Here is a 72,089-nt window from a genome sequence, read left to right as displayed (position 1 = left end):
ATATATAAGTATTAATCTTTTAATATTATAATAGTATAAGGGTTGAATTCTAACCTTTTAAAATTCTAGGGTTTAGAATTTAATGTTTCATATCAAGTTTTGTAACTCAAAAGGTCTTGAAGAGTTACAAAACTTTCCATCAAGTTTTGGAACTCTTCAAAGCCATTTAGATCAAATTTAAAACAAGTAAAATAATCACTTATTTTTATCATTTACCAATTTGATCTACTTCAACTCACATAGCAAGACAATTCAAATCAAATAATACAAATAATCAACTTATTATCTTAAAATTTGATAATTGTCTTTTAACTGGATGAGGATAATCATCACCATATCAGGAAAAACGAATTTTATGATACAAAACAGTTTGTGGTAATGACCCTAATCCAATTCTGGCCAAAAAAACTCGAAAAACTGCAAACAAGGGATCCTACCTGTCGAGTTCATGGCATGGACTCGACGGGTTCATCACATATGATCCAACACGTCGAGTTCCCTTATGGGACTCGACGAATCCAGCAGTCAGTGGCCAAAAATGACATTTTTCAACTTTGAAACTCAAACAATGCATCAATATAATAGAAAATACCCTAGGCTCTGATACTACTGATGGGTTTTGAGCACTATAACATCCCTATGGTGCACATACAACCCTGATGCTGTGGATCTAAGTTTTCTCTAGTTATACATGCAATTTTCATTTTCCAAAGCATGAAGCCTAACTAGCATACAACATTGATATTTGAAACATAAAAACGAGTTAAATGACTACCTCTTTGTTGTAGCTTGTAGAACTTGGCCTTACAAGAGCTTAGCACCTCAAATGTGATGCCTCAAATAAGTCACAAAACACCAAGAACAAATGGAGGATTATGAGAGAGGTTTAGGAGGCACCAAAAACGTCTATACTCTTCTTAGAATACTCGTGTACCGATTTAGGGGCTTAGGGGTTACATATATAGTGTAAAATTCCAAGGGTCAATTGTAAACCCTAATCCATTCACTTAGGCTTTTGATCCAATAATTCATTTGAACTAACACTTCATGGACTCTCACATAAGCTTAGTCCATCACTAATCAATCATGGATCATTAGCCCAAACTATATGTATCACTAATTTACATAATCAGCCCCTATTAATTTAATCAGTCTCTTTTGATCACTAAATTAATTCTTGATCAATACCAATTAAATAATATGATTTCTCAATTAATATATTATTCTTATAATATATTAATAAATCACAAATAACCTCTTTTTCAAATATCCTTCCTATCAAATTGCTCCGGTGAATGCAACTCAAATGGACCATGCTACTATCGGTTCAAGTACATACCAATTAGAGTTATGGGCTTAGACACCTAATCCAACAGAAGGTAGTATCGGGCTCGTACTACTGGAAGCAGAGGACCTGTAACAGTGACAAGAGCAGACCTGACAACTCTGAGGAGGCCTTTGTGATGGGAAATTTCCATCGAGTCATACACTGATTGTTATATGTTGTGTTTCAGTTTCAGGATGGTGATGACTACTCGCAGAGGTTCAAGTTCGGGTTCTGGTTCAGGCTTGAGTTCAGGTGTCGAGCCAATTGATGAGTGTCTGTGCGAGTTCATTGCGGTTGAGGTTACTCATCGTATCTTGGATACTACCCCGGTGTTGTTCGGTACCATCAAGGAGGGGGTTATGGAATTAATGGATGAGAGGCTTAGGACTTTTCGAGACGAGATTGTTGCGGGTCAGATAGGAGCTCGAGCTCCCTCATTCCGGTTGGTCAAGGCCTGTGGATCTCCTGAGTTCTTTGGGGCTAAGGACCCCATCATTAGCTATCGTTGGATCACTAACATGGAGAATGCTCAACGAACGATCTTTTTCCGGGGGCAAAGTTGGGATTTACATCTTGCATGCTGAGAGGCAGGACGCAAAAATGGTAGGAGGGGGTTACCTGAGCTGTAGGGATAACGGCTGTGGATGTGATGACATGGGAGGATTTTGTTCAGAGATTTCAGAGGGAGTTTGCACCAGCTATCGAGGTGCAACAATTGGCGAGGGAGTTCCAGGACCTACGCCAGACTACAACGACTGTCGTAGAGATTACTGTCAAATTCTAGGAGAGGGCTTTGTTGGTCCCACAGTACGTTGTGGACGAGGAGATGAGGAAGACGAAATACCATCACATGCTGAGGGAGGATATGAGAGAGTTTGTGAGGTTTTTAGGGTGCATGACCATGATTGATAAAATCGAGAAGGGCCGTGAGCGAGAGATTGAGTTGGAGCTTCTGTCAGAGCAGAATCCGGACTAGGTCCAGACAGTTGTGGGCCATGCAAAAAGGCCTAAGACTTCTGATGCTCACTCCAGATGCCAGCAGGGTTGGGGCCGTTGCGGCAAGTGTGGCAAGTCACACAGTGGGGCATCTCGATCAGTGGGTTCAGGTTTTTATAGGTGTGGCCAGTCGGGCAACATGAGTAGGGATTGCCCCAGGAGTTCTTTGATTTGCTTTCATTGCATTCAGACTGGCCATAAAAAGGTCGATTCACTGAGATTGTCAGGGGGAGCTGTGGTGGCGCCTGCGCCAGACACATTGAGGATAACTGATGGTCGTCAGGGCAAGACGAAAGCGTCTGTGGTGAAGACCAGGTCATTTCAGCTGACCACCGATGAGGACCGTGCAGCACCAGATGTGGTTACGCGTATGTGTCTTACCCTTATCAATTATTTATTTATTTATTGCACTCTCATGTTTATGCTTGATTTTGTATAGGGACCTTTTTGGTCAATGGTATGACTGCTCATGTTTTATTTAATTCGGGGGCTACCCAATCCTTCCTATCTTTTGCACTTAGTAAGAAGTTTCGAGATGCTCCGGGGACTTTGGATTCCCCTCTAGAGGTTGAGATTGTAGATGACCGCACTGTGAGCGCTCCGAGGATTCACCATGGGTGTGTCCTAAACCTGTTTAGTGAGAGATTATCTATTGATTTGTAGCTGATTCCCTTGGGAGGATCGAAGGTTATCATTGGGATGGATTGGTTGGGCCCAACTGGGGCCATGATTGATTGCGAGCGGAAGCTAGTGAGAGTTTGAACCCTAAGTAGGGGAGAACCGGTTATTCTTAACTAGAGAGTTTCGCATGGGTCAACTCTCTGTTCAGCTGTATGGGCCAGGAGATATCTGCAGCACGGTTGTTCTGGGTTCCTAACTTATATTGTAGACACGCGGGTTGAGTGTGTGTCAGAGTTGAGCAGGGTGCCCATTATGTGTGACTTCCCCGATGAGTTACCAAGAGTGCCTCTCGAGAGGCAGGTTGAGTTTCGGATTAATTTAGTACCCGGTGCGGCTCTAATAGCCAAGGCGTCGTATCGCCTGGCGCCACCAGAGATGCAGGAGTTGTCTACGCCGCTTCAGGAGCTGTTACACAAGGGTTTTATTCGTCTGAGCAGTTCTCTGTGGGGAGCACCGATTCTGTTTGTGAAGAATAAAGATGGTTCACACAGAATGTGAATTGATTAACAGGAGATGAATAAGCTAACGGTGAAGAACAGTTACCCACTTTCGAGGATTGACGATTTGTTTGATGAGCTTTAGGGTGCATCTTGGTTTTCCAAGAATGATTTGCGATCAAGGTACCATCAGATTAGGGTCAAGAATGATGATGTACATAACGCAACCTTCAGAACTCGTTATGGTCATTACAAGTTCGTGGTGATGTCATTCGAGCTCACCAATGCACCAACATCGTTCATGGATCTCATGAACCGAGTCTACAAACCGATGATGGATATGTCTGTGATTGTATTCATTGATGATATTACGGTCGACCCCAAGACCAATGAGTAGCACGAACAACATTTACGAGAGGTGTTGGAGACCTTGAGGCGGGAGACGCTTTATGCCAAATTCTCCAAATGCAAGTTTTGGTTGCACGAGGTGCAATTTCTGGGGCACATCGTCAACCAGAAGGGTATCTTGGTTGACTCAGCCAAGATCGAGGCCGTATTGCGATAAGAGGTTTCGAGGACTGCATCTGAGATCCATATTTTCTTAGGTCTCGTAGGCTATTATCGAAGATTTATTCAAGATTTCTCCAAGATTGCAGTGCCTTTGACACATTTGACAAAGAAGATTGCTACTTTTCGTTGGGGGCCTGATCAACATTTGGCTTTTAAAACTCTGAGGCGAAGATTGTGTGAGGCCCCGATTCTCACGCTCCCTGAGAGTTTGGATGATTTTGTGGTTTATTATGACGCATGTATTTTGGGTTTGCGAGCGGTTCTTATGCAGAGGGGTTACGTGATTGCTTATGCTTCGAGCCAGCTGAAGCCTCATGAGACGAACTACTATATGCATGATTTGGAGCTGGGGGCCAGGGTGTTTGCCCTCAAGATCTGGAGACATTACCTATATGGGTTTCGGTGTACTATTTACACTGACCACAAAAGTTTAAGGTGTTTGATGGAGCAACCGAATCTGAATATGCGGCAGCGGAGATGGTTGGATGTCGTAAAGGATGTAAGTCCCAAATCTGCTTGTGTATCAATCAGATCCGTTTGATGGTGTGGAATCCCAATCAAACGGATGATGTTAGATCTAATGAAGAAGAAGTAGAAGAAGAATATGATGAATCTTTGATGTATTCAATATTGGAATGATGAACAATACACAAGATTCACATACACTTGCACCTTCTCTCTCTAAAACACCTTAGAATACACACACTTAAGCTCCTCTCTTCTCTCTTCTCTCCTAGCCTTATGCTCATCAACCACTCCTCACCCCTAACACCTATATATATATATATATATATATATATATATATATATATATATATATATATATATATATATATATATATATATATATATATATATATATGGGGAACATGGGCCGTAAATGGGTTCACGGTCGTGAACCAGTTCACGTCCGTAAACACCCACCCGGGCCATGAACACAACTGCAAACACATATTACATTACAGAAAAATACATTTTCCTAGAAAAGTAAAGTATAAACCAATATTTTAGACCCAACAATCTCCCTCTTGGTTTATAGATTTCTTTTCTAATTGACCCAACAAGCTCCCCCCTAAAAATGTAGCTGGCTTTTCTTGTCAATCTTCATTTGGAGCTTGGCTTCAACTTTAATCTTCAAATTCTTCACAACTTCAAGATGAACTTGATGAATCTTCAATGAATGACTTCATCTTGAGCATTTGGGCTTTTCTTCAGAATTTGGCATTGAACGCACGTTGGATGAGGAGGCTTCTTGAAAAGATTCTTGAAAGATAGCGCTTTCAGCTTGTGAATCTTTAGAGAGAATATCAGAGAGAAATAATCTTCTGGATCACTTCAGCAAGTACAAGAATAGCAGCAAATTGATTGAGGAGGCTTCAATGCAATCTGTCACATGATCTTCAAGTGCTGCTTCACCTTGCTTCACCTTGATTATAGGGTTGAAAGATTGAATGTTGAAAGAATAGTCTTCATTTCTTGCTCCTTCGAATAAGAATTCTTTGATGATCACGGATGAAGATTTGGCTCAGAAATCTCGATACAGTCTCCATGAGTCTCGTCTACATCTGAATTCACTTTTCAAGACAAAGCAAAACTAAAAGAAAACTTAGCACACAATATTTTTGGATTTTTTTTTTATATTTTCTGAAAAAATAAAACAGAAACAAAAATATTTTTGGATTTTATATTTTCAGAACAAAAAATAAAACAGAAATAACACTATTTTTGGATTTTTTTTAATTTTTCTGATTTTTGTTTGATTTTTGAATTTTTTTTAATTCTCCCCCTAAATTTGTGCATAGAGGAAAACTATGAACAAATTTAACAAAAACAAAAAATATTTGGGATCAAAGTTGTGAGACAGTCTTAACTTGTTTATCAGTACCTTCACCTTCATTAATAGATCTGGTCAATTGCCGGTATTGTGGTCCACTTAAACACGAAGGATATCGACAAATTTTTCTAAATATACCATTTAGCTGACGACGACCACGGGTATTGTTGTCCACTTAAATTAAGCCGCGAGATCTACAGACAACCTCTAAATGGTTCAATTTTAGTTGCACTAGAACGTGTTCCCCACTTCCCGGTATACCCTGGTTATCAAGAACTTCCAAAGAACTCCTTACTTTAGGTGAGTAAACAATTATTAAGGAGGAAGTTAGATTTAGAAATAGGTGCATATGTTGTGTCCCAGGTCGGATCTCTTTCAATCATGCAGAGGGGACAACATATGACTAACATAGATAGAGGGATTGAGAGGTAGAATGTTGCATATGTTGTGTCCCAGGTCGGATCTTCCGATCACGTAGAGGGGACAGCACATGGCTAACAGATAAAAAGAATTTCATAGATAAGGAGGTGCGTAGAATTAGAGTTGCATATGTTGCAATCCAGGTCGGATCTCTTCCAATCACGCAGAGGAAGCAACATATGACTGACAGATAGAAAGCAAGAAAATAATTTCCTACAGACCTACTTTATCATAACCCCCCAGTCGCCCTATCAGAACCAGAATTAAGGACATAAGTCCGTACATCAAGGAAAAGTTGAACCACTGTTCTAGATGCGTATTAATTTAGTGTATCATGTAGGTTCCCATGTTTATCTCACTGCTCAATCTACCCGAGCGTCGTATGGTCAGTCCAAACAATCCTATCTAAATCCACACTGTCAAATCCTTTGTGCCTACCAGCACATTGAACACAGAGTCTAGACAATTCAGATTCAGTCCCCTACACATGTTTTAGACTGCCCGTTATCACTTTATCTTGATATCACTTCCCAATAAACATATAAGAAAATAAAAAAATATGTCTAAAAAAATTGTCTTCAAAACGAATCAGTTTAAGATAAACTCAGGAGTATAGAGAAGAAAACTCAAACCGTAAGACACAGATTGAATTTGCATCCAGAAGGTCTGAGAACAGCACGCATAGTCTCAGAACAGATCCGAAAATTCTTCACATCGTTAAGCACAAACCCCATGTGTGATCCTTTCCTTTATTCCTTTCTTTCCTTTCCCACAAAGGACACATACTCTCACTTAAAGTTCTAAGTGTTGCATAATTGAGAGATGTCCTTTATCATGTGCCTGGAACAGCCACTACCAACAAAGCGAAGTCTGATGACCTGCCTCCATAGCTGCTCCGACACAGAGCGAGATTAGTTGGTCTTTGGAACCCAGTCCATTTTGAAACTGGGTTGACCTTTGCCATCAATGCAATGTACTCTCTCCCATGACATGTCCTGTTTATCACAAACAGAAGATGAATAAATATTAGAAGCATTAGGAGATTTAGTAGATTGAGCCTTTGGTACCCATCTGTAGTTGGGTTTCACCCATTTCTTGTTCGATCCGATGGGTGCCTCAGTACTTTCTTTTGAACTGGAAGCCGATCGTTGAGATGACTTTGATCTGACTGATCTTGATTTCGCTGGAGCATCTCTTTGATTGGACTTCTTGGCCGGCATACCCTTCTTGTTGTTGGGAGTTGATTTCTTGGCCTTGGGAGTTGAACTATTGCCCTTCGTAGCATTCCAGTCGCCATTGTTTGAACGTGGCCTCGAAGGGTTTCTTTTGGAAAATCTCCCTCTTGGCATGTTCTGGCAATGTGTCCAGGTGTTCCACAGTGAAAGCAAGTCTTTTTCTTCACTGGGAAGTTGTTTCTTCCTGCCCCTGGTGGCGTACCCTTGCCTCGCTTCTGGTTGTTCCCACATGCACACTTGCAACAGACACTCTGTTTAGCTTGAATTGGTGGCCTGTATTTACCAACAGCAGGTTGATTAGTAGCAACTGAGTTCGAAGCAACATATTCAGAGTTCAAGGAGACATCGGTTTGTTCAATAGTGTTCTCCTTGTTCTCATCTTCCGCGACTTTACCTGCACAGGAAGTAGAAACATCAGTATTCTTCACCCTAACACCCTCAGTTAGCCCTAATTCTTTAATCTTAACTGAAGATGGAGCTGGTTCAGGGAGTGGGCCAAACTGAGCTGGTGTCTCTTCCTCGTTGGTCTCAAGGGGTGGGTTATAGTTGTCATTGAAGGGAGGTGGTACAATGTGATACCCTAACCCCTTAGTTTGATTATCTTTGAATGTTAATTGTTTTTCAATCATCGATGTAACTACCTCACTTGACACATCAAATTTCTTAAAGTTGAATTCAACATCTTTATATTTTGCTTTTAATGCATCAAGTTCGGCAGTCACGACATCAAAATTTTTCTTAAGATATCTATAATGAACTCATTTGTCACTGTACTATGACTGTAATTTCTTAAAGTCATTAGTCTTGACCTCTAATTGTTCTCTTAATGGTTTCAGGCCCTTCCTAAGTTGGTACCCCTCATATTTAAGTTCCTCATTTTCCCTTTTTAATAAATCGATGTGTTCATGTAAATTTTTAACAGTTTTAATGCAAGTTTGAGAGCATCAAACTTCATTGACCGGAATGTTTAAGGAACTCATTGTTTTTAAAAATATGCCCTTTGACTTAAAACTCAAAAGTCAACCTTAAAAGTCAAATTTAAAAAGTCAAACTTGAAAAGTCAAACCGAAAAGCTAAATTTGAAATTTTGAAAGTTAAACGAGAAAGTCAAAATTTAAAGTCAAAGGTCAAACTTGAAAGTCAAAGTCAAAATTTGAGGTCAAAAGTCAAAAATAAAAGTCAAAAATTAAAAGCTAAAATTTTTGGTTGAAAATGAAATTTAAAAATAAAAAGAAATTGATTTTTGGGCTGAAAGTGTAAAAAATGCAAAAATAAGATCAAAGATATGATATTTGAGATATATCACGCAGGCTTGTAACTTGTCTTAAGCTAGATCAATTGGAATGTGTGTTGGTTGAGTAGGCAGGAGAACTGGGTTCGATCCTTGCAATCCCCAAAGATTTTTTTTTCAACGCTGAATGATGCTGTTGAACGCTGAACGAGGTTGCTGAACAATAAGGAGCAGCGAAGCCTTAAGATTTAAAAATGGAAGCTGATTAACGAGTTCCTTGGTAGATCAATTGGAAGAAGCCTTGGTTGATAACACAAGGGCCCGGGTTCGATCCCCGACAACCACAAAACGTTTTTTGAATATTGCTGGCCGAGAACGCGAAGCGACGGGAAACGTGGACCGCAAACCCCAAGCCGTAAACGTCCGTGGGCCGTAAATGAACTTCGGGCCGTAAACTCCGAGAAACACAAGCCGCAAACGTCGCCGGGAAACCCTAGCCGCAAACTGATTACGGCCGAGAACCTTCAATGGTCGTAAACCCTTCAATGGTTAAAAAAACAACGTTTTTCACCCTTTTTGCTCCAAAACTCGATCAAAAACTCGTTTTTAGGAAAAATGCAAAGAACAAACCCCCCTTATTTTGCCAAGATCTATCCAAAAACGCAAAAATCCTTCAAAAATAAGATCAAATACGCTCCAGATCTGAAAAATTGACTGATACAATCGAAGCTCTGATACCACTTGTAAGTCTCAAATCTGCTTGTGTATCAATCCGATCCGTTTGATGGTGCGGAATCCCAATCAAACGGATGATGTCAGATCTAATGAAGAAGAAGTAGAAGAAGAATATGATGAATCTTTGATGTATTCAAGATTGGAATGATGAACAATACACAAGATTCACACACACTTGCACATTCTCTCTCTAAAACACCTTAGAATACACACACTTAAGCTCCTCTCTTCTCTCTTCTCTCCTAGCCTTATGCTCATCAACCACTCCTCACCCCTAACACCTATATATATATATATATATATATATATATATATATATATATATATATATATATATATATATATATATATATATATATATATGGAGAACATGAACCGTAAATGGGTTCACGACCATACGCAAAAATCCTTCAAAAATAAGATCAAATACACTTCAGATCTAAAAAATTGACTGATACAATCCAAGCTCTGATACCACTTGTCAGTCCTAAATCTGCATGTGTATCAATCAGATCCGTTTGATGGTGCGGAATCTCAATCAAACGGATGATGTCAGATCTAATGAAGAAGAAGTAGAAGAAGAATATGATGAATCTTTGATGTATTCAAGATTGGAATGATGAACAATACACAAGATTCGCACACACTTGCACCTTCTCTCTCTAAAACACCTTAGAATACACACACTTAAGCTCCTCTCTTCTCTCTTCTCTCCTAGCCTTATGCTCATCAACCACTCCTCACCCCTAACACACACACAAACACACACACACATATATATATATATACATATATATATATATATATATATATATATATATATATATATATATATATATATATATATATATATATATATATATATATATATATATGGACCGTAAATGGGTTCACGGCCATAAACATCCACCCGGGCCATGAACACAACTGCAAACAAAATACATTTTCCTAGAAAAGTAAAGTATAAACCAATATTTTAGACCCAACAAAGGAATATGATTGTGAGATCATGTATCACCCTAGGAAGGTCAATGTAGTGGTCGCTGCTTTGAGCCATAAGACCGTGATTTCATCTATCTGGGATACCTGCTTGAGGATGACTGTCACTTCGCCTTTGATGGATTTGATCAAGAAGGCTTAGGTAGAGGGATTGAAAAAGGAAAATTGGAAGACCCAGCGGATCAGAGGACAGATTCCTTTATTGGTCAGAGACAGTCGGGGGTTGTTGACTTAGTGTGGTAGAGTTTGGGTTCCGGCATCGGGTGGGGTGAGACATACGGTTCTAGAGAAGGTGCATAATTCAAAGTTTTATACTCATCCAAGGGCCACGAAGATGTATAGGGATATGAGGTTGAGTTATTGGTGGCCTTGTATGAAGAGGGAGATAGCTTGGTTTGTTGAGTGGTGCTTGACCTATAGGAAAGTTAAAGTCTAGCATTAGAGACCCTTCGGAAAGATGCAACCCTTACCCATTCCCGTGTGGAAGTGGGAAGAGATTACCATGGATTTCACTATAAAATTGAAAAGGACGAAAAGCGGTGTTGATTCCATCTAGGTTAATTCTTGATATACTAACCAAGAGTGCGCATTTCATACCGATTGCTGAGAGCAAATCTGCAGAGAAATTAACTGACATCTATTTTTGGGAAGTGGTGGTTCGGCACAGGGTGCCAGTTTTGGTGGTTTTGGACCGGGATGTTCGTTTCACATCCAGATTTTGGAGGAAGTTTCATGAGGAGTTGGGTACTCAGCTGCATTTTAGTACCACATATAAACCCCAGACTGACGGCTAGAGCGAGCGTATGCTTCAGACACTCGAAGATATGCTCCGGGCTTATGTGTTAGATTTTGGAGGGAGTTGGGATACTTACCTTCCACTGGTCGTATTCTCCTACAACAACAGTTATCATGCCAGTATCGACCGACCATCTTTTGATATGTTGTATGGAAGAAGGTGTAGGACCGCAGTTTGCTGGGGGAGGTCAATCATCGAGTCATTGTGAGTACAGAGGTTGTACTCAAGACTAAGGAGTTGATTCAACAGGTGTGTGATAGGTTGCGAGTCGCGCACATCCGACATAAGAGTTATTTTGATTAGCGACGTTCGGACCACGAGTTCCAGGTATGAGACTTGGTGCTTCTGGAGGTGTCACCTTGGAAAGGTGTCATTCGATTTCAAAAGCGGGGCAAGTTGGGCCCCGGATTCATTGGACCTTTCATGATTTCGGCCTGGGTGGGCAAGGTTTCATAACGTGTTGGATTTTCCTGATGAGCTCAGCAAGATCGCATGTGTCTCAACTTCAGAAGAGTGTGGCCGATAAGTCTGTAGTTTTTCCTCTTAATGATATTTGTGACAACCTGAAATTTCTATCTTGTACAACCACTCAACTCAATCAAATTCAGACTTGTTTCTGCTATCTTTTTAGCATTGTTTAGAGTCTGTTTGAGCGTTCTAAGCCTAGTACATCCAAGGAATGAGTGTTAGGAAGTGTCCGCTGAAGCTCAAAACCACCAAGCAAGCAATAAACTCCTTCATGAGGAGTTTACGGCCACATCATATGACTTTACGGCCGTAAACTCAAGGTGGCCGTAAACTCTTGGCCTTAAGGATGATATTCGTTTACTTTTTCTCATTATTCACCATTTCAAGTCAATAAACCCGAATTCTCTCTCAAGTATCATAAGGATCTTCATTTTGATATTCAAAAATGTATGTGTTTCATCCTTTGATTTGTGGATACATCTCTTTAACTAGTATCACCCTTTGATTTCATCCATTAACTTCATCTTTTGGGTTAGATCTTCAAGATCATCAAGAACACCAAGAACACACACTAGTTCTTTGGGCCGAAATCAACCCCTTTTGCTTCCATATCGTAAGTATCTCTTCCCTATACTTGTTATCTAGTAGAATCCCTTGATTTTCATCCTTGAAATCAACCAAATCCCAAGAACAAAGAGAGTTTACGGCCAGGAGCATCTCCCTTAGCCGTAAACCCTTGTTAAGGCTACTAGTTGGACATAAACTCTTCTTAAGGCTAGGAATGGGTCTAGAACACTTCCCTATACTTGTTATCTAGTAGAACCCTTTGGCCGTAAACACAAAGGGTCGTGAACCATTGGTCGTAAACACCATTGTGCGGCCATACACCCCTTAGATGCAATCCTTTGTGATTATAACACTTCCATATAAGTTTTTCCTAGTTCCTAAGGTGTTTCCCTTACATGATTAGTTGTATAAACACTAATTATATACATATATGTGTCATTATATGCTTATTAGGATCCGTTGTGCTCAAGGCTTCATTTAGCACTTAGCATCCTACAAATCGATCTTTCATTCGTATCACTCACTGCAGGTGAGTTCATACCCCTTAACTTACCTTTTTAAATGATTTTAAATGCTTTTATGGGGGGGGGATACAAGTAGAAACATTATAGTTATTATATGAATCACATGTGATTAATAACTATCAAACAGACAGATTTCTTATACTTCAAACTGTGTTTTCAAACAAATTGCTTCAAATAGTTTTACAAATTCTTTTATATGCAAAACTCCTTATTAAACTCTTTCAAACTTATATTTGGTCAAAATCAGGTCTATATAGATATAGTTATATAAGTAGGATTGAAAGGACTTAGGACTGATAACTCGCCTTATTTCATGTTCCTTGTTGGTTGTGGACTTAGGGTATCGGCTGTTTATCCGAAGGTCGTTTGAATCTTAGTTATATATTATGTGTATGTATATAGATATTAAAGTTCTTCATTCAGTTCAATACCTTTGGGTAGCAAAGGTGTACAAACATGTTCATTCATACAAACATCATTACTAGTAAACTATAATAGGTATAGTTTAGGAAGTCACTACTTACTATTACTAGAACAATGAAACATACAAGAGTCAGTACATACTATAACGAGAGACAATACTCACTATAAAAAGAAACAGATAGAGCATACTATAACGAGAAACAATACATACTACACACTATACACTAGAGAACATACTACATACTAGACAGAGAGAACAAACACTACACTAGAACATACTATACAAATACAAGAATACTATAACATTAATGTGAGATACTACTTCATGGCTCGACAATATACTGCTGCGTCACGTTTTGTACCGAGGGTCTCCTGGAGGGAGAGCGTGAATTTGTGTATAGATCTATACGGGACTGACCATCCTACACCTTGCTGCTAGCTACAGTGGGACCTGCAGGTCTATGGGTGACGAATGTCATATCACTTCGACGTCTACAACGTCGTGTTATACTAGTCGATCAATTATGGTTACAATTTTATCACATTTTACCTTAATTAAACAAACAAGTTTAAGGTACTTAGTACATTGGTAGTTACATAGATAAAACTACAGTACATCCTTATTTTCCCACTTCATTCACATTGTGATCTTCTCACATAAACGGTAATGAAAACTATATTTTGGTAATGATAGTCAATCTTTGGGAAAACACCCTCTTTTACAAAAGAACAAACATAAAGAACAGTTGGGTCTTGGTAGAAGACTACTTTAGTAGAAAATATAGGATTTTCTAGGAAGTTTACATACATTTACATCAAACACTTACAAACTTTTACATCAAACATTTACAAACACTTTCTTCAAACTTATACAAACATTGACACTAAAATACTTATGAACTCACCAGCTTAAATGCTGATCCTGTCTTTCAAAATAACTTGTATTCTCAGGTCACCAGTAGACATATACCGATGACTAGGTTTTGAGAAGATGGAGCACGTTCAAGACTCATCTCTTATTTTGATTCATATTTTTGGTGTCTTATAAACTATACAGAACACACACTTGTATTAAATTATACTATTAATGCAATGGATGATGTTGTTGCTTGTTTTACTATTATGCATTGTTGTGATACTGTACATGACGTCCTCCGCCCCCGAACGTTTCCGCCGTTCCGGTTTTGGGGTGTGACAGATTGGTATCAGAGCATTGTTTATAGTGAATTGAGTATATCAATCCATAAAAGATATACAACTATAAACACAAACGGGATTAAATACTCTGACCAAGAGTTTATACTTTTAAATAATAAAATATTTAACCAAAGTATACATACCTGCATTCATACTAAAATCAGTGTCGCTAGGACAGAACAAAACTATTACGTTTGTTGAACAACACAATCAGGCTTGGAAACATATAATCAGATCTGGTAGTGATATAGCCTGATCAACTATATGTTTCCAAGAAGTGATTAGCATGTTCCTGGGAATGGTTGTGGTGTTGCAGCAAGTCTAAAAACTTACTAACACTACTACAATGAAAACATTAGAATGAAACATAAACTTAAAATACTATAGGAGTATTTTGTGTTACTATAATTACTTTGTGCAAACTAAAAAGGTCTTTATTAGTATGTCAATAGTTGCTGAGTGGATACGCTAAGGTTATATGTGACTAGGGTGTTATAGACTTAGAATCTGTGATCTTTGCTTTACTTCCTGTTCCTTGTTTGGTTGTGGGCTTAGAGTTAGGGTCACTTATTCGAGGGTTTATCCTATTTTGGTTACATATGACTGGTATGCACTATGTAGACATTGGAGTAACTGGTAAGGATCATCTTATAATTATCTTAATTAGTACTTCTATTAATGATTTCTTTTATCCCTATTCTCGCGTAGATAACATGGCTGGATTATATCCCCACGGCGACCCGTACTTTTCTAACCAAGGCAACGGAGGATGGCTCGATGTTGAGCCAGAAGAAGAACCTGCAATTCCGTTGGACGATGACTTCGCAGAGAACTCCCCGGAGGGTTCTCAACCCCTGGTAGCTCCAAACCCAAACCCTAACCCTCGTCCGGCTTTTCAAGGCCCGACATCTCTGTGGGTGGAAAGTTTGGTGACATGGAGTCAAGAACAGGGTCAACCAATGCCATTCAACGGAGATCGAAGCTTCTATAACCTGAGCGAAGGAGGCTCAGCGGACAGAGTCCTGCCTATTCTGGTCCGCAGGGTTGCTCGTAATGAAATTCAGGGTAGGACAACCCTCAACTGAATTGCGGAAGTTGACGCCAATGCAGGAGTCAATACTGTTCGCATTCGTCAGCTGGAAGATGCTCGTGAGAGAGGTTAAAGAGACAATGAGTCTCTACTGTAAGCACTAGCTGAGACTAGGGATGAAGTCATAAAACATCGCGTGCGCCAGCAAGTGTACAAGCGACACCTTCTCGACATGGAGCGTCAGTTGGCTGACTTAAGGGTTCGCCCAAGGGGTTCCCATCGCCAGTAGGGAATGCTCTGCTAAAATTTCCTTTTATCTAAGGATTAGCCTTTCTATCTATGCTCTAATTAGTACTTTTTCCCTGTAATTTCCTTTTTATCTTAAGACCGTGAACTTTCGGTCGACAGGTCTTTATTCTGTCAAAATTTTCTTCTCTTTGTTTAATGTAAGACCTACTCCTAGGTCATTTTTTCCGAACTTGTTACATCTGTAATACCAGTATTATTGACAAATATCTAATCTCATGGAAATTAATATCCAAGTGCTTTCATCTTTCTAGTACTAGATCTACATTCAATCATACTTTCATTTGTGTTGTTGGACTATGGAGAGTTAGTCCATGAGTCACTCTCATCATTCTATCTAGTAAATTATTACCAATATCTTCATCTTCGTGAACTTATAGCTACAAGATGCCTCCTCGTAGATCAAACAAGCGCGCTACTCCAATAACTACAAATCAAACTCCACCTCCTCCTCCTCAATACAACCCAACAGCTATCCAAGCTGCTGTGAATGCGGCTGTTACGGCAGCTCTAGCACAATTCACCACCACCGGTACTAGCGGGAGTGAGACTAATGTGCTTCTCACTATTATCGAAGCTCCAGTGCGCTCTAAAGGGTGCTCGTACAAGGACTTCACCAACTGCAAACCCAGGGCCTTTAATGGAACTGGCGGAATCATTGCCCTCTCGTAATGGTTCGAGAAAACGGAGTCGATCTTTGAGATCTGCTCCTGTCCGGAAGGGAGCAAGGTAAAATTTTCCGCCTGCACCTTCGCGGACCGAGCCCTGACGTGGTGGAATAGCCAGGTCAAGTCACTATTTCTTATAGTGGCAAATGCTATCGGCTGGGAATCTCTGAAGGAGCTCATGATCGAAGAATACTGCCCGAGGGGCGAAGTTCAGAAGTTGGAGCAGGAGCTCTGGAGCCTAACCATGAAGGGCTCCGACATAGTCTCCTACACTACCAGATTCAGCGATCTGGTAGCACTATGTCCGGGAATGGTTCCTTCTGAAGCAAAGAAGGTGGAGAGGCATATCTGGGGGCTGGTGCCTCCATTCTAGGGGAATGTACTAGCTTCAAACCTCGCTACCTTCGATAGTGCCAAGCAATTGGCACAAAGGCTCATTGACCATGGGGTCCGTACCCTGTAAACAAAAACAACCCTAGCCATCTCAGAACCCTCCAAAGATGCTTATAACAAGTGGAAGTTCTGGGATGACAAGAAGAAGAACGCTGCACAGAAAGCTGCCAAAAAGCAGCAGGTCGTAGCGGTTCATGCTGTGATAGCACCTGTCGCTGTTGCACCGGTAAAGCAGTACGCTGGAAACATGATGAAGTGCAAAAAATGCAGTTTCCACCACAACGGACCCTGCCGGGAAATGCAGTGCTCTAACTAGAACAGGAAGGGGCACACTGCCCGTTTCTGCAAAGCTCCGGCAAGGCCAATCACCCAGGTCCCCGAAGCTGGTGTGGACCAGGCTTGTTACGGTTGTGGCGAGGTGGGCGACTACAAAAGGAACTGCCATAAGGCAGGGAATGCCAGTGGAGTGGGAAGGGTTTTGGCTATAGGCCACGAGGAAGGAGTTTCCGACCCTACAGTGGTCACTGGTACGTTTCTCCTCGATAACTCTTATGCATGCATTCTGTTTGATAGTGGAGCAGAGAGGAGTTTCGTGAACTAGAAATTTGTTCGCTTGCTTAAACAAAAATCACATGCACTTAAAGAACCGTTCACTGTAGAAATGGCTAACGGAAAGACAGAGAGCATTAGCTGCATATACATAGGATGTACACTAACTCTAGATAACCATTCATTTCCAATCGACCTCATGCCGGTCTCCATTAAAAGTTTCGACGTCATAATCGGCATGGATTGGTTGAGTTCTCATCGTGCCGACATCATGTGTTACGAAAAGGCAGTTCTCCTTAATCTGTCGTCTAGCGAAACCGTAGTTATCTACAGCGACAAACCCGACACGAACCTTCGCATCATTTTGAGTATTCAAGCCCAGAAGTACTTGCGAAAGGTATGTCACGCATTCCTTGCTCATGTTGTAGATGTGAGCCAAGAGACGAAGGACATAAAGAACATTCCAGTAGTACGCGACTTTCCCGACATCTTTCCAGAAGAACTCCCAGGATTACCTCCACAGCGTCAAGTCGAGTTCAGAATCGACTTAGTTCCAGGGGCTACCCCAGTAGCCAAATCACCCTATCGTCTAGCACCAGCTGAGATGCAGGAGCTATCCAGTCAACTTAACGAATTGCTCAGCAAGTGCTTTATTAGACCAAGCTTCTCAGCCTGGGGAGCACCGGTCTTGTTCGTCAAGAAGAAAAACGGATCGTTCTGTATGTGCATCGACTATAGAGAACTAAACAAGCGAACCGTCAACAATGTTACCCTCTGCCTCGCATAGACAATTTGTTCGACCAACTTCAAGGGGCGAACTACTTTTCAAAGATAGATCTGAGATCCGGGTATCACCAATTACGAGTGCTAGGGGAGGATGTTCCAAAGACAGCCTTCTGAACTCGTTATGGACACTACGAGTTTGTAATGATGTCGTTCGGATTGACCAATGCACCCGTAGTATTCATGGATTTAACGAATAGGGTTTGTCGTTCTTACTTGGATCAGTTCGTCATTGTCTTCATCGATGACATACTTATCTACTCTCATAGTAAGGAGGAGCATAGTCAACATCTGTGTCAAGTCTTAGAAACATTGTGATCAGAGAAGCTTTATGTGAAGTTCTCGAAATGCGAATTTTGGATCCGAAGAGTCGAATTCTTGGGGCACGTGGTTAGCGAAGATGGAATACACGTGGACCCTTCCAAAATCAAAGCCATTGAGAATTGGCCAGCACCAAAGACGCCTACATAAATTCGTCAATTTCTAGGCCTCGCTGGCTACTATCGCAGGTTCATTCAGAACTTCTCTCGGATTGCGAAACCGCTTACAACATTGACCCAGAAGGGCGTGGCCTTTGACTAGGAAGAGAAGCAAGAGAAAGTGTTCCAAACGCTGAAACGAGCCTTATGCACCGCATCGATACTATCCCTCCCAGAAGGAATAGAAGACTTCGTGGTTTATTGCGATGCATCCAACCAGGGGCTCGGTTGTGTTCTGATGCAACGAGGTAAGGTCATCGCCTATGCCTCAAGACAGCTGAAGACACACGAGGTCAACTACACCACACATGATCTTGAGTTAGGAGCAGTAGTGTTTGCTCTGAAGATCTGGAGACACTACCTGTACGGTACGAAAAGCACTATCTTCACAGACCACAAGAGCCTACAACATATATTCAACCAGAAGGAGCTCAACATGAGACAACGGCGGTGGGTCGAGCTACTCAGTGACTACGAATGTGAAATTCGTTATCATCCTGGTAAAGCCAACATAGTAGCTGACGCCCTAAGTCGGAAAGAATACATTGGTCATAGAGTTAAATCATTGACTATGACTATCCATTCACACTTGTGCACAGAAATTAAGGAGGCTCAACTCGAAGCATTGAAACCTGAAAATGTGGCGGGTGAATCCCTGAGAGGGATGGATAAGAACTTGGAAGTCAAGGGTGGCCGAGCCTTATATCTCATGGATCGGATCTGGACACCGAAACACGGTGGTTTCAGAGACTTGGTCATGACAGAAGCACACAACACTCGATATTTCGTCCACCCAAGTTCAGATAAGATGTATCTGGATCTTAAAAAGTTATACTGGTAGCTTAACATGAAAGCAGAGATTGCTACCTTCGTAAGTAAATGCCTTACTTGCGCCAAGGTTAAGGTCGAATACCAGAAACCATCCGGGTTACTTCAGCAACCGGAGATACCGGAATGGAAGTGGGAGCGGATCACGATGGATTTCATAACCAAGTTGCCCAAGGCAACAGGTGGTCTCGATACCATATGGGTGATCGTAGACAGGCTAACAAAGTCTGCACACTTCCTGCCTATCAAAGAAACTGACAAGATGGAGAAACTCACTAGAACATATATTAGGAAAATCGTACGACTACATGGTGTTCCCATATCCATTATCTCAGATAGAGATAGTAGATTCACTTCGAGGTTCTGGCAGTCGCTACAAAGCTCCCAAGGAACTAGGCTGGACATTAGTACAGCCTACCATCCGCAAACCGACAGACAAAGTGAGAGGACTATTCAAACTTTGGAAGATATGTTGCGAGCCTGTGTGATAGACTTTGGGAAGGCATGGGATACTCATTTACCCCTTGTCGAGTTTTCCTACAACAATAGTTATCACACGAGCATAAAGGCTGCTCCATTTGAAGCCCTCTATGGCCGTAAGTGCAGATCCCCTCTATGCTGGGCTGAGGTGGGTGACACTCAATTAGCTAAAGGACGAGTTCCAGACAGCACTCTCACAGGTCCGGAGATCATTCGGGAAACGATGGAGAAGATCGTTTAGATTCATGAACGATTGAAAGCCTCTAGAGACCGACAGAAAAGCTACGCAGACAAGAGAAGGAAACCGTTGGAATTCCAGGTGGGCGACCGTGTTCTATTGAAGGTCTCACCCTGGAAGGGATTGATACGCTTTGGAAAGCGTGGAAAGCAAAATCCAAGATACGTAGGGCCTTTCGATATTATCGCTAGAATCGGCCCTGTAGCTTACAAACTCAAACTACCTCGCGAACTTAGTAATGTACATTCTACTTTGCACGTCTTGAACTTGAAAAAGTGTCTGTCCGACGAGACTCTTGTAATCCCACTCGACGAGATCGATATCAACGAGAGCCTCAACTTCGTGGAAGAACCAGTAGAGATCATGGACCGAGAGGTCAAGCAAACGAAGTAAAGCCGTATCCCGATAGTGAAGGTTCGTTGGAATGCCAAAAGAGGACATGAATTCACTTGGGAGCACGAGGATCAAATGAAACTGAAATATCCTAATCTTTTCGCTTAATTATTTGTAATTTCTTAAACTCTAATTTCGGGACGAAATTCTCTCTAACGGGGCGATGATGTGACAACCCGAAATTTCTATCTTGTACAACCATTCAACTCAATCAAAGTCAGACTTGTTTCTGCTATCTTTTTAGCATTGTTTAGAGTCTGTTTGAGCGTTCTAAGCCTAGTACATCCAAGGAATGAGTGTTAGGAAGTGTCTGCTGAAGCTCAAAGCCACCAAGCAAGCCATAAACTCCTTCATGAGGAGTTTAGGGCCACATCATATGAGTTTACGGCCGTAAACTCAAGGTGGCCGTAAACTCTTGGACTTAAGGATGATATTCCTTCACATTTTCTCATTATTCACCATTTCAAGTCATGAAACCCAAATTCTCTCTCAAGTATCATAAGGATCTTCATTTTGATATTCAAAAATGTAAGTGTTTCATCCTTTGATTTGTGGATACATCTCTTTAACTAGTATCACCCTTTGATTTCATCCATTAACTTCATCTTTTGGGTTAGATCTTCAAGATCATCAAGAACACCAAGAACACACACTAGTTCTTTGGGCCGAAATCAACCCCTTTTGCTTCCATATCGTAAGTATCTCTTCCCTATACTTGTTATCTAGTAGAATCCCTTGATTTTCATCCTTGAAATCAACCAAATCCCAAGAACAAAGAGAGTTTACGGCCAGGAGCATCTCCCTTGGCCGTAAACCCTTGTTAAGGCTACTAGTTGGACATAAACACTTCTTAAGGCTAGGAATGGGTCTAGAACACTTCCTTGATTCTTGTAAGACCTTAAATCTCCTCTTTGGCACAAGACTTCATGAGTTTACGGCCGTAAACTCATAGGGCCGTAAACCCTTTGGCCGTAAACACAAACGGTCGTGAACCATTGGTCGTAAACACCATTGTGCGGCCATACACCCCTTAGATGCAATCCTTTTTTATTATAACACTTCCATATAAGTGTTTCCTAGTTCCTAAGGTGTTTCCCTTACATGATTAGTTGTATAAACACTAATTATATACATATATGTGTCATTATATGCTTATTAGGATCCGTTGTGCTCAAGGCTTCACTTGGCACTTAGCATCCTACAAATCGATCTTTCATTCATATCACTCACTGCATGTGAGTTCATACCCCTTAACTTACCTTTTTAAATTATTTTAAATGCTTTTATGGGGGGGGGGAATACAAGTAGAAACATTATAGTTATTATATGAATCACATGTGATTAATAACTATCAAACAGACAGATTTCTTATACTTCAAACTGTGTTTTCAAACAAATTACTTCAAATAGTTTTACAAACTCTTTTATATACAAAACTCCTTATTAAACTCTTTCAAACTTATATTTGGTCAAAATCAGGTCTATATAGATATAGTTATATAAGTAGGATTGAAAGGACTTAGGACTGATAACTCGCCTTATTTCATGTTCCTTGTTGGTTGTGGACTTAGGGTATCGGCTGTTTATCCGAAGGTCGTTTGAATCTTAGTTATATATTATGTGTATGTATATAGATATTAAAGTTCTTCATTCAGTTCAATACCTTTGGGTAGCAAAGGTGTACAAACATGTTCATTCATACAAACATCATTACTAGTAAACTATAATAGGTATAGTTTAGGAAGTCACTACTTACTATTACTAGAACAATGAAACATACAAGAGTCAGTACATACTATAACGAGAGACAATACTCACTATAAAAAGAAACAGATAGAGCATACTATAACGAGAAACAATACATACTACACACTATACACTAGAGAACATACTACATACTAGACAGAGAGAACAAACACTACACTAGAACATACTATACAAATACAAGAATACTATAACATTAATGTAAGATACTACTTCATGGCTCGACAATATACTGCTGCGTCACGTTTTGTACCGAGGGTCTCCTGGAGGGAGAGCGTGAATTTGTGTATAGATCTATACGGGACTGACCATCCTACACCTTGATGCTAGCTACAGTGGGACCTGCAGGTCTACGGGTGACGAATGTCATATCACTTCGACGTCTAGAACGTCGTGTTATACTAGTCGATCAATTATGGTTACAATTTTATCACATTTTACCTTAATTAAACAAACAAGTTTAAGGTACTTAGTACATTGGTAGTTACATAGATAAAACTACAGTACATCCTTATTTTCCCACTTCATTCACATTGTGATCTTCTCACATAAACGGTAATGAAAACTATATTTTGGTAATGATAGTCAATCTTTTGGAAAACACCATCTTTTACAAAAGAACAAACATAAAGAACAGTTGGGTCTTGGTAGAGGACTACTTTAGTAGAAAATATAGGATTTTCTAGGAAGTTTACATACATTTACATCAAACACTTACAAACTTTTACATCAAACATTTACAAACACTTTCTTCAAACTTATACAAACATTGACACTAAAATACTTATGAACTCACCAGCTTAAATGCTGATCCTCTCTTTCAAAATAACTTGTATTCTCCGGTCACCAGTAGACAGGTACCGATGACCAGGTTTTGAGAAGATGGAGCACGTTCAAGACTCATCTCTTATTTTGATTCATATTTTTGGTGTCTTATAAACTATACAGAACACACATTTGTATTAAATTATACTATTAATGTAATGGATGATGTTGTTGCTTGTTTTACTATTATGCATTGTTGTGATACTGTACATGACGTCCTCCGCCCCCGAACGTTTCCGCCGTTCCGGTTTTGGGGTGTGACAATATTCAGGTTGATGATCGCATGAAGTATGTGGAGAGGACGGTGGCGATCTTAGACCGAAAGTCAAAGGCTCTGCGAAACAAGGAAGTGTCATTGGTCAAGGTCCAGTGGCAAGATCGGAAGGGATCCGAATGGACGTGGGAGCCTGGGGCGGAAATGCTAGAGCACTACCGTGATGTATTCGCAGCAGCAGACTTCGAGGATGAAGTCTAGCTCACGTAGGGGAGAGTTGTAACGTATAATTATTCAGGTATTCGTTTTAACCCTTGAGTTGTGCTTTATTTGAAAGTTTAGTCGCCAGTGGCAATTTCATTGTTTCAGAGTTCGCCGGAGTACGTGGGGCGTACATTTTCGTACGTGGGGCATACACTTTCATAGGCAGGGCGTACCTGGGTTCGCATTAGTACGTTGTGTGTATGCAGCCAAGTTGTAAACCCTAAATCTTAGGGTTTGGACCCAATTTAAACACATTTGTGGCCTCATGCACCTTCTTATCTTCAACCTCCTTCCTCATTTTGAAACCCTAAAGAGTGTTAGTGCATTGTGAAGCTTGTAGATCCATTTTTGGTTCCATTTGGAGCTTTTGGAGTAGAAGGAAGAGCATTGAGGTGGTGGTGTTTCACTCAAGGCTTTGGATCCAACATCTTGTTCCCCTTATGCACCTTGTCGAGGTAAAAAGCTTCAAACTTGGTGTAAAAATCTTATGGATCTAGTTTTAGCTCAAAGTTGTTCGCCTTTTTTTCCCAAACTTGGTCTTTGTGAGTAGAAGGTACTCCAAGGCATTTGAGTTGTCATTTCAGAGGTTTTGAGGGGTGTTAAGTCATAAAGTTGGGTTTTTGGTCATTAGTTTCTCTCCATGCAAATTCTAGATTGTTTTAATGGGTTAAGAGACTAGGGTTTTAGGAGTTAAGGTCTTAATAGTCATGCTAAACCATAAAGTTGGAAACTTTATGGTTAAAAACCTCTTTTGTTGCCTAGATCTGAAATTTAGATGTGAGTGCTTAAGAAATTAAGCACTTAATAAGAGGGGTGGTGAGCAACCGCGTATGTTGGGTGTACCGAGGCATATGCTGTGGGCACGTGGTCAGCTCCCCGATCCTCATTCAACTACAAAGTATCCCCCATGTACACAAGGAGTAAGCCCCACGTATTGATTGAGTTAACCCGGTTGTCTCGGTTGACTTTGACCGGATTTTCTAAGGTTTGACCTAGGGGTATTTTAGTTATTTTAGCCTATAAGTTGAGTTTGTGTTATTGAAATTATTAAGGTGATTGGTAGAGTTGATCTCGGAGCGGCATGCTATTCAGTTTGCTTATCTGTTTGTGAGGTGAGTTTTCTCACTATATCCATGGGTCGAAGACACCAATGTCGACCCATTACTTGATATATGGTATGCTAGTTGTCTTTATGATAATTATATGAAAGACCAGGATTTGGCCCGAACAATTTTATGAAAGACCGGGATCTGGTCCTTAACACTCATATATAAGATCGGGATTTGGGCATCGACACTGCAAGGAAAGACCAGGGGGTAGCCCATGGCACTTGTATGTAAGACCGGGATTTGGCCCTCGACATTGCAAGGAAAGACCATGGGGTTTGCCCATGGCACTTGTATGTTTTGTATATGAGGTATTTTGGGGAACTCGTTAAGCTTTATGCTTACAATTTACGTTTATGTTTTCAAGTACTTCCGATTGGAAATGGAAGGGCCCGGCATGATGACACAACATTCTCCCCTCATGGTTTCCGCATTTAAAATAATGTGTACTCTGATGTTTTGATACTATAACTTGATATGATTTTTTGAACAATTAATGAATGATTTGGTTGATCTTTAAATGAAAATTTTAAAAATAAAAAGTTATAAAGTATAAATAAAAAATTGAAGTACTAACTCTTTAAAAAGGAATATCTTGATTATATATTGTCACCGACATTTGCATTTCTTATAATTAAGGTTCTAAAATGCTGACCATGGTTTCTCTATGATACGTTATGGCTCTAGGGATTGTCATTGACACCAAACAATAATAAAATCTCGCTAAAAGTCATATACATATATATATATATATATATATATATATATATATATATATATATATATATATATATATATATATATATATATATATCGAAAACTGCAATAATGGCCTCATAATTGATTTAGTCCTTATATCTTTTTTCTATTCAATTAATTCCCAAAAACCGGTAATCGTATTCAATTTAACCTTTTTACCCGATCAACAGGTCTTCTAACTTTCGAAAATTACATTTTTGGCCCAATTTTCAAAATATATTACAAATTTAGTCCAAAATTTACACATTTTGCCCAGATTTTAAATTTTATTACAAATTTGGTCCAAAATTTACCCTTTTGATTTTGGAATTTTGTTATGAATTCATCCAAACTTTAGTTGTTTTTACAACTTTTTTTCTCAAAATTTTGTTTCGAGTATGTTTTTCCTTTAGAAAATCATATTTATACAAAAAACATATTTTCATATATCTTCTATATAAAAACAGTTGTATTTAAAAAGCTTTTTTGTATATGTAATACCTACTTATAAAAATAGGTATTTAATAAGAACATAAATATATACAAATCCGTTTTTATAAAAAAAAATGTATACAAACATATATTGTAGAAACAAAGGTATACAAACACCTATTTTATTATAAACACATTTGTATGCAAACACATATTTATAAAAAAAATGTAAAAAAACACATATTTCATAGTAAATGTATACATTTCTTTTGTAAAAACTTATTTATATTTATAAGCATCTATTTTATAATAAATGTATTTGTATTCAAACACGTTTATATTTAAAATGTATACAAATACATATTATATAAAAAATTATTCAAACACGTTTTTATAAAAGAAATGTATACGAACACGATTTTACAAAAAAATATAGATACACAACTATATATATATATATATATATATATATATATATATATATATATATATATATATATATCAAGGTTGCAAAAATCGCTCGACGGTCGACTGGTGTTAAGGGATTAATCGGTTTTGGCGGGGATTAATCGAGGATTAATCGAGGACCATATATTATTAATAAAATATTAAAATTAATTAAATATTAATATATCTTAAGAAAAACAAGTACTTCAAAATTAGAAAATAAGAAAAATTGTAATTTGGAAATTTGAAAATACAAAAATATGAACATTTTGGTATAATATTTGAAATTTTGGAGTAAAAAAAAGTTGGTTTTTTGAATTTTTTTTAAATTTTTTTAAATTTTTTTGACTTTTTTCGACTTTTTTTTACTTTTGTTGACCGATTAATCCCGCCAAGGCCGATTAATCCCACCAAAGCCAATTAATCCTAAATTTCCGATTAATGCCCTAATCCTCGACGGTTGGAGAACGCCAATCGATTAATCCACGATTAATCGCCGATTAATCCCGATTTCTGCAACCATGATATATATATATATATATATATATATATATATATATATATATATATATATATATACATACACACACACACACACGTACGTTTACTATGAAATAGGTGTTTTTTACATTTTTTTTTATAAATATGTGTTTACATACAAATGTATTTATAATAAAATAGGTGTTTGTATACATTCAATTTTTGCAAAATACATATTTGTATACATTTTTTTTATAAAAACGGATTTGTATATATTTATGTATTTATTAAATACATATTTTTATAAATAGGTATTTCGTATACAAAAATGTTTTTTAAAAAAAGTTTTATATAGAATATGTAAGATTTTTTATGTGAAAATATGTTTTGTTTTGTATAAATATGATTTTATAGAGAAAAAACATATTCGAATCAAATTTTTGAGAAAAAAAAGTGTAAAAACAACTAATGTTATGATGAATTATTAACAAAATTCTATTATTTTGGGCCAAAAGGGTAAATTTTGGACCAAATTTGTAATAAAATTTAAAATCTGGGTAAAAAGTATAAATTTTGGACCAAATTTGTAATAAGTTTTGAAATCTAGGCAAAAAATGTAATTTATTCAGTTGGATGACCTGTTGACCGGGTAAATGGTTAAATTGAATATAATTACCGATTTTTGGAACTTAATTGACTAAAAAAAAGATATAATAACTAAATCGATTGTGAGATCAATATATAAAGATTTTATTGCATTTTTCTTTTATATATATATATATATATATATATATATATATATATATATATATATATATATATATATATATATATACACACACAAAATTGTCGCCTTAAGTGACACCTTATAAACGATGTGACTCGCTATGACTAATAAAATCTTGAGGATTTACATTGCAGCAAAGTCTTGCCTAACGTTATTTAGAACTTTGGTTATAACTACTGCTTAAGGCATTTCTATTAGTTCCAACAGAATGAAATAAATGTACCTTGAACGAATAAGTTGCATACGAGTTATGAGGTGAATCTGCAGACAAGTTTTAAATGGATATCGGAATAAGCTGTAAAAATAAAAAGTATAGACACGGCTAACATTTGATGAAATTGTATTTATTTAACGCATTTCAACCGTATCGATTGTCTCAGATCCGTTGGTGTTATGATAGCTAGCCGTGAATGTAAATAAATATTATAAGGTGAGTGGGTGTGTTTTGTTTTCTTGTGTTGATTGTACCCAGGAAACCACTTCTAGTTATGAAAAGCAGCAACTACGTGTCGGGCTTTGGGAAAGGCATCAAACACAGGAAAAATGGATTCAATTTGTTAATATTATGCGCTGATACAAACCTAGTATTCATCGTATTCAAGTTTGATGCCTATAAAGTATAGTTAAACATACTTATTTGATACTGAAAAGCCAAAAAGGAAGACAGTTTTGTGACAGAACTTAGTTCCCATACTGGCTTCCTTTTCTTTTTGTTTTCCTTTTTAGTCTTGTAGTGAACTTCCCACCTATGCCCCTCTCACATCTCATCTCTTTCTCTCTTTTAATATCGATCATATTCAACCTTTTTATTAATTTCAGCATCTTCTTCTCTACCCCCATATGTTTTCAACAGGAGGAAGACAAAACATTGGTACCATGTTTCTGTCCTAGCTAGCGTAGTACAAGGAGTGCACCTAAGCTAGCTCAAAGCATCTGGTTAGTGTTCTTAATTAACTTTCTTATGATTCTCTTACTTTCTACTTTCCTCGCTTATGTTCTTTCTCTTACTTATACGACCTGCATCTTTAGAACTGCTGATCATTTTGCCAACGAAACATGAAATTGTACCGAATTAATAAGGATCTTATAGGCTTTGTGAAGGGTAACATACCAAATTAGGTCCATCCCTAGTGATATTAGATCATTCCTGCAAGCGTTGTATGTAACAGTTTTGACTTGAAAACTTATAATTCTAAATCAAAGAAACTGAATACGAAATAGAGTACAGGTCATGAAGATATATTCATGGTTTAAAATGGCTATAGATTACTGTGGTTTATCCTGAGATATATCCTATTGATATGTGGATTCAGTTTACATGATCAAATTTGGTATAGTGATGATTTGGGTCTACGGACAATTTGCATTGGGCCATGGGTTCCATGGCGTTAAAACGGCCTGGCGGATAGCTAGAAAAAGATACAATGAAACAACAGAATGAAATCACTATGGTTATATCTGCTTCCCCCAGTTGACCTCGTTTAGGATAGGAAAATAAGTTTGAAATAACATCTAACCATACTAATTAGAATGGGTACTGAAACTACATGTCATGTTCAAACAAGCCTTTAAGTAGTTTTTTGCTAGTGAGGCCGTTAATCTCGGAAGCTAAAAGTTCACTCGTTTACTATTGTGTCATTCAGAACCTAGGTGCATTTTTCTTTAAACGCTTAACGGATGCTACTCATATGATCTAGTGGTAGTAAAGGAAAAGTAGGGCTGCATTATCGATTTTGGTATAAGGAATATATGTATTAATTGTTTAATAAAGGCATGGTATCAAATGACTAACCAAGATCTATTATCGCTAGATTGATTATTAAAACATATCTTTCAATAATTTAGGTAATAACCGCATTATTTTATTTATTTATTTATTTATTTATTTATTTATTTTGTATTTGTTTACTTAAAGATATTTTTTTACATACATGCCGGTCACCACAGTTTATTTAATTGGAATTGAAGTTGAGCAATTATTTTTAAAGTGCTTAGATTTCAAATTACTTATTATAACCAATAAACCATCTTAATGGTAATATTAATATAACAATTGATATAAATACGTCAGTATATACATTTGTACACAATAACGGAAATTTAAATTCAAAAATTATTTTCTTTCGGTTATAATGCAAAATGTTTAAATTATATTTTTAATAATTTTGTAGAAAAAACAAAAGAAATATACAATAGAATAACGAATCATGAGACTCATAATTAAACATAATAATCACTCTAAAAATTTCTCTGTGTTTCCTATCCAAACGATAAGCACGCAATTACAATATATGAATAGATATAAAGAAGACAAGCTAATTTTATTCTTCACACGATTAGGATTATTGTATAACGTCCATTGACGAATTAATGAGTTTTATTTTCGATCTTCGTGTGAAGTTTACAATTATATTGATTTTTATATATAGTGCTACATAAATATAAATAAAATCTAGTCTCACAATATGGGGAAAAACATACTATCATTTCTGGTTTGGTATTTCTATTACCAATGAACCACATCTTTGATGTATGCCACCATTTGCTTCCAACAGATCAATCTCAACAGCTCAACAATCTTCTATTTGGAGGTTGTGTGATCAATAAACCGACTGTCCACCATAATGTGTAGGTCTTGTCAAACCATATGTAATCTCATATTATATTATTAATACATAACACGTGCTCTTTTATTTTCTATTATATTGTTGTAGATAAACATTAACCTAGTCATAGAGTTGTAACAGATCCAATAATTTAGGATCCTTCATTGTATTTATACCTCTCTTGATTATCAATGAAACAACAAGAAATTCATCGATCATTCTTTTACATGGTATCAGCCAGGAGATCAACTATTTTCTACGATTCTCTTTAATTCTACCACACACTCACCATGACTAACGATGATTCCAGTGCCTTTGTTTCCTCTGTAACCCCAACTTCTACTGTTCACGCCTTGCCTCTCGCAACAAATTCCCTTTCCCTAACCCTCGTTCAATTTCCACCGTCACTAAAACTCAACTCAACCAATTACATGAGTTGGAAAACCCAGATTGAAGCCCTCTTACACGACTTAGATCTCCACAAATTTATCGATGGCAGCATTGTTGCCCCTGAACCCACTATCACCAACGGAGTCTCTATTCCACACAAAGATTACACCACTTGGTTTCGTCAAGATCGCCTCCTATTCGGTGCAATTGTAGGATCTCTCTCTCCCTCCATTGTTCCACTTATCACAAACGCCAATTCCTCTCTTGAAGCCTGGACGATTCTCTCGAATACATACGCTAATCCATCACGCAGGCACATAAAACAGCTTCAGCACCGCCTCAAGCAGTCCATCAAAACTCAAGATCAGTCAATAACTGATTACATGTAATGTGTCAAAGTTATTGTCGATGAACTACAGGTACTGTTGAGTGTGAATCCACAGAAATGTTGAGTGTGAATCCACAGAAAAGCTGGTCAAAAATGGCAGGAACAATGTGAAGTTGTGAAGCCACAATTGTTGAATGAAGACCCAGTTGTGTTTTTTGACTACTTCTGATTTCCATCTCTATATAAGAGATTATTCTGTATTTGTAAAACTTGTATCTAGTGTAACACAGAAAGAGTGCAGATTAGCACCAAGAAATGTAAATTCCTAGTTACCGGTGGACGTAGGTCAGAGAAGGACCGAACCACGTTAAATCCCTCATGTTCATCCTTGTGTTCTTGTTTTTCGTGAGCTGTGTGTGTGTTTAGAGTCGTGTGTTAAGTGTCTCGATCCTAACAAGTGGTATCAGAGCAAGGTTTTAGCTCCAGAAGGTGATTTTCAGTTTTTTGGTCGAAATTTTTTTTCGTCAAAAACGATTTTGGTGTATACCGTTGGAAAGGTCTCGTTCCGAAGATTCCGAAAATATTTTTTTCTGAATTTTTTGACAACCGGAAGACGTCCAAATCGCCGGTCAAAGGTTTGCCGGAATAGTGACCGGAAAAACCAGTTTTGCCGGAGAAGACGACACTGTAGACCGGAGTTCCGCCGGAGAAGACGACACTGTAGACTGGAGTTCCGCCGGAGAAGACGACACTGTAGCAACACTGTAGCAACACTGTAGCAGATTTGAAAAATTGCAGTTTAGCCCCTGAACTTTCAGAAAATTACAGTTTAGCCCCTGAACTTTCAGAAAATTTCAGTTTAGCCCCTAATCTTTCAGAAAATGGCAGAAAGCAATAAGCTTCAGATTGAGAAGTTTGATGGGAAAGATTTTGGTTGGTGGAAGATGCAAATTGAAGATTTGCTCGTGCAGAAAGACTTAGACGCAGTTTTAGGTGAAAAACCGGAGGCAATCACACAAGCAAACTGGGAGACTTTGGATAAGAAGGCCAAGACATTTATTAGACTGACTTTGTCAAAGGATGTTGCCTTCAACATTTTGAAGGAGACCTCGGCAAAGGGAATCATGGAGGCATTGTCTAATATGTACGAGAAGCCGTCGGCAGCAAATAAAGTCTTCCTGATTCGGGAACTAGTCAACACGAGGATGAGGGAAGGAAGTTCAGTTACAGTACACATCAACAATTTGAACTCGATTTTATCCAGACTTGGGTCAGTGGGAATAAAATTTGAGGACGAAGCTCAAGCTTTACTACTGTTATCATCATTACCTGACACAGTTGGTCCGGAACAGTTACAGCCGTTACTAGTTCCGCAGGATCGAAAGAGCTCACTTTTGAGGGAATTCGGGATTTAATTCTAGGCGAATACGTCAGACGAAGAAATTCCGGGGAATCATCAAGTGAACAATTGAATGCGGTCAGAGGTAGAAGAAATAACAGAGGTAGTGGGAGCGGGAACAGGAGAAGGAGTCAGTCAAGGACTCGAAATGATGTGACTTGTTAGAACTGTAAAGAGGTTGGACATTTCAGGAATCAATGTCCAAAAGACAAGAAAGAAGTTAACGTTGCAGTAGACCATTCAGATGATGATGTTTTGATCTGTAGTGTGGAGAGCAATGTGGATTCCTGGGTTATGGATTCGGGTGCTTCATTTGACGCTACCCACAGCCGTGAAGCACTGCGGAATCTGAAAGAAGGGGATTTTGGTAAGGTAAGACTGGCGAACGATGAGGTTCTTGATGTGACGAGCATAGGTGACTTAGATCTGAAGACTCCAGTCGGTCCATGGACTTTGAAGGATGTCCGGGTAATTCCAAGTCTGAAGAAACAGTTGATTTCTGTTGGGCAGTTGGATGAACAGGGACACGAGGTTAAGTTCAGGAATGGGCAGTGGAAGGTTGTCAAAGGAAATCTTGTGATAGCTCGTGGACATAAGAGGGGTTCATTATATATGGTCAGTTTACCGTCTGAGGGAGTAACCGTCCCAGTTCAGAAGAAAAACAAAATCCGGTTCATAGAGTCTCGTGGACAGAAGAAGGTTTGCATTGCAGATGGCAAACCCAGAGTCACAGGTCAGATTCAGGTTGAACGTGTTTGGAACGGTTCAGAAAAACCAGTCAAGGGCATTCATAGCAGTGGGAGCATGGGCTTTGTTTCAGCTAGAATACCCAGAACACAGTGGGTTAAGAGAACCAGTATTCCATCTGTAAAAGTCTCTCCAGATTATCTGCTTCACATGGAGAGTGTCGTTTGTTCTCAGGATGTTCCAGGATCGGGCAGTTCATTTCAGTGGGAGCCGATGGAGACAGAGAACATGTCAGTGGCAGACTTAGCCATGACTGATGTGTTGGAGCTAACGAAAGCTTCAACTGGCCTTCAGGTTAATTGAAGAGAATGCCAGGGTAACTAGGAAGGAGTTAAGATCAAATACAGATGCACAGTTGAAGCACATGTGAAGATTGTTCCGTGGCTTCAAGTGGGAGATTGTTGAGTGTGAATCCACAGAAATGTTGAGTGTGAATCCACAGAAAAGCTGGTCAAAAATGGCAGGAACAATGTGAAGTTGTGAAGCCACAATTGTTGAATGAAGACCCAGTTGTGTTTTTTGACTACTTCTGATTTCCATCTCTATATAAGAGATTATTCTGTATTTGTAAAACTTGTATCTAGTGTAACACAGAAAGAGTGCAGATTAGCACCAAGAAATGTAAATTCCTAGTTACGGGTGGACGTAGGTCAGAGAAGGACCGAACCACGTTAAATCCCTCATGTTCATCCTTGTGTTCTTGTTTTTCGTGAGCTGTGTGTGTGTTTAGAGTCGTGTGTTAAGTGTCTCGATCCTAACAGGTACTCAGTAAGAAGATGGATACTGAAGACATCACAAATACGGTGCTCAATGGCCTTGATTCTACCACCTACAACACTATCATCGATGCAGTCCACGCAAGAGACAAACCCATCTCCTTTGATGAACTCCACGAGAAGCTGATCAATCATGAACTTACTCTCCTCCAACAATCTCCCACCACCACCAATTTCCATTAACCCGCCACTGCTTTTGCTGCAAACAAAAAGCCACCACACAAACCTTGGAACAATCGATCCCAACAACAATCCCCACCTCTGTTGCCAACACCAACTGCCACTCCTCGTCCCTTCCTCGGCAAATGTCAGTTTTGCTTCACTAAAGGTCACTCTCTTACCTCATGTTATGCATTCAAGAACAAACACCCAACTATTCAGCTGCCTACACTTCCAAAAACCACCTATCATACTGCTCAAGCGAATGTCATGACTGCCAAAATACCAGATCACAATGCACCAAACAACCAGACCTCATGGATGTTCGACAGTGGTGCCTCTCACCACATCACCAACGATCTCAGTGCACTCTCCTTGTACGCCCCCTATGATGGCACTGATGAACTAATCATCGGTGATGGTTCTTCTCTTACTATAGCTCATGTTGGCTCTCTTATTCTTAGTTTTCCTACCACTTCCTTTTCTTTACAAAATGTCCTCTGTGTTCCAACCATATCCAGGAATATCATCTCAATCTCTCGGTTATGTCTTGATAATCAAATTCTAATCACTTTCTTTTCTTTCCATTTTTTTATCAAGGAATTCAAAACCAGCCGCCTCCTACTACGAGGAACAGCTAGCCACGGAATCTATGAACTCAGATCCACCTCAAAACCTCTTGCATTTCACACAAGCAAGACTGTTTCATGGCACCACAGACTTGGGCATCCACATTCGCAAGTCATGAATCATTTAGCTTCTACTATTCCAGTTATTAAATTTATGAACAATAATTGTAACTCTTGTTGCATCAATAAAAGCCATAAACTCCCCTTTCACATTACATCCCTTACTTCTACAGCACCTTTACAACTTATATTTTCGGATGTCTGGTCATCCCCTGTCACCTCTTTTGATGACTTCAAATACTACATAATTTTCGTTGATCACTTTACAAAATATATGTGGCTATATCCAATTAAACATAAATCTGATTCCCTTTCCACCTTTATCCGTTTCCAATCTCTTGTTGAAAAAAATTTTCAAACAAAAATCAAACAACTTTTTTCTGACAATGGCGGTGAGTATGTCAAATTATCTAATCATCTTGCATCTTGTGGCATCACCCACTTAAACTCACCCCCTCACACACCAGAACACAACGGTTATGCTGAACGCCGCCACAGCCAAATCGTTGAAACTGCCCTCTCTCTCTTATCCTACACCCACATGCCTTTATAGTTCTGGACCTTCGCTGTCACCACAGCCACTTACCTGATCAATAAACTACCAACAGCCACCTTACAAAATGATTCCCCTCACTATAAACTATTTAAAACTCTTCCAAACTACAGCAAACTAAGATGCTTTGGTTGTTTAGCATACCCATGGCTGCGCCCATATACTCAACACAAACCTCAACCTCGTTCTAAACCATGCATATTTATTGGTTATTCCTCCACTCAAAGTGCCTACCATCTACTCGATCCCCCCACCAATAAAATTTATACATCCAGACATGTTCACTTTATCGAAGACTCATTCCCTTACTCTTCCTTAACCCAAACTTCCATTCCTCCCTCACCTGACCCTGACACATGGCTTGAAGTCACAAACATCTCACTTTCACCTCCCACCCCTACCACAGAAACATCCACTCTCACCATTTAAACCCCCCTCCTGCCTCACCACCACCTCCAAATGACTCACGAATCCCACTAATACCTCTCATCCATGACAATAACACGCCTCCACCCTCTCCAAAACGCACCAGACCAAACCCAAAACCAAACTCTAAATACCACAACAATAACTTTCTTTTATACCATTCGGTTGTTCAACCATTCCCAGAACCACACACCATCACTCAAGCACTCAAACAGCCCCAATGGCGTAAGGCTATGCAAGATTAACATGATGCACTCATTCGAAACAACACCTGGACCCTTGTACCACCAGAATCTGCACCTAACCTAGTTTGTTGCAAATGGGTTTTCAGAACCAAGTTTAAATCTGATGGCACCGTCGATAGACTAAAAGCCCGATTGGTTGCAAAAGGATTTCATCAAAGACCAGGCCTTGACTATGTTGAAACTTTCAGTCCTGTAGTTAAGCCCGCTACTCTCCGTCTCATACTCTCTCTTGCCACATCTCAAAATTGGTGTCTACATCAACTAGATATCAATAACGCATTTCTTCAAGGATCTCTCACTAAATCAGTCTATATGTCTCAACCCCCAGGGTTCACTGACCCTGCTCTCCCACATCACGTATGCAAATTAGACAAAGTTATATATGGCCTTCGCCAAGCCTCTCGTGCCTGGTACAATGAGCTTAAAACATTCCTCCTCTCCTCTACTTTCAAACCTACCATATCAGATCCATCACTTTTCGTTCAACACTCTTCTACCTCTCCTATATACATTCTAGTCTATGTCGATGATATAGTCATCACTGGTCCTACTTCTTCTACTGTCTCTTCTTTCATCACAACTCTTGCTAATCGTTTCTCCCTGAAAGACTTAGGCAATCTCTCTTACTTTCTTGGAATTGAAGTCCTTCACCACCCTACATGTCTCTTTCTTTCTCAGTCCAAATACATACTAGATCTTCTTACCAAAGCCAACATGAGTGACCGTAAGCCGGCGTCCACACCCTCTACAACATCAGTACATCTCAACAATACCGATGGTTATCTACTCTCTACACCCACAGAATACAGATCACTGGTTGGAGCCTTGCAATACCTATCTTTAACACGACCTGATGTCGCTTTTGCAGTCAACAAGTTATCCCAGTTCATGCATAAACCAACCGATATCCATTGGCTTGCACTAAAACGCCTATTGTGCTACCTTCACGACACTATCCACCATGGTCTTTTACTAAGACGAGAATCCCCATTGCACCTTCATGCCTTCACTGATGCTGACTGGGCAGGTGATAAACATACCTACAAAAGTACAACAGGTTATCTTGTCTATCTTGGCAGCAATCCCATTGCTTGGAGTTCTAAATGTCAACCTACACTCGCGAGATCATCTACAGAAGCTGAGTTCCGTGCTGTTGCCTCTACTACTAATGAAGTTCAATGGATCATGTCCCTTCTTTCTGAACTTAACTACAAATCCACTGTCACTCCAACCATATATTGTGACAACTTAAGAGCTACTCACTATGCTGCTAATCCCGTCTTTCATTCCAGAATGAAACATTTAGCTCTTGATTTTTACTTTGTTCGCGAAAAAGTACAATACGGTTCTATACGAGTCACTCACATTTCTGGTGATGATCAGCTAGCAGATGCACTCACCAAACCTCTGCTCAAGCATCGCTTCCATACCTTATTATCCAAGATTGGACTTCTCTCACGGTCGTCCATCTTGCGGGAGCATATTAATACATAACACGTGCTATTTTATTTTCTATTATATTGTTGTAGATAAACATTAACCTAGTCATAGAGAAAGCGTCTATACTGTTGTAACAGATCCAATAATTTAGGATCCTTCATTGTATTTATACCTCTCTTGATTATCAATGAAAACAACAAGAAATTCATCGATCATTCTTTTACATATATATAGCCTAGCGCCTTCTCATTATTATCTAGAAGGTCACCCAAAGCTAGCATAAATTCAATTTCTTTGTTGTTACAATCTTAGTAAACATATGTTGGATTCATTGTACCAAGGTATTTCTTTCAATGACAATGTACCATCACTAATCAGATTCAATAAAGTGTTATGTAGATGTGTTTTGTATTCCCATGAGAAAGTAGATTACTTGTGCGATACATACATTATGATTGTATAATGAAGAATGTAGTCTTCTTGTCTTATTCCCAATTGTGGTTGAAAGTTCCTCAACTAGAGTGGCATTGTTTTATAGTTTGGACATAAACTAGTAGTTGTACAACTAATAACGAACAAATATCATGTAGTGATGAACATATCTCTCTCTCTCTCTCTCTCTCTCTCTATATATATATATATATATATATATATATATATATATATATATATATATATATATATATATGTGTGTGTGTGTGTGTGTGTATGTGTGTGTAAGTTTAGTCATGCTAAATATTTATTTAGTGTTCCCATATCTTGCATCTCTAAATGTTTAGAAATTCCTATTCATTTTAATACACCCACCAACACATCGTCAACTTATAGAAACACTATAATATATGATGAATCAAACCTTTTCAACTAGAAAAAGTGATGCATATTATAACTTATGTATATATTTCTCTATATGTAGTTTTCACAGTTCACATCGCATTGTCTTATTGTCTTCGGAAATCTATATAGACTTTTCTTAAATTTGCACACCAAGTTTTCATTAACAATCAAATGAAAACGATGTTGTGGTAGCATCTATATATCTTCATTAATGTTTCCATGTAAGAAAGGCTTCTTAACATATATTTTTCCAAATGTAAGTTTCATATGACCCTAATACCCATCGTTAATTTAATTATGGAAATATTTATAACTAGAGACAATAGCTTCTTATAATCAAATACTCTTTAATCTTGGTACCTTTTAACCACCAATATGACCTTTTACATCTTCTTGTCATCATGTTTATCTTTATCTTGAATATCCACTCATTTTGTAGTACTTTCTTTCCTTTTTGTGACTTGTCCAATAACCAAGTATGGTTATATCATGTGAACTTAAATGATTCTTAACTTTATTTTGGTATATGAGATCCTTCATTCTTTATGTCTATTTCTAGTCAATAGAAAAGAGGTTGTTGATGAAGAATATCTAGCTTGAGGTCTTTTATCTTTAGTTGATCTTTTAATATTATGGATTTCTACTTCTTCTCTAGCTTCAAATTATAAACTCCCACTTTCCTCTATGCTCCCACTAATATAGAACTCCCAACCTCCTTTGAGTATCCACTGCTTCTTAAGCCCTAAGTTATCTATGAAGGACGAATATATCATGTAATGTTATTCTCTATTCAAAGATTGTGCATATAAAAGTCATTCTCATTGAATAAGACATTTACACTTCTAATAAACCTTCTACTTTCATTATTAACCTTATCCAAATTCTAGCCAACAATTAGGCATTCCCTGACCTATTCCTCAAACATGCATATATTTTAACATCATTGATCTTGATATGAGAGACATACGTAAATACTCTGAAGTATGTAAGATTCATATCTTTAATTTGACATTTCTCTTTTGTACTTTTGAAATCTAATGTAATTGAGTGTAAAGTTAAACCTCTCTTCAGGTTTAGTCTATATATGTAACATAGTAGCATGATAACTGATTGTTTAAACTTATGTAGGGTCGTATATATTAGTTTGAACCAATAGTAACAAAGGAGAAGGGTATATGGAAATTCTTTTGGTCATATACACTCTGGTTTACATCTTCTAAAATAAAAATCAAAAATTATATCCTTTAAACTTGTGCATCTTAACTAGGCCAGTAACTATGAGGCAAAATATGAGTTAATTTGGTAAAACATTAAGTATGCTTTTAGAGAGTATATGTAATGCTACATTTCAACCAAAATGCCATGGAAGAAAAGCATGTTCCTCATTAGATCCAACATTTAGAGGAGTTTATTCAATAAATATTGAATCTGATGATGTGGCATTTCCGATAGAGAAGGCTAATGGAGAAGCTTCTCTACAGAAGTTCATGTAGAAGACTCAACTTCTCTATATAAGGTCATGGATAATTCTCTATATCAAAGTTCATCTTACTTCGATATATCTATCTATTTTAGGGTGAACATTGAGGTTGTACTTTATGCCTTAGTTACAGTATTATACATTTTGAGAGCCTGTGATAGCACTACTATATAAATAGTGTTGTAGTCTTAAGTGTTACAGAGAGAGATAGAGTTCATACATTTCTATATTTGTACACTTGAGATTACCTTCCAGACTAATTAAGCTTAAACAAAATTATTTACAACTTGTATTGATTTCATTATCGTTTAATTCATGCTTAATTGTTGTTAATTCCTCAATTTCACTTACATGGGATCCTACATGATCAGCTTTAAAGGAAAGAGAAAGCCACGATTTCAATGTTGTCTCCATTTGACCAACATGCTTTTGACTTTTAAGACCAGTTGCTATGAAACATGTCTCCTAGAATGCTTTAGCGTCCAATCGCTATTAACCGTTTGTAGAATTCATAATTTTCAGCTTTTCTACTTAGTATAGAGACAAGACAAAGCAACTTTTCCTAATGCATTAAAATTGCCAGTGACCACATTTTCATTTGTATGCTGTTGTCTCGATTTCTTTTCAAATTAGCACTTTTCGATCAAACCCATATGCACAAAACCCACATTTGACCATTAATAAATTACTTTTTACTTCTTCCGGATGAATGTATTTTAACAATGCTCATAGTATAAGTAACACTTGCATTATTGTCTTGCACACCATATACTCATGTTAAGAATAATTTGATCCACTTGCATCTATGTAATTAATTCTTCTTTAATGTAACATTCACATTAAATGTGTTTTGAGTAAAAAATTAGAGGAAAAAATTGTTCCAATTAACTTCGACTTTCATCATGAATTAATAATCCCAAATAAGGCTTCCCATCAAATTAATCTTCAGTAATTAACAACTCCTTTCAGGAATCCATTTGAGATTGGAAGTTAGAGAAAAGTCCTTGTAAAGTCGTTTCCCTCCAGAAAAAGATGCTTTAAATATAGAAGATCCAATATCATATCCTTGAGAAAAATGTAATCCTCTTGGCTCTTTGGTAGGCACAAAAATTTTATCAAACATCATAGTGTATCATCCATGAGACTTTTTCTCATTTCTATAATATCAAAATTCTTCATCATGACGAATCTGAGAAACATTTTTCCTTTCACATTTTTAGCTTTGAAATTAAACATCATAGCAACATTAGAAGAAATTTGCTTAGGCACCCAAATTTTCTAGGTTTGACTCTTCCTCTTCTTCTTCTTTTTTGACTTTTTAGAGCTTGAAGTTTTGAAACCAAGAGACTTATCATCTTTCTTCACAACTTCAACATTACATTTTTGTATCATATCGTTTGGAGTTTGATACATTTGAACATCTTGAATTGTGGGTTTTTTTGTAAGGCACCATTCCTTCAAATGAATTACAAGAACGTGAAAAATCCTCAGTATGAGTTCCAATAGAACAAAACACTTTCACAACTTCAGGAGATTTGCTTTGAAATTCTTCATTTAACACATCAGATTCGAAGTGTAAATCTTTTGAATCACAAGAATTATCCAAAACACCTAACTCCCACTCAACATCGGCAATTAGAGTTATCTCCTTTTCTGGAACATCAAGGACATCATGAACAGTATAAATATCTTTAAAAACACCTTTATGAACTTCACGATAATCTCCATAATATTAAAGTGTATTTGTTCCATATTTAGATTCAGCAAGAGGAATTCCTTTTATGAGTTCACCATCTTTCTTATTCGTTTGTCTCTCTTGATACGTTCTACTCAATTGATCAAACACAATTTTGTTGTTATTCAGATAAAGTGGATGACTAATTAATTTTCCATCCTCATTCTTGAAATAGTAGCTTAAACCTCCAAGATTAAGCTCTGATACCACATGTCGGACCCATGGAAATGCCATTGTGGAATTAATAACAGTCAAGCATGAATCAAAAAATAATGAAATCAAAAAATAGTAAATAATTTTGTTTAAGCTCAATTAGTCGGGAAGGTAATCTCAAGTGTACAAATATGGAAGTGTAAAAACTCTCTTTCTAACACTTAAGACTACAACATTATATATATATATATATATATATATATATATATATATATATATATATATATATATATATATATATATATATATATATATAGTAGTGCTATCACAGACTGCAAAATGTATAGTGTGAATAAGGCATAAAGTACAACATCAATATTCACGCTAAAATAGATAGATATATCGAAGTAAGATAAACTTCAAGACAGAGAGAACTGTCTATGACCTTCTATACAGAAGTTGGGTCTTCTACATGAACTTCTATAGAGAAGCTTCTCCATCAGCCTTCTCTATCACTTTATCTATCAGAAATATCACATCATCAGATTGAATACTTCTTGACTCAACACTAATGTTCAAAATAAGTGGAATATGGGTATATGTACTCATATATCTGATATAAGATCCAATAAAATTATTGAATGTGTAGTTATAAAAAGGTTTATAGATAAACTTTTATGACAAATTTGGTTACTTTTGCAAAAATGCGCACAGAGACAGTTGGGATTGTCAGTAGCTTTTGAAGACAAATAACTTTGTTGGTAGGCATTTGAGTTGTCCTCAAGTAGTCCCAAACTTATTTATTGCTCATACTTTTCTTCAATGTGAACATGTTTTTCTACTAAAACCAAGTGATCTTCCTATTAGACATCGCAAATGTGTGTTGGCTCTTAACATATAATTTGGCATGACCTTCTTACCATCGTTTTTCGTTATGTATTGGATCAAAATCGCATCATATATAAAAGTGTGCACTCTACACCACCCAACTTATATTGAAGCATAAAAAAACCCCATTTTTCTCCTTTTAAATTTAATTACACAAAATTCTCAATGTCATTATATTATTTAACAACTTGTCCTATTTTTGTGCAACCGGTAAACCAAAATATATAATAATTTGAATATTCATGATATTTTTTCACAGATTACAAATATTCAAGACCCATTTGAATATATCAAGATAAACTACATATGTAAATATTTGTAATAATCTAACAATTAGATAAGTGACATGATAAAATACTCGTGTTTTCTAATTCTATTATGTTTATCTTAATTCCACGTCCCCACCCTTTTAGAGTATGGATATACTTCATAATCATATATGTAATTCCTATACATCATGTAAATACAATACACTTTTTCAATTGAAGTATTAAGAAGGTAAACTTTAGGCTTAGCAATTGTACAACTGAATTTATACCTAGGAATATAAAAAATGTGCTCCAGTCCATGAGTGTGAGCTTTAGTCATATTTTTATCCTCTAATACCAATTATAGAGTTATTTCATAAGTATTTTTTTAGACCATTAGTTAAATGACTTTCCAAATTATGATGTGTTCTAACAAACTCAATATAGATCAATCCATTCATGAATAATTATCCAACCATAGTATGTTTAACACTCAATGGTCTATAAATGATATTACAAACTTTGTTGTATTCATCATCCAAAACGGTTTCACTATCACAGTGGACAAAAATAGTTGCCACTTGGTTTAACTATTGTTAAATCTCTTAAAATAAATTTCAAGACATGTTCCCTTTACTAGTAGAAGCTAGTGCAACAAACGCAAATTCTTTTATTAGTTTTGCAATGTATGTATCCTTATTGGATGTCTAAGAAATCGAACATCCCCTAAGAAATAATAACCAACCACTCATAGACAAATGATACTTTGATGTTAGATATGAAACTTGCATGTTAATATTGTGTCTAGTGCTTGTCATGGAATACACCAAACAACAAATTTTATTAGATTATTCTAAGTGTGCAATATAATTCATAACATTATACATCATTTTCACACTTGAATCTATAAGAGTGCTTATGGGAGAAGAATCATCATAATTAAAATTATTGTGAGTGTTCCAAATAAGTGAAACGTAAGTATATATATTCAATAATCCGAAATCTTTATAGGTTAAATGAAATCTCTGCAAACTATACTCAAAAAATAGTTTTCATATAATTGTATATGCATCCTAAGCTTCATGGAAAAATTGTCTAACCAGCCAACTTAGCTCCACGCTACCTGTATAACTAGGTTGTCGAGACAAAATAGCACCAAGTCTACTCGACCCTACTCAATGACCAATTAGAAATAGTTATGTTGTTTCGGTCGTGTAAAAGAGGCCCTTTGAGACCCCCCCCCTCGTCTTATCGTGTTTGGGATTGAATTCACCTTGTATATGAAACATCCCAAAATTTATAGCCAAAAATTTCATTTTTAATTAAGTAAGTATAAAACCAGTAGTCTAAAACATCTATAGTGTTAACTCATTTCATAATCAAAAACCAATATTTCAAATAACTAAAACATGTCATAGAAAAGTATTATCAGAGTACAACTCCCAAAGATATCATAATGCGGAAATCATTGTGTGATGCGCTGTGATCCTGCCGGCTCCTTTCCTTTTGAGAAAGAAGTACCTGAAACCAAAACTGAAAACCGTAAGCACGAAGCTTAGTGAGTTCCCCCATCATACCACATACCATACAAGTAAAATACTGTCAGGCATATCCGGGTGCCCGACCTACCCTGCTGAGCATACCGGGGTGGTCAACCTACCCTTGTTAGGCATACCGGGGTGTGCAACCTACCCCTGTCAGACATACCGAGGTGTCCGACCTACCCCTGTCAGGCATATTTGGGTGCCCAACCTATCCCTGTCAGACATACCAAGGTGTCCGACCTACCCCTGTCAGACATATATGGGTGCCCGACCTACCCTCCGGTTTATCTCAACCGGTTACGGGGACTATTTCACCCTTACCACTATCACATAATAACATATCATAAACATACTGTTATGCATATATGGGTACTGTCTACCCCTTCGGTCCCTTTCAGTCGGTAACCAAGGACTATTTCACCCCTCCTACCACTATAACATAATATCACAACATCCTAGCACATAAAGCATAACAGATAGTGGCATACCATATAATTATCATGCAAAATCATCTCAACTATAATCAACTACTAGTGGGCCGGCATTGGTGGATTCGACCCACTTCTACTGGAAGGTAACTCACCTTATACTGTTGCAGTCCACTGCAAGAATTCGTTAACGGCTGCCCTGGCAACTCCTCAAGCTATCAATACCACAATATCACCTAATTAGCAATTGGGTTCAAAACCATGATCTATAATCCATACTTGGGGTAAAATGACCATTTTACCCCTGGCCCAACAAAACACATAACTAAGGCCCGATTCTAAAACCAATCAAGCCCAAACTCCAAAATCCATAAAGGCCCACTAATGGCCCACTTATGGCCCAATTTTCCAAATTAGGCCCAAACCCTTACATGGGCCTTATTCTAAAGCCCAATGACTTATTCCTAATCCAAAATATATGTCCATAGCTGAGCCAACAAAATATGTACACTTGTAGGCCCATAAGAAAGCACAAAACCATTAGGCCCACCAAGGCCCGATAAAACCCTTGGCCCAAATAGGCATGTCCACCCCAAAGTCCAAGACTGTAAAATTCTCCTGACCAGAAAGCCCAACACCCAAGGCCCAAACCCATGTCTGCAGCCCAAACAAAAACAAGCCCGAAGGCCCACTGATTGACGAACGTGGGGCGTACCTCCTTGGTACGCTCAACGTACTTCGAAGATACAGATCGGGGCCTCAAGTCAGTACGCGGGTCATACATGGAACTATGCGGGGCGTACACGCTGCTTCCTCAAAACTTATACTAGGACATAATCTGTTAAGTGCTTTGCATCCAAACATACAGGGAACCTCAAATAAGGCTCTTAATGGATAAAGTCGGCACCTTTATGCATTTGCATGACCCAAAGGGACCCAATGAGTAATTTAACCCAATAATGCCCATCTAGAACATGCATGGATTGTTTCTAGCCCCAAAGATGGCAACTTTATGGACTTATAACCTCTGAAATGCTAAGAGTAGCAATTCAAAGCTTCTGGAGCGGTGTCTAACCACTAGATCATGCTCATGGGGCCAAAAAGGACCAAAAACCCACATATTCATAAACAACAACTTCTTGTGATCAAGCTCAAAACTTTTTACCTTCTTTGAGCTGAAAATGTAGCAAGAAGTCCAGATCCACAAGTCCTCCCTTGAAGCACCACCTTGGAATGAGCTTCCACTTCTTGAAATGCACCAAAAACCACCACGGTGCACCCATAAAACTCCCAACACTCTTAGATGAAGCTACCACTCGAAATTAGGGTTTAAGGCTCTGAGAATGAACGACAGGCGCACCCCCTTAGACTTAAGGTGCTTTAAATAGTGAGCCAACCCTAGGTTTGAAGATCCTGGACGTACGCTAGGCGTACTCCTTGTACGCTAGGCGTACGTCTCCTATCATGCGTACCACTTATCCAGAACTACGTTGGGGGGACCCCAGCTTACGCTGGGCGTACTCACGCGTTGCCATCGTGCATGCATGTGCTGAAATGCAAGCTTTTCCCATCCAGGGACCAAAACTTCCAAATCCTTCAAACTAACATAACTCCCTCATTCGAGGTCCGTTTCCGACGTACCTTATATCCACGAAAAGGTGGCAAGAAATCCTACGCTCCAAACCACACACCTAAGCCTTAAGACCTTCCGAATAAGACCCAAAACGTGAGATATCAATTTACAGTCATACCCTTGGCTCCCGAAGACACAATAGGATATTGAATCATAGCATCAACATCCGAAATTGCTAAATCCTTCCTTTCCCAAACCTCTAATCCCCATGACAGATGATGATTGAGCCGCAACCCTAATTAATAGGGCAAATCTGAAACCGGGTGTTACAACTCCCCCCCCCCCACCACTTAAATTAGATTTTGTCCTCGAAATCGCTCCTTACTAACACCCATGTCAAAACAACCATCTGAGGAATACAACTGAAACCCCTAAACCGAAACTTTCATCCCGAAGGAAAATCAAACCCTGAGCCTTCGAAGGAAATCACTCCTACCACTCCGAAATTGGAATCCGCGTTGTTCTAACTTCCTGACAGACCACCCGTACTGAACTTTACCATGCTTAGTCCTCATCGAATGACCGACTAATGCACACTTCAACCTGATGATCCCGATGCTACTACCCGAGCCCATTCACTGTCTCAACCAGCTGCATAACACCTATACTTGACAAAAGGCTAAGATAATCATTTGAGTATAAGATTCATCCTTGTAATAATTAGACTCAGACGAGAGCTGCGCAACAAGGTCAAATCAACCACTCTGAGATTATTTAATCCCACTGTGAGTGACTTATCACTTCCTAATTAATCAGTTACTCCGTACGTACTTGCAAACCTAAAAGACTAATACTGCCCGAGACACCGAAACTGCCCGAAACAATATGTTGCCTCCTGGATGCTTTCCAAAATCCACCGAGACCTCTCTGAGCTCAATTCGTTAGCCAGTCATCTGAAATACCGGGTTCTGGCCCAGTTGCGGAGCCAAAAAACTCCCACACAGTCGCCCCACATAACTTCCGAATGAAACCCTCGTCTGTCAATAGTTGCCATTAGTTATCTTGCCACTATCGCTCTAACGACCTCCTGATCCAACCGATCGGGTCCATACGTCGAATACTGACGTCACCAAATCCAAGGCTAAAAGTGATTGCTACATGACCAAGGGTAGCCTTATATCACAAACGACCTTAAACGGTCCATCGCTTCCTTCATCCCATTACTGCAGTGGTGTTCCTAAGGTCTTATCATTGGCTCAACCAGGTTTAATTCATCTGTGGAAATTCGTAAACCAATTTGTAGATTTGCCATGCCCTCACTGCTGCACCGGAACTAGTGGGTACTACTGTTCCTTTCGCGATCTAACTGTTGGGTTTTAGTATACTACAACATCCTATGGTGCACATACAACCCTAAATACCTTGGATCTATGTTTTCACTAATTATATATGCAAATGGTTTCCAAGGTATTGAACCTATAGCTAGCATGCAATTGTCATACAAACTACATAAAATACTAGATAGTGTAACATACCTTTTTTGTCTGGCTGGAAGTCTTGATGTATTTGGCCTTAAGAACTTAGCCCCAATAGTGTGGAAGCCTCAAATGAAGTCACAACACATCAAGGACAAAGGTAGGACTTGAGAGAGAATCTCCATGCACTCTAAAACCTTCATGAACTCCAAGAACATGCACACACTCTAGAGGGTGGCGGTTTTTAGGTCATAACATATGTATTTATATGTGTTGAATTCTAAGAGTCATGGGTATAACCCAAACCCATATCCATGGATCTTATGATCCATGGTTCATGTGGCCCAACTCTTTATGTATCCATACATAAACTTGGTCCAACATGGATCATAAGCCCAACACATATAAATATAACTAATTACCATAATTAGTCCCCATAGTTTTAATTAGTCTCTTTTGATCACTAAATTAATTCCAAATTAATTCTTGATCAATACTAATTAAAACATATGATTTCATATTAATATATTAGAACTTATAATATATTAATAAATCATATATAACCTCTTCTCTCAAAAGTCCATCCTAACAAATTGTCCTGATGATATGCAACCCAAATGGACCATGCTACTCTCGGGTCGAATACATACCAATAATAGTTATGGGCTTAGACACCTAATCCAACAGTCTCCCACTTGGATAAGTCTAAAACTATTATTGCGTATGACTCCAAAACCCGACTAGCAATCGTAGCTCTTAAAGCCGTTGTCGAACTCTGAACAAATCAATGACACGTCCATTAGATAAGGGATCATATATTCCTCCATTCTAGATATCATATGGACTGAGACATGGATTATAATCATTCTCTCTGTCCATTTGTTGTTTCCCGATTTCCGATTTATGACGACTGACTAATTGAACAAATCAAATCAGTCCAGGCCCGGCCGAGCACTTACGTTTGTCATCACCAAATCATCGAGGGGCCCACAGATATCGCTTTTATCCCTCCAAGGGTAAAAGGAATGGATAAACTTCGACTCATATGCTTGTTCTACTACTTGTTGAATCATACACAAAGGCACATTTTATAACATCGAGTTACCAAATGCGTTTACGTGCAATCAATGTATAACCAACTCATAGGCAACAAGTCATATCTCTAGGTTTGAAGAATATAAGATATTGTCATCTCATGATCACTCGTGATAAAATCCATGAAGTGAGTCAAATGAGCGTGGGTTTAATCCAATACTCGAATCTCATTCCAGGAGCACTCATGAATGTTGCAGCAACTTTTGCTATGTCCAACACCTTAGACATCTACAAACCCAATTCATGACAGTCTTGCTTTAATACCTACTTCCAACGTATTATCGACTGTGGATGGTTTGAATAACTTAGTCATTCGGGAAGAATAACCTAGCTATTCTGGAAGTCAAAACATGCAAAGTGAAACGCAAGAATAATACTAATCACTCTATGGTCCCAAGCACCTTTGAGAGTAAATAAAACTCCTTTTATTTAAACACCATATTGATTACTCATTATTCATTGTATAATGTTTCAAATAATCAACTTTATACTTGAATTAAAACAATAGTTGTCCCATGCTCTAAGCATGTAAACTATGTTTTCTAAACACTAGTCATGCCATACACCAAGTATGCACACTATGTTTATCTATGATCTTTACTTTGTGAAATAGATCAATTGAACATGATTCCAATGATGCTCATTTCACAATCCCAAATCTTTACTGTAAATGTAAGAATTCCAAATTCCTGCCACTTACCGAAGCTGTCAGATTCTAAACTTATATGCATTGATCCTCTCGTAATGATTATGCACAAAGTCACAAAGACTTGCCAATAGACATTACAGAGTATTCCAATGGAGATCAATTCCATGGAAACGAAGTCTCACATTCAAAGTACATTGCTTTGAAAAACCTTCTTGCATTAAGTTTCCTAATCTTACACAGATTTAATGAACAACTTCCACCTAAGGAAACCTTTCCAGATTCGCATTTTGACTATCACTTCTGAACAAGAGTTGCCTCTTTTCAGAATATGTTAATATGGTCCTACAAAAATTATATACTTCCAACTGTCCATAAGCAACTAATCTTTGGTAAACCTTATATTGTCCTCGACGATTGCTTAATCATTTTAGTCATATCCAATTCTAGACTTTTCCCTTCTTAATGCCCTGAGCATTTGGAAAATTTAGAAAGGATGAATATTATAGCACATGCAATCGATCCTATATCCGAAGCATATGGGACACGATTCATGATGTCTCACATAAAGACGTGATCATAGACAGTCTTTTGCTACAATATTTTTTATTTGCCATGTTTTCAAAATTTGACAATGAAGAGGGATGCCGTAATCATAATCGAAGTTTGAGAACGCATTATATATAGAATTCCCTTATGTTTGGCCATTCCAACATAAAATTCATATATATCCTTGACTAAAGATGATCAAAATCTCAATCTAAGCTTTTAGAATTGAAATGAAGTATAATTTCCTCTCCCTTAATTATAGCAAAACAACTTTTCCCAATTGAAACCTTTTGTTTTCTATAATTAACACCTAACATAATGCTCATGCTCCCACTTACATGATAATTATTAGCATAACACTTATGCTCCCACTAGCTTTGACATGTATCCAGAAATCAGTTGGACTTCTAGAAATCAATACTTTATTGACTTTCTTACCAAAGTTCAGACTTCTGGTACAAGATGCTTCGATAAATCTTTATCAAAATCATACACCTTTCCTTAGATAACTCATATGAGTGTCTAAACAATTTTTAGAACTATGAAAAGGGATGCCGTAATCATAGTCTTAATTGTTTAGACCATTGCCATTTCTCACAAATCCATGTTAGTGTGCCGCTTAACCATACACGCTCCACTAACGACTTTGAGAATGCAAATATCACAATTGCTATCTACCTAAAATCTACTTAGTGAAAGCGTTTCCTTACCATCATTTTCATGAATCGAATAGAAACCTTATGACACTTAGATTTTTATGGTGAATGAGTTCCTATCCATGTGAATTTGTCAAAACCATAATCACAAGACAAGGTTAGTGACAAATCCAAACTCATATGGATTGAACTTGTGCAATCTTAATTTCTTGACACTTGGCAGCACAAGGGCCTGCCATTGCTTCCAAGTTGTTATGCACCCAATGCAAAACCAACTTTAACTGGAATGGCACAGAAATAGGAATATGTCAACACGATAGGTTATAAACCTCAAGTCGTGTGCTAGTGATAAACTACAGGTTTTATTCTTGATTAGATCTTGAAACTCTTTCAGGATATTTTAGACTCCCTTTATCCTCTTGACATATAAGACTCTCTTGCCAAGAACCATTCCTTGACAAACAAATATTCAAGGGATAGTGCGGATCCTTATCAAGACAAACACTTCACACAATTGGCCTTAGTTGGTCTTTGTTTTATCCAAAACATCACAACTTACCAATTTCAAATGTACAAGAGTAGGACACCTTTTACTCTTACATTTGACTAGTGTTAATAAACCTTCTTTAAGATGTGTCACTCAAGTTACAATCTTGGAGTATGACTCTAAGACTTGTTTAGAAACGAAGTATGACTCATCTTCTTGATCTAACCATTCCTACAATTCAAGATTCCTCTTCTTAGTCATAAGAATGCACTAAGATGTCCTTAGAGGACTAATTGTGATATGGTTTCTTAATCATTAAGATGATCACAAACATGATACTAAAGTACTCTCCTATCTTTTCAGATTTGAGAAACTTTTATCTTTCTGCCTAACTTGATTCTTCTCATCCGTTCTGCCTTACATTGAAATTTTCCAATGCTTCAGAATTATACTTAAACTTGTAAGTATAACCATATTTACTAACCTTAGTAATCATGACGAATAGGCTTATCGATCTTTGTGGTGGACTTGACAAGTGCACAAGAATGTGTACTCGATCCCTTAGTCCTTCACTTGACTCACATATACATGTAAACAAGGAATTAGTCTTAATTTTCCAAAGTTGAAAATTTTCATTCTTCATACAACTTGCATGATTCCAAGTTTCTACCCTACTGAAACGTGAGTGATCTTTCCTTATTTGGTAAATTATGACACTACCACAGTCGAGAGAATCAAATCCATTTTCCAATATTGCTATCAATGGAAACATATAAACAACAATTTCTCACAAATGCCACTGTAAGGATATTTTAAAATAAAATAAAAACTTTTTTTTAGAACTTTGCGGAAAACCTTATCCTTACAATGCAAATGCATGTGAAAAACTATGTTGTTATGTATTCCAAAGCAATCTATCATAACTCTTTAAGTAACAGCTCAAAATTCTTCCTTTAAGCTTCCTCTTCACTTTGATTCTTAAAACATCAAAATGTGATCTAGTCACATCATGTAATAAGAATCTCCAAATAGGAAGTTAATAGAGTTAGATAGTGGACTTTACCTGAAGTAGAGTCAAAACTTTTGACTTTACCATCCTTACAGACTATCAGGTAAATTTGGCCAGCTTCGCAACCAATGCCCCTTCCTTTGGCAATAGAAACCTATGGACTCTTTGGGAATGGTACACGGGACTATCTCATATTTAGCCTTTCTCTTTACCATTTGGTCAACCGAGTTGACTATGGCCGATCCCTTTCATTTGGGAAGAGAAAGCTTTTCTGGATTTCCAATGTTAACATTATCAATGTCCTTGGTAGTTTGGGAAGTCGATCTTCCAATCAAATTTGCTTTACCAGTGCTCCAAATCATTGCTGATTCAGGAGCATCAAGCAAATGGGTAAGATCATTAAGGGTCATGCCATGGTCTGTTATATAGTAGCTCTAAAGGAACTCACTATGTGACTTAGAAAGTGATTGAAGAAACAAGTTAACAATCAACTTCCTCAAGACCTTGACACCCAACTCTCCCGGCTTGTAAATATGTGACTTCATCTCCAAGATGTGAGCACACATAGTCTTTTCTTGCCAATAGGGCTTGAGTGACCTTGAACTTGTGGGTTAGGGAGAATAATTGGAGGAGGTGGAGGAAACAGATTTGGGAAGATCATAGTTGTCTGAACCAAACATCTAAAATGGGAGATATTCAAGTTAGTTGATTTAAGCCCTTAATATAACACCCAATATGAAATATTAAGGCTAGGACCCAACACAATATTTTACAACTTGGAAGAGGGATGCCGTAATCCAAGCTATAAAATATTTGAAAGTAGGCGAATGACGATTCACCAATTTCCACCATGAAAAACGAAATAATTTATTAGGTTTTATTTGGTTTTGAAACTCCTAGATCTTTTGAGATTCATTGAACTTTTCAATGGCATGTTTCAATCTCAATTGTGCCCTCTCAAATTTTGTGACTGGGATGCCGAGGATCACAAAACAAGGTGTGAATAACCATGCAAATTCACTTGGTACCCTTAATATTATCACCTAATCGATGTGCCGGTTAACCACACACGCTCCACCGATCTATGATAAACATTAAGTTACCCTTCGCCACTCTTACTAGTCCATGTTAGTGTGCCGGTTAACCATACACGCTCCACTAACGACTTGGTAAGGTACAAAGTGTAAATTTCATGGGTTAGCACAAAATTCACATTTTCCTAAGTAACTAAGATTGGGAATTAATAAGCGTTTAGTTACTTAGTATTTATCATTAATACTTTTTATGAAGGGAGAATTATAGTCCTATCAAACCCGTTCGGCTAACGACCCTCCACCAGTCAAGGAAGCGATGGGTGAGAGTGGACACCCATTAAACTGCCATTTTATAGGCAGTAACCTTATACCCCCCTTATAGACCGGCTTCGTGAATGAGGCCTACTAACGGTAAGACTGACTTTTACTCTTATACATATATATAAATATTAAACCAATAATATTATAATAGTAAAAGGGTTGAATTTTAAACTATTAAAATTCTAAGGGTTTAACTTGGAACTAAAGTATTCATGGGGGGAAACTTTACAAATTCCAAAACTTGAAGGCAAGTTTTGAACAATTCAAACACTTTTCAATTCCATAACATAAGAATTTAAAGTATTTTTAATAAAAACTCTTCAAGTTCCATAACTTGAGGACAAGTTATGGAAGACTTAAAAACACATTTAAGGAAAAAAAAACTCGTCATTTTCATAACCTATGAGTTTAAAGTAGTTTAATGGATAAACTCTTCAAGTTCCATAACTTGAGGACAAGTTATGGAAGACTTTAAAATCATTTAAGAAAATAAGACTCTACATTTTTCCTAACTTATGGAAATCTTATGATTTTTTAAAAATCATAAATGTGACTTTTCATATAACTTGAGGACAAGTTACAAAAACACATTTCATGAGCAACTTTAAGATTAATATGGATTGAAAACAATTTTCATGAAATTAGCCTAACCATTAAACTAATACAAAACATGAATCTATTGACAATTATCTTTGAAATTGGTTTAACATGAACATTACCACATCAAAAACAGGTTTACAAGACCAAAACAGCTTAGGGTAATGTTTCTAGTCCAATTCCAGCCTTAAAAGTCGAAAATATGCTGTCAGGGGGTCCAACTCGTCGAGTGCATGAACCAACTCGACGAGTTGGATGAATTTATTCATGGACTCGGCGAGTCCAGTGCTCAGACAGCCAAAATTTTTGATTTTTCAGCCATTTCAGCAAGTATAACATGAAAACAAGCCCTGACTCTGATACCACTATTGGATTTTAGTATATTACAGCATCCTATGGTGCACATACAACCCTAAATACCTTGGATCTATGTTTTCACTAATTATACATGCAAATGGTTTCCAAGGTATTGAACCTATAGCTAGCATGCAATTGACATACAAACTACATAAAATACTAGATAGTGTAACATACCTTTTTTGTGTGGCTGGAAGTCTTGATGTATTTGGCCTTAAGAACTTAGCCCTAATAGTGCGGAAGCCTCAAATAATGTCACAACACATCAAGGACAAAGGTAGGACTTGAGAGAGAATCTCCATGCACTCTAAAACCTTCATGAACTCCAAGAACATGCACACACTCTAGAGGGTGGCAGTTTTTAGGTCATAACAAATGTATTTATATGTGTTGAATTCTAAGAGTCATGGGTATAACCCAAACCCATATCCATGGATCTTATGATCCATTGTTCATGTGGCCCAACTCTTTATGTATCCATACATAAACTTGGTCCAACATGGATCATAAGCCCAACACATATAAATATAACTAATTACCATAATTAGTCCCCATAGTTTTAATTAGTCTCTTTTGATCACTAAATTAATTCTAAATTAATTCTTGATCAAGACTAATTAAAACATATGATTTCATATTAATATATTAGAACTTATAATATATTAATAAATCATATATAACCTCTTCTCTCAAAAGTCCATCCTAACAAATTGTCCTGATGATATGCAACCCAAATGGACCATGCTACTCTCGGGTCGAATACATACCAATAATAGTTATGGGCGTAGACACCTAATCCAACACTAACAACACTCCCATGCTATCTACCAACCTAGTGAATGCTACGGCTACACCCGCAGTCTTACAACATTCTAGAACTATCTGCCAACCTTGTGAATGCTACAGCTACACCCTCATACTTACAACACTCTAACACTATCTGCCAACCTTGTGAATGTTGTGGCTACACCCGCAGACTTACAACACTCTAGCACTATCTGCCAACCTTGTGAATGCTACGGCTACATCCGCAGACTTACAACACTCTAACACTATCTGCCAACCTTGTGAAAGCTACGGCTACACCCGTAGACTTACAACACTCAAACACTATTTTCCAACCTTGTGAATGCTACGTCACACCCGCAGACTTACAACACTCTAACACTATCTGCCAACCTTGTGAATGCTACGGCTACACCCGCAGACTTACAACACTCTAACACTATCTACCAACTTTGGTCCTACCGCCAATCCAACTATACCCATCCTGGGTCGAACACGCACTCGACCTAACACTCAACTGAATCTGAGTCCTAACCAGACCTCTAACCTGGTCCCCGAAACTTGCTATCCGATGCCAAGGAAAGGCATGAACCAAATGTTGGAACGTTTTCCGAACTCTCAACTCACATAATTCTCAACTTAGACGGTCACTAGACCGCCTTCCTCCCTAATGGGGATGAAAAATTCATCCTAGTTTCACACCTATTTCTGCTCCTGAATACTTGGTCGATTCTCCCCCACTTAGATTTGACTAAATCTTCATGGCACGTGAGAATTGAACGATTCCCAATCCTTCTTTCTTTCTGAAATCCAATTGTTGACAACCAGTGCTTACCAGCTAACAATCGATTATCAGTCTACCCTAAGATCGCTCACCGTCTAAAATCTTGAAGAGTACTCTTGAAATCTGATCCAGTCTGATACCTCAATCCTCCTTCCAGGATATTATACCAACTCATTGGGTTTCCATGCCGGCGACTAGAATCCTTAACCTTTACTATGGCTGAAGAATCCTCACAGAACCATTGAACTCTAATCAAACACGACCCATGCGAAAAATACAATTTCCTCGGAACATCCAATGGTCAAACAATCCATGCGACTACACGCGCATCCTTCTACTACCACTCCTCTCCTAGCGTCGGTAGTGCTAGAACCCATAAGTCCTCCCATAGGCCACCGTCGCTCATACCAGAACAGCTGATGAAACCACTATATCACGTTGATACAGGTGGACCAGCTTGACGAAGCTAACCACCAATCTTCTACACAATACCCCTGACCGATTTGTACTACGAACCGAGAGAACACTAAACACCCTGAACCAGCAAAAAGGGAACGACCTTTCACTAACTACTTAGTAATTCAGGTATGCAAATGGCATATGACAATATTTGAAGGTATAACCCAACAGGAGCAAAGAAATCAACTAGGGATACACTTAACCAACCCGCTAAAATATTCCAAACCAAAGCAAAATTCCTACAACAATCTACAAATAAAAATGAAGGAAGGCAAGGATGCATATCCGTAACATCGCCTGCTGGAGTCCTGACTTCTCCTGTCTGAAAGTTCGGGGCCTAACTCCTATCTGCTGGGGCTCCTGCCCCACCCTCTCGACCATCAGAGATTTGCAAAATAGCCAGAGCAGGCGCCTTCATAGCTCATCCCCTCCTTCTCGGACAGTCGGCCTTCTTGTGGCCCACCTGATCGTAGTGAAAACATAACAGACTTGCCCCCTGAGAATAATCTCTACTGACATGACCAACCCTGCCACACTTGTAGCAGCCTAACCCCTGGCACGACAAACTCCCTTGTGCACTTTCCTGCACATTCTGCATGGACTCTGGCCCTGCTGGCCTTTCACCTGGTGATCAGAAGTCTTGGGTATCTTCCCTGGACCCTCAACTATACGCACCTCGCATGACCCTCTCTTCCCAATGTGCTCCAAATCGATCTCGCGCCTTCGGACTCTATAAGTCATATCCTTCAGGGTCTGACACCCTGCCACGCTCACTAGCTCACTTGCCAATGGTTGAAATGCAACAGCTGGAACATCCTCTGCCCCCAAACCGGGTCACAAACTCCTTCTACACCTATCCATACTTTCCTCAACAATCCTCCCGAATCCTCCCAGTCACTTCCTCAATCTGATGCACCCAAGTCTCACTAAACTTCACTTCTAGCCCACTGAAGCATATCCTAGGCTTTCCTAGGTTCCCGAACCCACCCAGTCCTCAGCTGCTGAGAGATTCCCAGTAATGTCAACTAGCTACCTCATGAATATAGCCACATGCAACAGAGATCAGATAATGCTTCGAGTAAAAGACTCAATCCTAGAAATGTTAGACTCAAACAAGAGTTGCGCAATAGGGCCAAGTCCATTACTCTGAGATTATCCGGCTTGTGCCACATGTGACTCAGCATATTCACTTAGTAGCTAGCTCATATTGCTAAGAGTCCCACAAAGCACAAAGCAAGCAACATTCAGACAATGGAAATTCTAACCAACATGATCCAATCAAACCATTTTATCCTCTTATCAGGAATCTATACGGGCATGAGATTCTAAAGCTCATACAATCAGGCATAACCTAAACAAGTCATCCTATCATTGACTGATTAGTACTAGCATGCAGGTCTACAAGCACATATAATAGGCATATAAAGCATCCTTCCAATATCCTTAGCCCTAATCTAGCATGTAGTTCACATATTCTGAATTTATATCATAACATAACATGTATGGGTATCTTGGTGGAAAACCTACGTGAGCTCGGTTGATTGCACGCGTCACACTCTTTGTTCTTTATCAAAACTCTTTATTTTAAATTTTTGAAAAATTAATTTCTTGTAAAAATCTTTCAAACCCTCGATTTGAGTCCAGACACTCCGAAAGGTGTGTCCGGATCCGTCAAACCAAGGCTCTGATACCAACTTGTAACATCCCAAATTTATAGCCAAAAATTACATTTTTAATTAAGTAAGTGTAAAACCAGTAGTCTGAAACATCCATAGTGTTAACTTATTTCATAATCAAAAACCAGTATTTCAAATAACTAAAACATGTCATGGAAAATTATTATCAGAGTACAACTCCCAAAGATCTCATAATGCGGGAATCATTGTGTGATGCGCTACGATCCTGCCGGTTCCTTTCATTTTGAAAAAAGATGTACCTGAAACCAAAACTGAAAACCGTAAGCATGAAGCTTAGTAAGTTCCCCCATCATACCACATACCATACAATAAAATATTGTGAAGCATATCTGGGTGCCCGTCCTACCCTGCTGAGCATTCCGGGGTGCTCAACCTACCCCTGTTAGCCATATCGGGGTGCTCAACCTACCCCTGTCAGACATACCGGGGTGTTCGACCTACCCGTGTCAGGCAAATATGGGGGCCCAACCTATCCCTATCAGCATACCAGGGTGTCCGACTTACCCCTGTCAGGCATATCTGGGTGCCCGACCTACCCTCCGGTTTATCTCAACCGGTTACGGGGACAATTTCACCCCTACCACTACCACATAATAACATATCATAAACATACTGCTAGGCATATATGGGTACTGTCTATCCTTTCAGTCTCTTTCAACCGATAACCGGCGGCTATTTCAGCCCTCCTACAACTATCACATAATATCATAGCATCCTAGCACACAAAGCATAACAGATAATGGCATACCATACAATTATCATGAAGACAATGATCTCAACTACACTCAACTACTAGTGGGCTGACATTGGTGCCTTCGACCCACTGCTACTGGAAGGTAACTCACCTCATACTACTGCAGTCCACTGCAAGAAATCCTTAACTGCAGCCCTAGCAACTCCTCATCCTATCAATACCACAATATCGCCGAATTAGCAATTGGGTTCAATACCATGATCTATAATCCATACTCTGGGTAAAATGACCATTTTACCCCTAGCCCAACAAGACACATAACTAAGGCCTAAGTCTAAAACCAATCAAGCCCAAACTTTAAAATCCATAAAGGCCCACTAATGGCCCACTATTGGTCTAATTTTCCAAATTGGGTCCAAACCCTTACATGGGCCTTATTCTAAAGCTCAATGACTTATTCCTAATCCAAAATATATGTCCATAGTTGATCCAACAATATCCGTACACTTGTAGGCCCATAAGAAAGCTCGAAACCATTGGGCCCACCAAGGCCCAATACAACCCTTGGCCCAAATAGGCATGTCCAACCCTAAGTCCAAGACTGTAAAATTTTCTTGACCAGAAAGCCCAACACCCAAGGCCCAAACCCATGTCTGCAGCCCAAACAAAAGCAAGCGCGAAGGCCCACTGATTGACGAACATGGGGCGTACCTCCTTGGTACGCTCAGCGTACTTTGCAGATACAGATTGGGGCCTCAAGTCAGTACGTGGGGCGTACATGGACATATACGGGGCGTACTCGCTGCTTCCTCAAAACTTATACTAGGATTTAATCCGTTAAGTCCTTTGCATCCAAACTTCCAGGGAACCTCAAATAAGGCTCTTAATTCATAAAGTTGACACCTTTATGCATTTGCATGACTCAAAGGGATCCAATGACCAACTTAACCCAATAATACCCATCTAGAACATGCATGGATGGTTTCTATCCCCAAAGATGGCAACTTTATGGACTTATAACCTCTGAAATGCTAAGAGTAGCAACTCAAAGCTTCTGGAGTGGTGTCTAACCACTAGATCTTGCTCATGGGCCAAAAAGGGACCAAAACCCCACATATTCATAAACAACAACTTCTAGTGATCAAGCTCATAACTTTTTACCTTCTTTGAGCTGAAAATGTAACAAGAAGTCCAGATCCACAAGTCCTCCTTAAAGCACAACCTTGTAATGAGCTTCCACTTCTTGAAATGCACCAAAAACCACCAAAGTGCACCCACAAAGCTCACAACACTCTTGGATTAAGCTACCACTCGAAATTAGGGTTTAAGGCTCTGAGAATGAAAGAGAGGCGCACCCCCTTTGACTTAAGTTGCTTTAAATAGTGAGCCAACCCTTGAAATTAGGGTTTGAAGATCCTGGACATACGATGGGGTACGTCTCCTATCCCATGTACAACTTATCCAGAACTACGTTGGGTGTACCCCAGCTTACGCTGGGCGTACTCAAGCGTTGCCATCTTGCATGCATGTGCTGAAATGCAAGCTTTCCCATCCTGGGACCAAAACAGCCAAATCCTTCAAACTACCATAACTCCCTCATTCGAGGTTCGTTTCCGACGAACCTTATATCCATGAAAAGGCGGCGAGAAATCTTACGCTCCTAAAAACACACCCAAGCCTTAAGACCTTCCGAATAAGACCCAAAACATGAGATATCAATTTACAGTCATACCCTTGGCTCCCGAAGACACAATCATATATTGAATCATAGCATCAACATCCGAAATGGCTAAATCCTTCTTTTCCCAAAGCTCTAATCCCCATGACAACTGATGATTGACCCGCAACCCCAATTAATAAGGAAAATCTGAAACCGAGTGTTACAGTGTACAAATATACACTATACACTGCCTAACTTGTATTAGTCACATTTTAAATCCCTATTTGGCATCAAACTAAATCTAAGTAAATTCTTTTAATCTATTGCCATTTTCTTTGCAATAACCAGGTGTATTTAGTTTTCAAATATATATAAGTAGAGAAAAATCTAACCTAATTATTTTAATAATGTGTTGCACAAACATACTATTACCCCTACCTTCATTTATATTATCCACCAAGGGGATATATTTTGATATTGATTTCAGAGTTACATGTTTGAACCAAAACAAAACAACTATCGAATTAAAATTGAAAGTGATATTTCATTCCTAAATGTGAAGTACTTATTTAAAATCAATTATATAGTAAGAAGTCGGGACTAGAAGTTTGAGGGGTGGTACTAGCGGGAACATGGCCCCCACCCAATCAACATCGAAAGAGAGTGACCTCGAGGAGGGGTATGTGTTTTGGTAACTTTTATATATAATTAAATTGTCGTTTTAAATCACGCCTTACAAAAGCATAACTTGTAAAATCTTAAGGCTCGACATTACCGCCAAATTACGTTTAATGTTATTTCGAACCTTGCTTTTTATTATAATATTTAAAACAGATACAAGAAAAACAATATATATAAACCTTGTCATAAGTAATAACATAACCTAACAAACCATCGATCACTTGAGAAAAAGAGACTATGCACGTGACCAAAGTTTGGGAGACAGTGTGACAACACCGTCTAAAATTTTTGGAAGATATCTAGTTGTCACGTCAATTTTAACATAATATAAACTCGACATGTCCTGAAATAGGTTAGAATTACAATTTTTTTTTTTTAAAACAATTGGACCAAAATGGCATTGAAAGAATACATTCTCTCTCTAGGTTAGAATTACATTTTTTTTTAACAATTGGACCAAAATGGCATTGAAAGAATGCATACTCTCTCTCTCTCTCACACACATATATGCCATGGTGGGGTGTGGTGGGCAGAGCAAGTCATGGTGGGTGCCGATTATTGTTTTTCAAGATTGGTATGTGTCTCTCGGAAATAGCAGATTATCGTTTATTGGTTTGTAAGCTGGTTATACGACTCCCAATATCCATTCATATTATAACAAGAAAACCTATACTAGCTAAAAAATTAACAATGTGCTCTCATTCTGTAGGTAAAAGGAATTCACTAGAATTGTCAACTACACATTGAGGTCAATTTCCATTATGAAGTTTCCCAAAAGCATAGACCTGGAAATCGAGGTCCTAGATGACGATGATTCAGATAACAACAGCCAGCCTGATTCCAACATATCTGTTCAAACAACCATGACACGTCCTGTCAAAAAACTCGAAACATCCCACACTATTTATGATCCTATTTCCCTTGAGTTGAGTCTAAACTTCAACTCGAACATGTATAAATTTGAATCAAAAAATTCAATGGGAAGTTCAATATCGATTGCAAGTAAAAGCACAAACCACACAGAAACTCATGCAACCCCAGGATCCCTACCAAGAGTTTTTCCTTGCAATTATTGTCAGAGAAAATTCTTCAGCTCACAAGCTCTTGGGGGTCACCAGAATGCGCACAAAAGTGAGAGGATGCTTGCAAAGCGTGCTATGAGAATGGGTATTTTCTCTGAGAAGTATGCAAGCCAGGTTGCGACATTTCCTCCCCATGGAGCTTCATTAAGATCTCTCGAAATCAAAGCTCATTCGTCACAACACCAAACATTTGTGCCACCATTTACGAGGATGCCACCAGAAATTAACAGCATATCTCCAAGATACACAAATGCAATTATAGGATTTCCTATATATGTGGACGATGACGGATATGATCATATGTTGTGGCCGGGAAGCTTCCGTCAAGTAGATGCAACAGTCAGTGTTGTTGATTTACTGCCGAAAACAGCAGAAGTGAATATTGGAGAAGTGGTCCCATCGGTTTATGGTAGCTATGCCACTCCTGATCTTACTTTGAGACTTTAATTTTTTTATTTATTTTTTTGTTTGTACTAATATTAACTACCTTTTATAATTTCATTTTCTATGGATTCTTGTTGGTACAGTTATTTGTTGTTAAGCCTGTGATGATGAAACCTACCAAGAAAGTCGGCATTAATTTGACATTTCTTATCTTTTTCCGTCGGACCCGATTTCTTTTCCTTTTGTGGGTTTACACCCTTGCTTTTATTTGATTTATGATTAACGTCTAGATGTAATGATTAGATTTTTCATTTAATTTGTAACTGCTTTGGCTTCTTTACAAAATCAGAAATAGAAGTTGAAATCAATAGATCAAGTCATCATGTATACTTACAAGGAAAGGGCTTTTCTGGTCTGTGTGGCAACGGACCATACTTACAAGGAAAGGGCTTTTCTGGTCTGTGTGGCAACGGACCACGACCACGAACATCATCTCATTGTCTGGTGGTCGTTGTCCATTGTCTTGTAGACGACGAACCACAACCAATCAAAAATGATTGCAATTTGACTCAATGCTTGACTTTGTAATGGCTACTTTGGTTTTTTTCATGTTTTTATTTAATTTTTACCTATATAAATACCATTACAAATCATTTTATTTTTTATTCAATTCTTCTCTATTTTATTCACCTTCATATATTTGTATTTTTCTAAAATTCAAAAATTATGGCTCCTAAAAGGAAAAATTGATCAGAAGAGAAAGAAGAGAAATTAACACAAACATGGGTTTACATTTCAAAAGAAGGAGATAGTCCAATCTCTAAAGATTTTTGGAGAAAAGTTCAAAGCGTTTTCTACGGTATAATGGATTGTACAAGTCGAAATGTTGATGAAATATGTTCGAAGTGACACGATATGAGGGTAAAATGTTGCGAGTTTGATGGATTTTACAACTTTTTTATAAACGATGTACATGAAGACAATATCGATCCGGTTAATGTGGTCATGGATCAATATGAAAACAGAACTCATAGACCTTTTACACATCTCAAAGGTTGGCTAAAGGTGAAGAATTTCTCACAATGGCAAAACATTGTTTAAAAAAATAGGTTTAAGGGTAGTTGTTTGTGTTTGAATTTTTTTTGTTGTATTCTATTTTATTTTAAAGTGTAGTTTGTTTTCTGAAAATTAATGTAATGTCTTTTTTATTGAATGAAAAACAAGTTAAAAAAAATTCATTTTATTGTATTTTTGAATTAAATTTAATTAAAAAATGATATGGAGTGATGTGCTAGTAATAGGGTTGTATACGAACCGAACGAACACGAACAAGAGCTTCTTCACGTTCGATCGTTTAAGTTAGTTGAACAAATGAACGAACACAAACAAATAAACGAACGAGTTTTCTTGTTCATGTTCTTTCGTTTAAAAAATTACATTGATCATGTTCGTTTGTTTATGTTCGTGAACATGCAAAACGAACATAAACGAACGAACATAAACGAATGTAGATAAATAAACACAGTTGAATATATATGAATATAAACAAACATATAAAATAGTAATGTAATCAGACATAATTGAACATATATGAACATAAAATGAACTTAAATGAACGAACATAAACGAATGTAAACGAATAACATAGACGGACATTCATGAACATAATTAAACGAACAAGATCATTATTCATGTTCATTTGTTTAGTTAAACCAATGAGAATTTATGTTCATGTCCGTTCATTTATTAAATAAACGAACTTCCCGCCGAACGGTTCATGAACAGTTCGTCGAACGTTCAGTTCGTTTACAGCCCTAGCTAGTAATAAGTATCACATGGTTTTAGTGATAAGATGTGGTGATGAGGTGATATCCATCACTATAGTGGTTAGTGGAGGGTATAGCGGATGACCTAAGAAGTTGTGATGTCAATCCTTTTGTAAAGTTAAATATAGTTGAGAGTTTTGATTCATCACTCTTCTCATTAAATTTATCTTTATCTGTAACCATAGTTTATCCTCCGACACAACAAGGCCCTTTATGCATGTCCACATTTTGTCTTTGTTTTTTGACAGGCATAAGGCCCTAGTTCGTTGCATAGTGATTTATCTTTTTAATTATCATAGAATTTGTTCCTTTTTTTTGCAAAAAAGGGAATGAAAGTGATGTTATTTGTATGCTCATGTATATGCCAAGAAAGGCCATTGTTGAAGGTGAATGTGCTTAAAAGATGTCTTCATGGTAGCAAGGGCAGTTTTAGCAAGTCTTGGTGTGGCACCAATAACACCTACGTTTTCTGTCAGCAATGGAAATTTTTTTTGATTGTTTTTACCTATTTTTCATATATTCACAACACCTATTTTATCTCTATAACACCTACTATGTATTCACGCATCCTCCCCTGCATGATAGTAGTGTTATCTTACAATATCCAATGCTCTCGCAGTTTAACTACTCGGTATGGGAAATAAAGTTGTGAGTGAATTTGAAAACATAAGTACTGTGAGATGGAATTCAAAATGTAAAATTGGACGAACGGAAAGTCCGAATGACACTTGTGGCGATCAATCAAGAGGTTATGGAATACATACCTCTAGTGTTGGCTGAGAAGGAAATGAGTAGAGAAGGATGGGAAACACTTAACATGATGTGTATCATAGCCGATTGAGTAAAAGAGGGTAAAGTACAAACCTTAGGATCTTTGTAGCCATGCAAAAGCCTAAAGATTGCAACTTTATGGCAATTTACGTTTTTCTAGACTTGGATCTCAAGTTTGGACGTTAGGTGTTAAGGTATTAAGACCTTGATAGAATGTTTTGAATCCTGATGTGTACGTTGGGCATAATTTGAAGTATGTTGCATGTACTGCATCTTGGTTCCGTATTTCCTTACGCATTAAAAGCTTGTACGCGGGGCGTACGATATTGTACGTGATGCGTACTACTCGGATTCAGCTTTGGGTCCACTTTGGGCCTTAGGACATTAGGAACTTCGAACTTCATTTGGTTGACTAGGATTGGGAATGGCAAAATGGTCTTTTGCCCTCAATTCGATAAATGATGAACTGGACCATTATTTATGGGGTAAAAATCTAATTATTAATTAGGGTTTTTATGTGGTTACGTTTAATGTGAGGAGCCATGTTCACAGCAGCTCGAGTGTATGATTCAGTTATCTTCAGTTAGATGAGAGTCTTCTTACCACACTAGTGGGTCGAAGGCACCAATGCTTGCGCACTGATTTGTATGTGATGGGTGCATATGATTAAGTGAGTATGACTAATATGATTGAATGATATATATATATATATATATATATATATATATATATATATATATATAGAGAGAGAGAGAGAGAGTCAATATGGGCTCAGAACCATTATGGACTTGGGGGTTGATACAGATCCAACAAGTGCTGTTATATGTATATGTCTATTGTATGTGGTATTTTGGGGAAGCTCACTAAGCTATGTGCTTATAGTTATGTTTATGGCTTCAGGTACTTCCAGTTCGTAATGGGAGGGCCTGGTATGATCGCATCGCATCCACTCATGCTCAACTTTTTTTTTATGATTTTGATTTGTACCCTGATGATTATTCTCATATTCACATACTTTGTTTGGGGTTGTTATGAATACTTGATGGTTTTCGATTAAATTAAAAATGAAAATTTTATCCATGATTTTGAGGCGTTACAAGTTGGTATCAGAGCCTTAGCTTGAGGGATTCTGGCACACTTTTGGGTGTGCCAGAACTCAAACTGGGGAAATGATAATCTTTTTAAAGAAAAATGAATTTCTAAAGATTTTTTTACAAAATAAAAAAGCGGTACGGTGTGTGCAATCAGCCGAGCTCAAGTAAGTAATTCCCAAAAATACCCATACTTATATATTATGATTAATATGATTGATATATAAATTGCATGCTAGATTAAGGCTAAGGGTACTTTCAGAAATCGTATGATTGAAATGCTTGATTTGTGTGATGTCTTATAGCCTAGGAGAATTTAGTGGTATATAATGCTTGGAATTTATATCAGATCAGTTAGTTTCTAAGTGTATGCTTTAAAAGTTGTATACGATTAGGATCATATAGCCCTAGAATGGTTGGTTTAGCCTTATTTCATGTTCCTTGTTTGGTTGTGTACTTAGGGTAGAATCATTATTTGACAGTCAATGTGATACCATTTTGTGTACAAATTGAATGTATAAGGCAACCAATAGTGTGGATTGAGAATTCTTAGTATCGATAGGGCGGTTGAGGGAGAATTCCTAGAAAAGTCTAGGCAATGTTATAGTAGAACTTGTATACAGTATATCATAGTATTGATATATGGATTTAGTATGGTAACTTAGAGGATACAGGATGGTGCTTGGGGAGAGTACAGACTGGTGCAGAATGTAGTATTGGGCCCGTACTACTGGAAACACAAGATTTGTACTTGAGACAAGGACGGTCTTGGGGATTCTAAGTAGATCTGTAGTGTGAGGGTTTCCTTGAATTATGCTGATCGATTCTATGTTTGAGGAGCAGGTTCTGGATCTGGTTCTTGTTCAGGTTCTGGCTCGGGGCACATAATTGATCAGTTTGAGAATGGTGATGATCATTTGAGGAGCAGGTTCTGGATCAGTTTGAGAATGGTGATGATCATTTGAGGAGCAGGTTCTGGATCAGTTTGAGAATGGTGATGATCATTTGAGGAGCAGGTTCTGGATCTGGTTCTTGTTCAGGTTCTGGCTCGGGGCACATAATTGATTGATGAGAGGATGTGTGAGCTTATTGCGGCCGAGGTTACCCACGACATTTTGGATGGTACACACTGTGATTTTTGGTACCATCAAGGAGGGGATTATAGAGCTTATGGATTAGCGGCTCAGAGCCTTTCGAGTCGAGATTGTTGTAGGCCAGATAAGGGCGCGGACTCCCTCATTTCCGAAGTTCAAATCTTGTGGAGCTCCCGCGTTCTTTGGGCTAAGGACCCCAGCGCTAGCCGACGTTGGATCGTTGTCACGGAAAATGCTCAGCGGATGAGTTTTTGCCACGAAGGGGGAAAAGTAGGGTTTGCATCCTGCCTATAGAGGCACTGGGCACGTGGATGGTGGAATGAGGTTGGTTGAGCTTTGGGGACTACGGTTGTGACAGTCATGTCTTGGGAGGAGTTTGTTACGATATTTCAGAGGGAGTTTGCACCGGCGATTAAGGTGTAGCAGCTGGCGAGGGAGTTTCGAGACCTTCGCCAGAGTACTGAGACTGTGGCGGAGATCATTGCCAAGTTCCATTAGAGGGCTCTATTGGTTCCGCAGTATGCTGCAGACGAGAAGATGAAGACGATGAGATATCATGAAATGTTGAGGGATGACATAAGAGAATTTGTGAGATTTTCGAGGTGCAAGACCCTGAATGATATGATTGAGAGGGCCCGTAAGTAGGACATTGAGTTGCAGCTTTGGGTGAAGCGCAAGCCGGAGCAGGTGCAGACAGTTGTGGGCCAAGCAAAGAGGCTCAATACTTCAGAGACATGTTCTAGGGGCTAGAGGGGTCGGGTACACTATAGAAAGTCCGTCAAGTCGCACAGTGGGGTACGTCAATTAGCGGGATCGGGATGTTTCATATATGGTCAGACTGGGAATATGAGTAAGGATTGGCCCCGTATTGCACTGATCTATTTTCACTACAACCAAACAGGCCATAAAAAGGTCGATTATACGAGGTTGTCAAGAGTGGAAGTGGTGGCGCCTGCACTAACCACTTGGAGGATTACCGATGGCTGCTAGGGAAAGGCGGAGACACTTGTGGTGAAGAGCAGGGCTTTCCAGCTGACTACCGATGAGGCTCGTGCAGCACCGGATGTGGTTACCAGTATGTATTTTTTTATTATTATATCTTATTTTCTTTCTTTATTTATGATTATAAATGTATCTAATCCTGTCTAGGGACCTTCTTAGTCAATGGTATGAGTGCTCATGTTCTGTTTGATTCGGGTGATATCAGATCCTTTGAATCTCTTCCTCTTAGCAACAAGTTTAGTGATGCTCTTGGGATTTTAGATTATCCGTCGGAGGTCGAGGTTGTTCGTATTTGTTCTTTGACTGATTCGATGGCTCATCGTGGATGCATTATGAATCTGTTCAACGAGAGATACACTATTGATTTGGTGTCAATCCCTATATAAGGATCAAAGGTTGTTATTGGGATGGACTGGTTGGGACCTAATGGGGCCATGATTGACTGTGAGCGCCAACTAGTGAGAGTTCAAACCCCAAGTGAGGGAGAAATGGTTATTACTGGTGAGAGATCTTCGCATGGTCCAACTCTCTGTTGAGCTGCGAGGGCTAGGATATATCTTCAGCAGGGTTGTTATGTGTTTTTGGCTAATGTGGCGGATACTCAGGATGGGGGCACGATGGCCTTGAGCGATGTGCCCATTGTTCATGATTTTCCCAATGTATTTCCGCAGGATTTACCCGGAGTAGCTCCCGAGAGGCAAGTCGAGTTCCAGATTGATCTAGTGCCTGGTGTGACACCAATTGCCATAGCACGATATTGGTTGGCACCACCAGAGATGTAGGAGTTGTCTGTGCAGCTTCAGGAGCTGCTAGACAAGGGATTTATTCGACAGAGTAGTTGTCCTTGGGGAGAGTTGATCATGTTCGTGAAAAAGAAGGATAGTTCGATCACACAGGATGTGTATTGATTACCGAGTGTTAGATAAGATAACGGTGAAGAACTGATACCCACTTCCGAGGATCGAAGAGTTATTCGACCAACTTCAGGGTGCGTCTTGGTTTTCCAAGATTGATTTGTGATCAGGTTACCATCAGATGAGGGTTAGAGATGAATATGTGAAAAATACGGCCTTCAGAACTCGTTGTGGTCATTACGAGTTCCTGGTGATGTCATTCGGGCTCACCAATGCACCAACATTGTTCATGAATCTAATGAATCGGGTTTATAGTTTGATGTTGTACCAGTCGTTGATAGTATTTATAGGTGATATTCGGGTCTACTCCAAGACCAAGGAGCATCATGAGGATCACTTACGAGAGGTATTGGTGACCCTGAGGAGAGAGAGGTTGTATTCCAAATTCTCCAAATGTGAGTTTTGGTTGCGAGAGGTGCATCTTGGGGCAAGTCGTGAACTAGAAGGGTATATTGGTCGATCCATCCAAGATTGAGGGTTTGATGCGATGGGAAGTTCCAAGGACCCCATTTGAGTTTCGGAGCTTTCTAGGTATCGCAGGGCATTATCGGAGGTTTATCCAGGACTTCTCCAAGATTGCAGTGCCATTGACCCGCTTGACGAATAAGAATGTTACTTTTCTGTGAGGGACTGATCAGTAGTTGGCCTTTAAGACGCTGAGGCAAAGATTATGCGAAGCCTCGATTCTCGTGCTTCTCGAGGGTATGGATGATTTTATGGTTTATTGTGACGCCTCTATATCAGGTTTGGGAGTTGTTCTTATGAAGAGGGGTCACGTGATTGCTTACGCTTCGAGGAAGCTGAAGCCTCATGAGACGAATTATCCTACGCATGATTTGGAGTTGGGTCTGTGGTTTTTGCCCTCAAGATTTGGAGACATTATCTGTATGTGCTTAGGTGTATTATCTACACTGATCACAAGAGTCTGGGGTACCTGATGGACCAGCTGAACTTGAATATGCGGCAACGGAGATGGTTGGATGTGGTAAAGGATTATGACTGCAAGATCCTGTACCACCCTGTGAAGGGCAATGTAGTGGCCCACGCCTTGAGCCACAAAGCAATGAGTACATATTTTGGGAATGTATTTCTTAGGATGGTTATTATTTCACATTTGTTAGAAATGATCAGGAAGGCTCAGGTAGAGGGACTAAAAAAAGAGAACTGGAAGGTGTAGCAGATCAAGGGCAGATTTCTCTATTTGTTAGAGGTGGTCGAGGATTGTTGACTCAGTGTGGTAGAGTTTGGGTTTCGACTACTGGCGGGGTAAGGCAAACAGTTTTAGAAGAGGCTCATAAGTCAAAGTTTTCAATCCATCCGGAGGCCACAAAGATGTATTTAGATTTGAAACTAAGTTATTGGTAGCCCTGTATGAAAAGGGAGATAGCTTGGTTTGTGGAGTTGTTCCTGACTTATCGGAAAGTCAAGGACGAACATCAGAGACTCTGTGGTAAGATAAAGTCATTACCCATTCTCATGTGGAAATGGGAAGAGATCACCATGGATTTCATTACGAAGCTGCCATGGACGGCGCGTGGAGTGGATTCTATCTAGGTCACTGTTGACAGGTTGACTAAGAGTGCACATTTCATACCTATTGTCGAGAGTATATCCATTGAGAGGTTGGCTGATATTTACATTAGAGTGGTGGTGGCTCGAGATAGAGTGCCAGTTTCGGTAGTTTCGGACCGAGATGTTCATTTCACTTCCAAATTCTGGGGAAAGTTTCATGAGGAATGGGGTACTCGAATCCATTTCAGTACAACGTATCACCCCTAGACCGATGGATAGAGTGAGCAGACGATTCAGATGCTCAAAGATATGCTTTGGGTGTGTGTGTTAGATTTTGGAGGGAGTTGGGATACTTACCTTCCACTGGCCAAGTTTTCTTACAACAACAATTATCACGACAGTATTGATCGAACACCTTTTGAGATATTGTATCGGAGGAGGTACAGGACCCCAGTTTTCTTGGGCTAGGTCGGGAATCGGGTCATGAGGAGTACTGAGGTGGTTCTTAAGACCACTGAGTTGATTCAGTAAGTACACAACAGGTTGCGACTCGCGTAAAGCCGGCAAAAGAGCTATGTTGACTGATGATGTTCGGACCTCGAGTTTGAGGTGGGGGACTTGGTACTTATGAAGGTGTCACCTTGGAAGGGTGTCATCTAGTTTCAGAAACAGGGAAAGTTGGGCCCCTAGTTATTAGTCCCTTTAGGATTACCACCCAGGTCGGGAAGGTTGCTTACCGAATGGGTTTGCCTGATAAGCTCATTCAAATCCACAACACTTTCCATGTTTCATAGTTCCGAGAGTGTGTAGCCGATGATTCAACGGTGATTTCTCTGGATGATATTCTCGTCGATGAGCGCCTGATTTATGTGGAGAGGCCAATTACAATTCTTGGAAGGAAGACCAATGCTCTGCGCATCAAAATAGTGAACCTAGTGAAGGTGAAATGGCAACAATGGAAGGGCTCATAATGGACGTGGGAGCCCGAGTATGAGATGATGGAGCACTACCCAGACTTGTTTGTAGCAGAGGACTTTGAGGATGAAGTCTAATTCAAGTGGGTGAGATTTGTAACGCCAGTGTTCCAGGTAAATTTCTATTCTAGCAATAATTCTTAAAAGTTGGCAAATTGGTCCCT

At 38.5% G+C, this 72,089-nt stretch overlaps 1 protein-coding gene across 2 annotated transcripts; it reads left to right on the top strand.

Moving 5' to 3' along the window:
- Positions 1–28,306: 28,306 nt before the first annotated feature.
- LOC145162645 (zinc finger protein 7-like) lies at positions 28,307–62,956 on the top strand. 2 transcript variants are annotated; one of them, XM_079081727.1, is made up of 3 exons: positions 28,307–28,580; positions 61,985–62,766; positions 62,885–62,956. In XM_079081727.1, exons 2-3 carry the CDS (start codon positions 62,037–62,039, stop codon positions 62,896–62,898), a joined length of 744 nt encoding a protein of 247 aa, XP_078937853.1. In that variant the 5' UTR covers positions 28,307–28,580; positions 61,985–62,036; the 3' UTR covers positions 62,899–62,956. The 2 variants fall into 2 exon arrangements, with proteins under 2 accessions (XP_078937853.1, XP_078937852.1); XM_079081726.1 differs by having other exon boundaries at positions 61,985–62,956.
- Positions 62,957–72,089: the final 9,133 nt, after the last annotated feature.

The sequence above is a fragment of the Lactuca virosa genome, chromosome 3 (assembly GCF_052849685.1).
Source record: "Lactuca virosa cultivar CGN04683 chromosome 3, Lactuca_virosa_CGN04683_v6, whole genome shotgun sequence".
In the NCBI taxonomy this organism is placed as follows: domain Eukaryota; kingdom Viridiplantae; phylum Streptophyta; class Magnoliopsida; order Asterales; family Asteraceae; genus Lactuca; species Lactuca virosa.
This window is presented reverse-complemented; position numbering and strand designations above follow the sequence as displayed.

Coding starts and splice junctions, on each gene's coding strand:
- LOC145162645 (XM_079081726.1), top strand. CDS start 62,037: ATGAAGTTTCCCAAAAGCATAGACCTGGAAATCGAGGTCCTAGATGAC.